This window comes from Lagopus muta, chromosome 3 (assembly GCF_023343835.1).
Source record: "Lagopus muta isolate bLagMut1 chromosome 3, bLagMut1 primary, whole genome shotgun sequence".
Classification (NCBI taxonomy): domain Eukaryota; kingdom Metazoa; phylum Chordata; class Aves; order Galliformes; family Phasianidae; genus Lagopus; species Lagopus muta.
The window spans coordinates 88,453,119-88,525,207 of NC_064435.1; the positions used below are offsets into that span (position 1 = coordinate 88,453,119).

A 72,089-nucleotide genomic window follows, 5' to 3' on the forward strand; every position below is an offset into this window, starting at 1 on the left:
ATACATTGCACTCTCTTCCTTCATGTGGCCCTTGAGAGACAATTTTCTAATACAGTGAAGATGATAAAGAATAGAGCCTTTTTTATTTTCTTACTTTAGTGCAAGAGGGACACAGAAGAAGAAATTCCTTGTGAGTAGCATAAAAGCCACTTTAAAGAACTGTTGAGCTGTTTATTGCATTACCTTTGACATTAATATCTCTGATCTGTATTGCATGGGTCTCAAGAAGATCCTATGCACATCAAATAAATTCAAGTACTTTTTGTCTTATTAAGTTTTAGTACATGTGCTGTAGTTACAGGATATTGGAACATCCAAATGTTGAGGTTTTAGTTAGGCTTCCAAAGGCTTGAAGACTTTTTTGAGCTGTATGAACTATGGTTGTCTGTGACATCAGGCTGGAAATCTCCCAGGAATGGCTCCTTGGAAAGATTATTGTTATTTCAATTTTCTAACTAAAGAAAGAGCCTATTCTAATGTATGAATATTGGTCCAATCCTGCAAACCATTTACAGTACTTTCAAACTTGAAGTCAGCAAAGATAGTGCAATAAAGTATATCAATATATGACAGGAATTATTGCTACCTTAGCAAAAGAGTGAAAGGTAAGCCAGAAAAACTGTATTATATTCCACTCTTTTTATATTCCTGTTTCTTACTTACTTGAATTATAAGTAAACAGAGTGGGACCTTGTTGCAGAGGCACTTTTTTTTGTGCCATGTTAGGGTACTGTGACGGTGGCCTGGTTGATGACTGTGGGTCTATGTATTCTGATAATACTGTAAAAATGCAATAAGCTTCACTAACTCCTGATACATTTAACACTGAATTCTGCAGGGAGGTAGTCAGCTTGATAGTGAGGAAAAAAAAATCCATCAGTGAATAGGAATATGTTTACAGTTACTCATTTAGCACACAAACTAATTCCTAATAATTGAATGTACATGTATGTTGTGTATTTTGTATTCTGCAAGCTCCTTTGCAACATGTGGTGTCTGATACAAATGATATGAGCTTCATAGTTTCTTTGACATGTTAGAGTGAGAGCTCTTTGCATTTCTGATGACTCACATTGTCACTTGTGATTTAATAATTGATCTGTACTCTTCAGTGTAATGAAGCCTGTAATTTATTAAAAGACGAAAAGTGTTCCCATAATTAGTGTGCTGATATTTGACAGGAAAAGTGAATTTTTGAGGTACTGCTTCTATAAAATCTTGTTGGTAAATGCAATTCGTTGTTATGCTTGTTGAAGCACTTTTTGATAGCTGTCTGGATAAAATAGGGATACATATTTGCAGTGAACTTGAACGAGTTTTTTCTAGTGTCTCTGCCATCATTTTTGAAATGGTTGTGAAATATACGAGTTTCCTGTAAAGGTCCAAGACACTTCCTCAGGACTTTTAGTGAGGCTCAGTGTCGGTTGATAAGAAATGAACATTCATCTCTGTAAGTCCGTTCTTGAGCCAATGACCAAGTGTTTCTGTGACCATGACAGTTTCTATATCCTCCTTTCACTTAGTTTGTTACCATTCATGCTCTGCATTGGTGAAGAAATATAGAAAGGTATGTATTGGCCAATACTGAGATATATCACCCTAACAAACAAGAAAAGAACTCTGGGGAGTAGAAGAAGGAAAGGTAGGGAATGGGGAAGAGAGGGGAAATAAGAGGAAAGGAAGGGAAAGGAAGAGGGAAGGGAAGGGAAGGGAAGGGAAGGGAAGGGAAGGGAAGGGAAGGGAAGGGAAGGGAAGGGAAGGGAAGGGAAGGGAAGGGAAGGGAAGGGAAGGGAAGGGAAGGGAAGGGAAGGGAAGGGAAGGGAAGGGAAGGGAAGGGAAGGGAAGGGAAGGGAAGGGAAGGGAAGGGAAGGGAAGGGAAGGGAAGGGAAGGGAAGGGAAGGGAAGGGAAGGGAAGGGAAGGGAAGGGAAGGGAAGGGAAGGGAAGGGAAGGGAAGGGAAGGGAAGGGAAGGGAAGGGAAGGGGAGGGGAGGGGAGGGGAGGGGAGGGGAGGGGAGGGGAGGGGAGGGAAGGGAAGGGAAGGGGAGGGAAGGGAAGGGAAGGGAAGGGGAGGGGAGGGAAGGGAAGGGAAAAAGGCGAAAGGGAGAGGGGGGACTGAGGAAGAGTTAAGAGGGAATGGGGTAGTAAAGAGAAGGGAAGGGAAAGGGAAAAGGAAAGGAGAGGGGGAAAGGGAAGTGGAGAAAGGGAAGGGGAAGGGGAAGAGAGATACCTTGCAGTTCTTTTTTGGGCATGTGAATTAGAGGGCAGTATACTATCACAACTTATTTTTCCCACAAAGGCAGAGTGTTAGCATGAGATTCTAGTGCTTCTCAAATGATTTAAATGCTAAATGTTATAGTATAAAAAGAATTAGTGACAAAGCAAGTGACAGGGTTTGATTTTTTTCCAGTGCATGAAAAAGTTACTGATTTAAAGGTGGTCTCTCTACTATCCTTTAATGGCATTATATTTTCTTGACATTCCACAGAATCTGTACTTGAGTCCTTAAAAATTAACAAAATTTCAAAGAAAGTGGGAGAAGGCTCTGAGCATTTTTTCACCAAAAATCAGGACAATTTTTACCGCTTCCGGTTGTGGTGAAAAAAATAAGTAAGAAAAGATACAGTGAAGTGAACATTAAGCACCGTTACCCAGCTGCTTTCATCTCCTCCTCCTATTCTAATAAATGAAAAGAAAAATTACTGCCGGAAAATATACATTTTTTTAGTGCTCAAGTACGGAGTAATGTCTCTAATTACAGCTGTACAATTCCAGGGATGGTGGATGTTGTTGTAATGTTAGCTGATAGTCATTGTCATTTGTAAATAGAAACATAAATAGAGTAAGTAGGAACATCAGTTTTCTTGATGAACATTTATGTGTATTTATGCTTCACTGGGTTCTCTGGGGAGGAAAAAAAAAAAGGTAAAACTCCATGGTTGATGTTCCTGGTGTTTTCAGACATTGATGTTTATTTAAACTTAACTTGCTAAAGACTGCTGAAAGATGGAGCAGCATAGGAAACTTCAAAAAAGGTATTACTATATTTAAAACTAGTTTAAAATCTCATTTTATTGCTTAGTATAAACCTATTGATAGTCAGTATTAAATTTCAATTGAATTGAATTTTGAAGGGCAGTTTAAGTCTTCAGGATTTCCTGAAATAATTTGCAGCCACAGGTCATTAAGAACTCAAGATGCAAACAGGCATGTGTAAGTAGCTTCATAGGTCAGTAAATCCAATAATTTCAGTGGAAATGTGTGTCTGTGGTGTTATTCCCATGTATGACTGCAGTATTTTCATTTCTATACTTTATGGTTATATACATAAGCATGATTACTGCGTTAAAATCTCTGACTTAATTTGTAGCTCATATACTTTTAATTTATAATAAGCATAATCAGTTTAAAAATGTAGCCCTTGGAGAATTCCTGTTGTTCAGAAATTAAATGTAGGTGGTGTGTGTGGTTTTGTTTATCCCTTGTTGCTAGCATTGCGGATTGCCTTTGAAATAATATTGTGCAAGTAAACTGTATTGTACAGGTGAGTTGCCAAGTCTCTTTTTTTTTTTCCCTAATAGGAGTTCAACAATTGCAAGCTTTCTCTAGGACCTTAAGAAAAAGAAGGAAAAAAAAGCACTAAAAAGATTTTCACATTACTAGTTCAACACCTGATTCCAAATGCCAAATACCGTCAGTTTAATCTTCCCTTATTGGCTTTAAGATCAACCGTAAAATTCTTTGTTTGATCCAAAGGTTGGCTGTAATCCTGGACTCTGGATACAAGTCATGAATATAAGTTAGATTTTCATTCTGCATATCCCTATTGCTCTGTTGTGTGCAGTGATAAATGCCCCCAGTGATAAATTACTTTGACCTTCATACCATTTAGATTTCATGTCATGAGGTCTTATCTAAAATTTAGTGCCATCTGTGGAAGCTTGAATATCATTTTTAAAGGAACCAGAATTGAGCCTGTATTTCAGCCATGTGGACCTTTCCTTGCCTTTACTCCTGTTGCTAAGCCATCTTAAATGGACAGGAGTAAATAAAGCAGCAGATATTTAAATATCACCTGTCTGGGTATTGAATAAATAATCAGAAAACTAGATGTTTTGAATGCTGAAATTCTGCATATCTAGAATTTAACACATTTGGAATAAAACTCTGACTAATTGGTCACAGTTTCTTTCACTTTGAAATAACACGCCCGTGAATTCACTGCTGTATAAAATAAGAGATTGGCTACGTAACTGTTTTTATTGGATGAAAGACAATGGTTGCTCAGGTCTTACAAACGCGTGTGAATCAACAAAGTATCAGTGAGATAAGAATGCACTGTCTTTACTAGCTTCTGAAAAAAGGAGAATTGCCAATTGCCTGTATTGTGGTCTGAACATTCAGAGCAGCAACTGCATTCTGGAGGCATTGTCTGTGCCACTTGACAATGAAGGGGGTAGCTTTCAATGTGCTCGTGGGGTTCAGCAGCTTTCTGTCTCTATGACAGCTGGGATGACTCAGAATATTAACCAAATCAGCTTTAAATACCTCTTTAGCTAAACACTTGCTTTTCAGATCTTCAGAATCTTTTTTTCGCCGTTCTTTTCTATCCTTCTTTATGAAATTAAAAACACATATTTGTACCAGAACAAGCTTGAATAAAACCAGTGCATGCAAGTTTTAAACAATTGTTTTAGCACTGTAATTTTTAGGCAGTTGATGAAAGTAATTGTTTTAGATCTAGTCATATAAGTGTAAAATTATGAATGTCTGCCCTATTAATCAAGTTGCTTTTGAATTGCAAAGAGATTTTGAGGTAGGAGTTTACTCAGTGAGACATAATCATTTCTCCAGCTCAATACAGAGCTGTCCCATTATTCATGTTTTCTTTTGAATAAGAACTCACACTGTAATTCTGAGCACTTGTGATAATTATAAAGGAGTTTTTCCTTCTTTTTTTGTCCCTTTAAAATGCTTTTTTTTTCCTTCTTTTCTTCTTCTTCTTTTTTTTTTAACAACTGGCATTTTAAAAGAAAATTAAATATTATTATCACATTAAATTCCAGTCTGGGCACTTGCATTTTGCTTGGCAAATTTTACCATTTGCTTCCATGATTGTGTTGATGTACAGCTGTGCGTTGTTAAACTGCTGTTGTGTGTGCCACAAATGTTGTGTATTTTGGAATTTATGAAAGTTGTCTGTTGTGACTGTCTAACAAGGAATTTGCTGTGCAAATGGTTTTGCCTACATTAAAAATGGGCTTGGTTTACACTTACCCAGATAAAGTCTGAAGAAATCAGTAATTGAAAACTTGAACAGATTAAAAGACTATAATAAACATATGTGTATGCATAGATATGATTACAATTGCAAGTATTATTTTATCCCTTTTGAAGATGGTTAAAAACAAACCTTTTCAGCTGTTTGTATTATCTGATCTCTTACACATTATTTACATAGTGCCTATTTATTACTGCGTACATTTTGTGTATATGGGCATTTATATAGAGGTAAATAACTACTAGGGCTGTGCTAATTTTGTTATTTTATGATGCTTTAATTGTGTTTCAAAAGGCAAACTTTGAAAACTGGGTGTGACTAAGTACAAAATGAATGGAGATGCTTTGGATTCAGGACAGCAGACAGTTTAGCTCAGCTAATGCCTGTTTATAGCTAGAAAGTTTTCTGGGCATCTGCAACCACCACATCACTTGTGAGGAATGTGGAGAGTAGGTGGATAAGATCCTGACTGGATGCCTTGCACTTCCTACTGGGACCTACTAGTTGAAACCTATTGGTTCCTTTTGCCCTCAGGTAGTCACTTAAAGTAATGAGATTTCCTTTGGAAATGCTTTTTTCCCCAGACAGTCAATAGAGAAATATGGATCTGCTCTTAAAATTCCAGATGTGTCTTCATGCTCTGTACACTGCATATGGAATCAGTGGCTCTGTTAGCCAGGCTTTCTTACGTTTCTGTCCCCTACTCAAGGCAGTTTTTGTACCTGATTGAAAACATGTATCAGCATATCTTGCATTTCAGCCCATACTTTCAGTCTAGGGTAATTTAGTGTGATAGGTGAATATTTTGCTTTGATGTCCTATCTCTTTTGTTCCCTGTTTTTAAAGTCATGAAGAAAGAAATGAAAGCAAGATATCCTGTCATTTATCAGTAGTTGGAGATGAGATCCAAAAGGAAAAGGTTTTGCTAGAGGTGTAAGCCATCCCAGCTATTTTTTTGTTCATGGATACTACTTGATTTTACGTGATTTTGAATTTAATAATATTTTTATTTGTATCTACATCATCTACTTATCAGTGAAATGCTACTAAGTGAGGAAATTAGGCAGAGAAGTTTATTCTTGTTATACAAGTGACTTACAGCATTTTAAACACAAAGATAAACGGCACTAATAGTTGCAGCCAGAATTCACACAAGCATGCCTGAAAGTTACTGATGATCCTGGTGCCGTACAACGTGGCTCTCCATAAAGTTCGCAGTGAAAAGTGGCAAAGCAACAAGAACACCATGAGGAATGGTTGCAGTGAGTGATGCAGCCCAGAGGTACTCAGCAATTGTTGTCATGGATTAGGCGGCACTTCAAGACTTTAAGATAGTTGTCGATTTTGTGGGAATCTCTGCGGAGGCAATGCAGCAGGTTGTAAAAAGCAAAGAGTCTGGAGTCCTCATCAGCGAGTTGCAGGGATGGAAGGCCGTCCCACTGAGAGAAAACTTCATTTCCAGCATCGCCAGAATGCATCTAGAGAGACATAATCGTACTGTAAGAGATGATAATCAATCTGACTGGGTGTAGAACAGAGAATTAAGAAATATTGGCCTTGAGGAACGCTAGTTAATAGTGTACAGCTTGTAAAGTGTTTCCTGTTCTGGCTCCCTTTGTTCTGTATAGTGTTCCATATATCCTCAAGCAGATTTTGATTGAATTTCCACCAGATATTTCAGTTTATTTCCTTAATATTTGTAAGCTTAGCTGTCAGTGTTCTTAGATCTAGTTTGTTAGCAATGTCTAATGGAATTAGACTTTGCAGATAAATCAAACCTTCCTTTGTGCCTGGATTCATCAGTGGCATCTCTTTTTGGCTTCCTCCACCTTAAAGTCATTGTAAGCACTTGTTCTTAGAACTTCTTTGTGTCTCCAGCTTTGCCTCAGTGCGTCTCTTAGGTGGTCTCTCAGATACATGCAGCCTTGTAGAACGTGCTACCAGGCAAATCTCTCATTTTTGTATACCACTAAAGAAAAAACAGAAAGACAATAAAAGCTGTGACTGATACAGTGACCTCTAATGCTAGAAAGCTGCGTGTAGGAACTTGCGTAATGAGCTAGAATCCAAGGTGAAGATTGGTTTAAGTCTTCTCTTTTGAAAGAGGCAATAATTCATTTTCTCACATCACAGAAATCTACCCTTCATAGGAGGAAGGAAATCTGTGCTTAGTGGTACTGGTGGATCTTATTTTTCATAAGCTATGTTTTGTGAATGCATACAGCAGAATATCTGTGAAACTTCTTTCACTTAGTTTAAGCAAATGGGGAAAAAAAAAAAAAGAAATAATAAAGAAAAATAGGTCTGCAATCACTCAAAAACATGTTTGACACTAATGAATTTTCCAATCTTGTCTTCTACCTCTTTCTTCAGTAAATATTGTGAATGAGAAGGTGGTGACAGTACAACTGTAGCAGCGCTTGTCTTCTGCTGTTGTCTTGGATCCCCACCTTTTTACACCTGGATATGGGATAGAGATGTACTTGATTACACTGATAAATGCATTTGTGGCCTGAATGGGAGAAGGTTTCTGAGTAAAATAGACATCAAAATAAAAGAGAGAAACGATGTGTATCCCAGCAGAAGATGGTAGATACAGGGATGGTGGTGCTCTTAATGCTATTCAGTTGCTCTAAAGCAAAAGCTGGTGAACTGAGAACTTCCTATTAACATATAGCTCACTGACAGAATGATGTATAGGAACTGCCGAGGGCCTCTTTAAAAATAAACAGGCCAGAGTTAATTTTATTCAAGAAAGCTTTTTTGATCAATTGCTGATAACAAGGAGTATTCGACTTTGGCTTTTGTCAAACAACAGGCTTGTTTTCTAAGTCTCCAAGCATAGGGGGAACCAAGTCAGACTCATAGTTCCAAAGAACCAGTGTAGTGGAACTGGAGACTGAACCAGACTGGTAGGACTTTGTTATTTACCATCACAATAGGCCAGACGTCCAGAACAGTCCTAAACATACTGTCCATTTCCAAAAGCTATACACAATATCTACATGCATACAAATAGAAATAAGCTTATAAACACCCATCACTATGTGGATGTGAAAAATCACTGTGTGGATGTGGATGTTTTTCACTATGTGAAAAAACACAGACACATGCTTCACAAATTTGAAAATCAAAAATGCCCAAAGATGGAATGAAGGTTTCCAGTTCTGATGATCACACCTTCTCTTGCAGCAGGACTGAGAATTATGTTGTTTTATGCTGTACAATCGCATCATGTTCTCTTTTTAGAAATCACAAGAGGGCAGAAAAAGTTATAGCTGAATCTGAGAACTTTTCAGCTATCTTATCTCCCTTCCCCCCCCCCCCCCCCCCTCCGCCCCCCCTTCTTGTGTACTGTTCTCTTTCCTCTTCCAAGTAGAGAGATCCAGTCACTGCACATGGCTTCTTTACATCAATAGACTGTAAGGACTGTAAGGACCTAATACTTACCCGCCCAACTATTTTCTCCATTCCTTCTAGAAGCCTCTTGTTTTGCTCCTCAATCTCTACAGCCTTCCAGAGGATGGTATCTGGAGCTTCTTTGATTCTTTGCACTTCAGAGGCCAGATGGATCAGGGGATCATTCCAGGAACGCAGCACTCCCAGTATCAAATTCAGTAGCTCTTCATGCTGGTTATCCATGTTAAGAAAAGGTAGTTAAAATAGGAAGGCTATATGCTGGCAGCATTAGGAGGCAACTAAAGCAATGTCCTCAAATGCAGAAATTTGGGAATTTACTCCATTGACTGCTCCCTGCAGCCCTATCTTAGATATCTCAGTGCAATTTTTGATATATGTCGCTGTTGTTATTGTGTGCAATATTAGTACAGTTACAGTAATTGTATGGAAAATATCTATAAACCCTCTCCACTTTACAAACTAGTAGGCAGAACTATATTTCATGTCTCTGCCAAAACAAAACAAAACAAAACAAAACCCTGGAAAAAAAAAGTGAAAAATTTTATCTGATTTTAATGAACAATTTATAATCCAACGATTTTCATTTATTTTAGTATGGAATGGAAAATGGAAATTATTGTTAACCACTAAATAGCTTTTATTACTTCTGCATAACTCATCTGCCTTCCCCTTTGAACAACGGTGCTTCTAGCAATAGCTCTCTGATTTTGAAAATTGTTCTTCCTTGTGGGCAAATGAAAATTCATAAAGCTTATGGTTATGGTAATGTTCAACCATTTTTTCTTTGCTGGATACTCTGCATCTGAACACAACCAGACTTTTTATATACCCAGATGGTTATACTGGCACTGCAAGGCTGTTACTGCTGTGAAACTGATAAAAATTTCTCCCTGAAACATTCACATTCATACACCTGTGCTTACTTTTTTTTTTTCCTCCAGGGTATTTTCAAATTTTATCTGTGAGCATAGGCTGAACAAGACTATCTTCATTTTTAAGTCTGTCATTATTTAATTGACGTACGTACAGGTTTCTCTTTGCAAGTAGTTTGCAGTATTTTACACTAAGGTCTCTGTCTTTGAATGATGATGTGACCATTTTTGCCTTCTGTTAACTGCAAAAATATGTATTTAGCATTTTCTAGGTAATGTCAGTGTCTTCAGTTCCAGTAAACCATTTTCCTTTGCCTACATACAATATTCACTATATCGCCAATGTATTTTTATGTTTGTTACACTTGTATATAAAGTGTTTTAAAATAATGTTCAGAGCTTGTAGCATTCTGAATACTGTAGAAGCACAATAACTGGCTTTGCTCCATGAGGTTAGGTTGTAATTGGAAGTAAGATGCAATGTCTGAAAGCAACATACAGAAAAATGAGTCACTGGTCTTGTATATTCTGTATAGTCTGAAACTTAACATCTGCAGATGTCTTGGCTTTTTGGAGGTTTCCTCTTTCTGGCTTTATTTCATTCTAAAAAATCTGACTTCCCTCTCTCTCTGCCTGCTCCCTCTCTAGTCTTTTTCCTCCCTCTTTTTTTTCCCCACACTTCATCTCATAGTCGTTGGCATTAGATGTAGGACTTACGTGAATCTGCTGTGCTTGCTCCTTATCTTCAGGAGTGGTTAAGGAGGAAGTGTGGCAGCCATTAACAGCTTTTGTAATGAAACCCCGACCCTGAGCATAGCGTTCATCCTGCAGATCATAAAGGAGAGGTATTTTTGATATAAATAAGAGCTGCAATTCAAACACTATACTAACCTATTGTTGTTCCATTGCTTTTGGCCACAAGTTGCACCAGAGGAGGCTTAGGTTGGGTATCAGGAAAAACTGCTTTACAGAAAGGGTTGTGAAGCACTGGAATAGGCTGCCCAAGGAGGTGGTTGAGTCACCATCCCTGGATGTGTTTAAAAACCATTTGGATGTGGTGCTCAGGGACATGATTTAGCAGAGGGTTGTTAGTTGGGGTACTATGGTTAAGTTCTGGTTGGACTCAATGATCTTGAAGGTCTTTTCCTACCTGAGCGATTCTGTGATTCTGTGATTCTATCACTACTTTTATTCTGTAAAGGTCAGAAGTTTCAGGTGAGTATTTATAGTTAAAGAAACACAAACTTGTTTCATACATAACGAATGATAGGAAAGTTGTATCTTTTACTAGAATGTTGGGGATCTTAGCAATGGCCAGCACTGTAAGCCACCTTTAGGACTATATTATGAAAGCATAATACACCTGGAGGCGTTCAAGCTCAGGTTGGATGAGGCCTTGGGCAGCCTGATCTAGTGGTTGGCAGCCCTGCCCATAGCAGTGGGGTCAGAGTCTGATGATCTTTAAGATCCCTTCTCACCTAAGCCATTCTATGATTCTATGATCCCTGTCTATGCCGCAGTCATATTTGTTTACGTACTTAAAAGTTTCATATATGAATATGTTTGTGCTCAACAAATACTGAACTGGATTTTGCATGTTCTCACTCTCAGGAAAATTGAAAGTACTTACAAATTCATTGAACATTTCTGAAGAGAGGAAGTGTATGTAGTGCGAAAGTTTAACTGCCCGATCAAAAAGCTCCCCAAGGGAAACTTGGCAGTTGGCAGATCCACTGGAGCAGATTGGCAAGGAGGTCACTCCTTCCTTGGTCAGAAGCATGTTGGACACCAGAAGAACCGCCAGCAACAAACCTGTTCAGGTTTGGAACAAACCAAAATGGGAACATATTGACGCAAGCAAGCATTTGGAAATAGCTGTCAGAGGCAAATGATCAGCATGCAGGGATGTTGGCTTTGCTCAGCCACATGGCTCAGAGTATCCGATGTGCTGACTCTTGAAAATAAACAGAAGATGAAAGCACTGTCCTTAGATTATTCTTTCTACCCTCCATCATCCTACCTGTACAGCAGAACTTTCTACAGAGTTTGAGGAGACATGGTAACCTGTGTTACGGTACAGTGTATTCCAAAATCTCTATCTATTGTGCTTGACTTTATTATGTAATGATAAATGAAAGAAAGAAAAACAAACTTCTTTAGAAAGTAGATTACTCTCTCTCTCTCTCTCTTTCTCTCTCTCTTTTTTTTTTGCTTTGGTTTTCTCTCTTCCTCCCACAGGTCCTTTCCTTCTTTGCAAACATTTGGAATTCAAATTAATTTTGTGGGAAGGCGGTTAGGTCACTTTTTAAAGGTTTTGATTGTCCTGGGAGTTCTTTCAGAAGACTTCCAGCATTTGTGCTGCTTTGCTATTTAGAATTTAACCCTAAATTACCTACTACTAGAGAGAACAGGCAATATTCAACTTTTCTCCTGAACTTCTGAAACTGATACAAGGGCCTTCTCATTACCTAAGAGACAGAACTTCATCTGCTAAAAAGTTTTAATAATAACAGTGTCAAGTTTTCAATTCAGCAAAACAAAATATGCAGAGAAAAACAATAGAAAACTTTAAAAGCAAATATTTGGTAAATGGGTGTAATTATTCAAAGAATACCGTTTTGTGCTCTGAGTTTTGGTTCTCAAAATTGACCTGCTACATGCATTGGTTCACTATATTCACTCTCAAGTCAAAGTTCAAATATACTCTATAAATCACGAGAACTGTCCCTCATGCTATCACATGATGGATTTCTTTCTAGCTCTCAGTTCAAGAAATGTGTGCCCATTTACACAATATTGAAGTAAAATATTCTCCTCCTCCATGAATGATCTCCTCCGGTTAGAACAGTGTTCTGGGGAATTATTCTATGAACAAGAAAACTCAAGACTTGTTGGCTTAGAAAGTTAAAAGTGATTATGAAATCATTTACTTCAAAATGATCCAATTGCTTCTGTACTCTGTGGATGATGACTTTAAGTCATTGCCTTCTGACCAGTGTTGTGAGTAGTGGAGCAGTTAGAGTCCAGTCTTTTGTGTGCGTGTATCAGATCCTTCAAGTCAATTTTCTGTGACACTGCTTAGTTCAAAGGTAATCCAAGAGACCAAAGACTGAATAAAGGGAGGATCAAGCTCCCTTCTAGTTCCAAGGACTGAACACTAAAATTTGAGGAGGAGGCAAGCTTCACCACTATTGGAAAACAGAGAGGCTGGAAAAACTTAGTTTCTAGAATTGTTTTCCTTCAGCTTCTTCTTAATTCAGTCAAAACCTGAACATAGGAGTTATCAGACAGTGAATAGCAAAAGTCTTACCTTTCAATGAAGCCCCTGTGTTGCTCATGGTAGGGATTCTCTGTGATGACTTGCTCTACCAGAAAGAAGTCTCAACACCTGCTCTTACTTTCTGCATGTCAGATTTATATACACCATCCGGGGTCCAGTTTGCATACATTCAGCAGGTTGTGGAGTTTACCTCGGTAATTACAAACATCAAATTGCCTCTCTTCCACATTCATATTCAATACTTGCTTTTTTTTTTTTTTTTTTTTTTTTTAAGAAAAAAAAAACAACTGTGAGTGCAAATTTCATTAACAATTTCAGTTGTGGGATGCTGAGTATGGCTGGATGAAGAGAAAGCCAAAATTTTGCCTTGAATTAGTTGCAAATGCCACTGATCCTTGAAAGATCCAGTTGTCAATTCTGAGACTGTTCTCCTCTATGTTTATAAAATGTTGTTCTCCCTGCCCGCAGATATCTTCTGTTTCTTCCTTGTCACTTCACCCTCCAATGTTAAAATTCTAGCTATTTCTGGAAAGGAAACAATGCAATTTCTACAGTAAGAGAAACAACAGGAATTGTACTGAAGTTGATCCAGAGCATGTGAATGGAGGCTTCTGGAAAGACAGGTCATTATTATACGTAGTGTTACAGATACAGCATTCTGTGTGTTTGTCTCCATACAGCTAAAAAGGATATTATATACCAACGGATCATGATATAACTGGTATTAAGGATAAGTTGAGAAATAGGGACAGTTGTCATTTAAAAAGTAATAATTTGTAACAACAAAGAGGAAGAATTTGTATGCTTACTGTTTAATCATAAACATTTTGTAATTAAATCAGCATTATTTTAAAAGCTCCTGAACCATGAAATCATTTTCTATATATGAAAATTCTTTGCGTAAAAGATGTTCATGTCCACCATAATCACAGTATATGCTGTCGTAATCAGTGGAATCTGATTCCTGATCTAATGTGTCTGTGGTAATCTGCAACCTAGCTTCAGCAGGTTGGCCCTGTTTTCTTGTTGTGTGAGGTTCATCTGCACGAATATGTTAGCAAATGCGTAATCTCTCATCTGTTTCTCAGATGCATTTATCCACGAAAAGACCTTCTAAATTAGATGATCATAATGAATAAGGTATACAGTGTTAATGAATTTTCTTGCCTCTAGACAACTTGTTCTGTACATGTGGAACAGGTATGTGTATAATCCTGAATCTCCCATTATTTCGTAACTATGGCTGTGCTTTTTGAAGCAGTAATAAACAAAACCCACCAGACGTTTTCCTGTGTTACTGTGATGCTTTGGCAGGGTGGTCGGACTAGATGATCTCTGGAAGTTCCTTCCAACTCCTACAATTCTGTGATTCTATGAAAGGAGAAAAAAGGTAGACCTTTCTTACTGCTTGTGTTAGTACAGGTTGGGGGCTGACCTGCTGGAAAGGAACTCTGCTGAGAAGACCTAGATGTCCTGGTAGGCAACAGGTTGACCATGGACTAGCAGTGTGCCCTTGTGGCCAACAAGGCCGGTGGTATCTTGAGATGCATTAAAAAGAATGTGGTTGGCAGGTTCAGGGAGGTGACTTTCCCTCTCTACTCTGCCCTGATGAGGCCATATCTTGAGTACTGTGCTCAGTTCTGGGCCCCCCACTGTAAGAAAATCAGGGAACTACTGGAAAGAGTTCAGTGGGAGACCACAAATATGACTGGGGGCCTGGAGCATCTCCCTTATGAGGAAAGGATGAGAGACCTGGGGTCACACAACCTGGAGAAGATTGAGTGGATCTCATCAATGCTTATAGATATCTAAAGGGATGAGAATGGGTCCAGGCTCTTTTTGTTGGTGCCAAGTGACAGAACAAGGGGCAATGGGCATAGTCTTAGACATAAGTCTAGACATAGACACAGGAAGTTCCATATGAACATTAGAAAAAACTTTACTTTTAGGGTGACAGAGCACTGGAACAAGCTGCCCAGAGAGATTGTTGAGTCTCCTCTGGAGATACTCAAAATCTGCCTGGACAGTTTCCTGTACAGCCTACTATAGGGAACCTGCATCAGCATGGGACTTTAGACTCGGTGACCTCCAGGATGTGCCTTCCAACCCCTATGATTCTATGATTCAGGGGGTAAAGCATGGAAGACAGCCACTGGAAAGCAATAAAGGGAGATGCTTCAGCAGTAAACGAGAACTGGTAGTAAGTAGTGTATATCTTCTCAGATCTAGGATGATTTCTAGAACAGTTTGTTCTGTTCAGAGGCTGGGTCTGATTTGGAAATTGAGGCTTTACTGAGTACATGAAGTAGTTGCCTCCAGCTGAGATAAGTTTAATCTGATCAAGGCACTTAGAACAGAGCCACAGCCAAAACACTAGAATGGATGGTGGAAAGATAGCTGTCTTCTAAACCACAGACACATGGTTTGTGCTCTTGATTTAATTCATCTTCTCTACCCAAGATATTACAGATAAGACTGAAAAATCCTTGTGTCTTATAACGTGAGAGGAGTTCTGTGAGTAAAAGAACAAGTATTTCTCAACTCACCCTTTGCTCTTTCATTTACCACTTTGCTTTACTTGTTCATTCTGAGGAGTTGATAAGTAATGCCAAAATAAAACACAGACTTCATTAATATCAGGGATTAGATAACAAAAGAAGGCATTCACAAAGGCAGGAGGTAAAATGCCTGGGTCCCTCTACAATTATTGAAGGAAGAAGCATCAACTAAAGTTAGGATACTCATGTGACTTAAGTTCTAGAAAAGCCTGTCTCGTGCTCTATAAAAGGGATACAAATACCCTAAATGTAGATCATAGTATAATTTATACTAAACCATTGCATGATGTTTTAATTAAATTATTCCACCACATAATTACATACATTGCTTTTCTCTTGTGCCTTTCATCCTGAAATGCTTTACAAACATGAATGGAATAAAATTCTCAGCAGTTAAGAATCATTGGCAGAAGGACAGAAGAAACTCTCTACAAAGTACGTAAATGTAAAGGTAAATTTCTTTTATCAGGTGTGAGAACTAATGTAGAGGTTAAGATGCTTATTCATAGCTGTACAGGAAGAGGGAAAAAATCCAGATTCCCAGACCTGTACTTTAAATAAAGATTTTAAATAACGTTCCTTGCTAGTATGAAAAGAAAGCAAAGATGAGAGAAGAGGATCAAGAGGAAAAATATGACAAAATAAATAGGTCCAAATATTAATTAAAAGTAGCTGAAAATAACCCCCCTCTTCCTTTTAAAATGGTTCTGGGTTATGTCCTCTAAAGGATTTAACTGTACCTATGTTCTCCAAAATGTTCCCTGATACTTGGTAAAGGAAGCTGATCCTTGCTCCTAATAGTCTCCTAATTCTGAGAACACCTCAGGACAGCACTGCAGAGAGCTAGACAAGCATCAGAACCAGAAGGGAATCTTCCTAGAACAACTTAATACAGAATAGCTGTGAAGAGCTGTGTGTTTCTGTCTTCTGTCTTTCACTTTTACCTTAGGAATTTAATTGAATTGATATTTTCTAAATTTTCATGCTCCTTTTATTTTCAAAGGCTTTTATGGAAGCAAAATTATTAGATTGTTACCAACTAATGGATGCTTGCTGAACAAACAGTGCATGTAAGCACAGTGAGGTGGTGGGTGGTTTGTTTCAGCACTGGCAACAGGGCCAGTAATCAGCTCTGCTGGTGCAGACTTTTCGAGACCAACACGGAGGCTCTTGTTCATGGATGATGAAAATGCATAGCTCATGGTGGTGACTATGTTGAAAAGCAGTGATCCATAGCTGAGATTTTCTTCTATCAAATAGCATTATTGTGCTCTTTGTATTGGTTGTAGTTTCCATGGAAATAAATAAATAGGAGACATTACTTTTGAAGTGACCTACATACTATGTCTTACCTCATTGCTAGAGCTTCACAGGCATCACATGTCATGTATCAGTATTACAGAAAACAGCATTCTGTGGTCATTTCTCAATAATCCTATCTGCCCATCTCATACCACGTGACTGGCCATGCATTAGACTGTCACATTTTGTTTCAGATCTACTGATAAGTACTGAAAGATCAAATACTCTGATCCTATTTTACATATTAATTGAATTTCTTGCGGTATGAAAATTGTTGTGGTTGACTGATAGCTGTCACAGAAGAATGGAAGATCTTTTCCAGGTTCTTTGTGGGATGCTTCCTTTTAAGAAGGGGAACTGAAAAGTGGGAAATGCCACTTGATTTTATTTTTGACTGAGCTGAAAGTAGATTTAATAACAGAACATGAGTTTAAACGGAAATTTGAAACTCCAAATTTTTGGCTATGCTTTTAAAAGATGATCCCTGTGTTATGAATTCAGATGACTGAGCATGCAAAAGTGAATTTGCAAATAAATTTCTCTACATTCTATGAACATTTTACTCCTCTGATGCACAGGATCTGCAATCCTAATTTGCATATGGGAGTCGGAAATAAAATAAGAATACTGAAAATGTAGTTCTTGTTTTCCTTTTGTAGAATAGCTTAGTAAGTTACCCAATCAACTTAATTGAATGGTTGACTTTGGAAATAAACAAAGATGTTAGATCTGGATCAAAAAGAAACCTTCAGAGAACTTTAATGTTTTGAATGTGGAAAATATAATCTGAGTAGGAAAGTAAACAGTATATCTGCAATCTAGATAGTTACAAATGACAAATGATTTTGGTTGTAGGGTTTTTGTTGTTGTTGTTGTTTTCCTAATTACTCCCCCTAATTTCCATTAAATTGTTATTCAAAATTCAAATGGTTTCCAAAGATTCTGTAAAACAAGGGATTTTCCTCTCCCTCTTCTTTATCTAGGGAGTAGGAGAATTTTAATAGCATTCTCCCTGAGTGTTTGTTTCAGCAGATACAGCAAAATGCATATTAGACAATTTTTTAGCATGATCTCTGCATGTGAAGAGATCTGCTGGTAAAATATAGATAAGAACATAAGGGAAAATTGTTCCATATGGAGAAAAAAAGATGGAAATCTTTGGAAGAATTTCAGTTTATTTTTAAGTTCTGCTGTGATTTCAGAAGTAGACATAAAAAGGAAATGGAAGAACGTGTTTCAAAAATTATTTATTAGCATTGGCACTATGATGACATACTGCCGAATGCACCATGAAATATTGCGTGAATTCCAGATAGGATTTCAGCAAATAATCACAAAAAAAGCAGTGCAATTAACAAAAAGCAAAGCAAATGCTAGCTTCTGCATATTGATCTTGATGTTGTTTGCAGCGTGTGTCTCTGTGTTCACTTATGTTTGATCTGTATATTGTCAAATAATCTATCACAGAATCACAGAACATTTTGGGTTGCAAGGAACCTTACAGACCATCTAGTTCCAACACCTTTCTGCCATACACAGAGTTGTTATCCACTTGATCTGGTTGCCCAGAGCCCCATTCAACTTGGCCTTGAACACCTCCAGAGATGGGGCATCCACAGCTTCTCTGGACAACTTGTTTTAGTATCTTTCCACTCTCCCAGTGAAAAATTTCCTTCTGATATCTAACCTAATCCTACCCAATTTGAACTAATGCTACTCTTTGTCCTATCACCACACTCTGTGACAAATAATCCTTTCCCAGTTTTCTTGCATGCCTCCTTTTATTACTATGAAGTGTCCCCAGAGCCCTCTCTTCTCTGGCCTCAGCACCCCCAACTCCTTAGTCTGTCTCCATAGGAGAAGTTCTTCAGCTTTCTGACCATCCTTGCACCTTGCTCTGGATCCACTTCAGCAGGTCCATGTCATTCTTGTGCTGGAGGCCCCAGACTTGGACACAGAACTTCTGGTAGTGTAAGTTTGATCTGGATCACACAAAACTGCATTATGTCACTAGCTGAATTTTCTAGAGACTATGTTATGCTACTTTTGCTGGCTTGGTATTTGATACCAGGTTTATTTGATTGGTGAAAGATGGAAAAGGCAGTGAAGCTGTTGTGTTCTGGAGCACAAGTCTTATGAGAAGGGACTGAAGGAATTGGGCTTGTTTAGTCTGGAGGAGAGGAGGCTCAGAGACCTTTTTAGTCTCTGCAACTATCCGAAAGGAGGTTGTGGCAAAGTGGGAGTTGGCCTTTTCTCCTGGGTAACTAGCAATAGAATGAGAGGGAATGACCTCATGTTGTGCCAGAGGAGGTTCAGGTTGGATATTGGAAAAATTTCTTCTCTGAAAGACTGGTCAGACACTGGATCAGGCTGCCTACAAAGATGGTAGGGTCACCATTCCTGGAGGAGTTAAAGTAACATTTAGATATGGTACTAAGCAAGGTCGTTTGACGGGGAAATATTGGTGGTAACGGACGTTTGGACTGGATGGTCTTGCAGGTTTTTTCCAACCTTGGTGATTCTATGATTCTCTGAATCTGACATCTGCTATGACAAGGTTATTCTACACAAATTTTGTACAAATTTGAAATGGTAGAGTGAGCTTGTGCTGGCTGAGTGTTTGCATTTTTCAGAGCTAAAAAGTTATTGATTTTAAGAGTAAAGACAAGGGAAATAAGGGGGAAAATATTTTGAATAGACTCCTGGTAGCATCGCTGTACATTTGAGGATCTGAGAAGTTGTGCCAGCTTCTTCTGTCAAATTTCAGTCCAATTATCATTTTGGGATGGTGGATTTATACACTTGGCCAAGGTTACATTGATTTCCAAAATTGTAAGGCATAGTCCTTTCCAAATAGAGTTTTACAATAATTTAAGTATTTGCCCATTTTGACCCACTGGATGCATTTACTGCTAATAAGAGCTTCACTTTAATGTTCTTTCTTACATACAAGAAAAAAATGTGCTTCTTTCTGAGGCATACTGAACATAACCCCAAAAAAAGGAAGATGGAGTGATTAAAAAGTCTGTACATTTTGCTTATTTTCCCATAAATTTGGTTTTATCTCTTAATTTATTTTTAATGACTACATTCTGCTATGATCAGTGAGCTATTTTGCATAAAACCCTGATTTCAACTGATTGCATTCTTTAGTATAAAGTAGAACAAGTTTCAAGAATTTACTTAGGCATGCCACAGTGGAACTCACTAGTGGACTAGGTAATTACTGTTATTGTTTTAAGAATTATATTTGTATGACACATTTTTAAATAAAAAGTAATAAAGAGTGAAATTGCCATCAGGAAGCTGCAATTTTACTGCTAACAAGTGGGAAACAGAGGAAAGAAGAACCCAGTTTATTTGCATATTTTTAATTCTATGGATAAATGCACCACTGAAAAAAACATTTTCTTAACTGCTTTGAGAACTAGAGTCTGTAAAAGTAAGAGGTTTTTTTTTTTTTTTTTTTTTTTTTTAATTACAAATACACTGGAAAAAGCAGTGAAGTGTGCATGGAGGTTTCGAGCATATTTCAGTAGGTAAGTATTTTCAAGGATTGTGGTAAATATGCTTTTGTTCTAGAATGTAGTGTTTGATTGTATCCTGAAATAGCACATGGGGATTTTGTCCTGAGTTTTAGAATAATCACTTCCTAAAGATCGTTGTTCTTCCTATGTCAAGTACTCTTTGGTCAGATAATTTTTGGTATATATGTAAAGACTGAGAGAAGAGGAAAAGTGAGAAGAAAAATTTATGGGGTTGGGAGGGTGGATGTGATATTAGCTGAAAGCAGGCAGAGGTCAAAGCTGACATTCTTGCTTCTTTGAGAGGATTTCAGTCTTAGTTGTGCTCTTATCGGAAGGAGGAATTCATATTGCTACTTGAAATTCTCAATTTCATAATGGGATAGAGGTGATATGGAAAAAATGTGACCTTAAGTTCATACTTCATATTTCAAGAAATATTCAACATCAGGTGTTTCTCTTACTGATTCCAAAATCTAATTAAGTTTTTCCTCTTCATTTTCTTGTTACCATCTCTAAAACAAATACATAAAAATAAATATATATGTTGTGTTTTTTTTTTTTAATTGAAGGAATGAGGTATGTATGTAGCAGGAATCTTGTGATCCATAGGAAATTTGGAGCTTAAATTCTTGCTCAGTGTCTCATTACAACTATTTTATCAATTAAGCTTGTCATATTTATTAAACACAGGCTAGTAATTAATACTTGGAAAACAGATGAAATTGCTTTGGCATTCAAATTCTTCTCAAAGCTTAAATGATTTCTTAGGGGAAGAAACGTTGAGAGGGGTTATTCTGTGACTGTATATTCCAGGGTATTAAAAAGAAATGTGTGCTGTAAGGTGAAAGATGTGTGGAAATCTATACAAATGTTCACAGCAGGCACAGTCCATGTGTTCTATGCAGAGACTGTCAGCTATCCCAAGGTACTATGTCTTTAATACTCACAAACAGTAGCTGCGTTTGCAGAGAATAATAGCAGCAAAGAAGAAAGAAATGATTGTTAATAAAAAATCCTATACATCTGAGGAGTTGTTTAAAGTAAACATTTTTAAACAGAAAAAAAAAAAAATACAGTCATGAAAGCCTTTGGTAGCAAACACTGCTAACAACTCCTTAAAAGGTCAAATACATTAAATTGCACACCTTCAGTACATTTCTGTGTTTAAAAATTCATTAAAAAATGGAAGATGCATTTCTGTTCAATCTCTTCTCTAATGAATATATTTGCATCTAATCACAGCTTTTCTCCTTTAGAGATTTCTTACTCATTTCCTAAGTCCTCAGTCTGTAACCTAAGCTTCTGGGATTTACAAAGTTGAGGGCACAGTCATCATGGAAATGTCATGGCACTGTCATCACCAGAAGTGCCTAGTCATCACAAATGGCTGACATAATATAGTTTCATGACTGAAAAAGAAGAATAACATCAGGTAGACTGTAGAGTGTGTTACACTAGGCATTGATTTTGTGTTAGACAAAAAGAGGTATTGGGCCCTCAGTTGTGCCCTCAATACAAGAAAGACAGGGAGCTGTTGGAGAGGGTCCAGAGGAGGGCCACAAAGATGATCAGAGGGCTAGAGCACCTCCGCTATGAAGACAGGCTGAGGGATCTAGGCTTGTTCAGCCTGGAGAAAAGAAGGCTGCGGGGTGACCTCACTGCAGCCTTTCAGTAGTGTATGGGAACTGCTGAGCCACGGCCTGAACCTCTGATTGATCACCTGAGGCGAGCACTGAGTCAGCCACAGGAGCACAGGTGAAGGCAATTCACCTGAGCTGCCGGAAGGGTGGGAGCCTGGCTGCAGCTCTCCTAGACCTATTTAAGGCTGCCAGTGGGGAAGGACCTCTTCTGGAGATCTGTTCTGCTGGAGTTTTGTGAGCCCAGGATAGGGGTAAGACTTCCGTTTATTCTCTTTTGTTATCGCAGTCTACTTTGCCTAACTCTCTTGTTTATTTTATGATTGTAGCATCCTAATGTTCTTTGATTATGCAAGTAGCTAAAGGGAGCCTATAAAAAGGAGGGGAATCGACTCTTTGAAAGGGTTGAGAACAACAGGACAAGGGGAAATGGCTTTGAGTTCAGAAGATTTAGGTTAAATATCAGGGGGAAATTCTTTACTATGGGAGTGGTGAGGTGCTGGAACAGCTGCCCAGAGAGGTTGTGGATGCCCTGTCCCTGGAGGTGTTCAAGGCCAGGTTGGATGGGGCTCTGGGCAGTCTGGTCTGGTATTAGATATGGAAGCTGGTGGCCCTGCATGTGGCAGAGGGGTTGGAGCTTGTTGATCCTTGAGGTTCCTTCCAACCCAAGCCGTTCTATGATTCTATAACAGGTAAATCCAAGGCTGGGTTGCATCATGCTGGTGTCTCGTCCCTAGTGGGGTTCTGCAGACCTCCATTTTTGGACCAGTTCTCCTTAATATAGAATCTTAAAATTATAGGATTTGGAAGGGAACCCTGGAGATCATTGAGTCCAAACTCCCTGCTAAAGCTGGTTCCCTACAGTGGGTTGAGTAGGGAAGTGTCCAGGTGGAATCTGGGTATCTCCTGAGAAGGAGACTCTGCAACCATTCTGGACAACCTCTTCCAGCACTCTGTCACCCTCACAGTAAAAAAAATCTTCTGCATGTTCTTATGGAATTTCCTGTGTCCTAGTTTGTGCCTGCTGTCCCTTGTCCTGTCACTTCACACCACTGAAAAGAGCCTGCACTCATCCATTTGACTTTCACACTTTAGATATTCATAAACATTGACCATCTTTCAGCCTGCTCATCTCCAGGCTGAGCAGGCCCAGGTCTCTGAGCCTTTTCTCATACAGGAGATGCTCCAGGTCCTTTTATTGTATTTGTAGCTCTTTCCAGGATTGTCTTTTTATGATCCTGTCACCTTACTTAAACTTATAAACCTGCTGATTCTTTTTTTTTAAATTAGTATTTGGCAGAGGAGCAGTTTGTATTAAATATATCAAAATGTCATTTGTTGTGAGAGGGGCGATCACGTTAAGTTTTAACTTGTAATACTTCTATGAATCTTACAATAAAAGGGATCTCATGTAGGAGAGGGAGAATCAGGCTACAATTAAGGTTGTAGAACAGAAGCTCTCAGTTTCTTAGTTTCTTTTCTTTCTTATAGTGCTGGAAAAAAAAAAAAGCATGCTAGCTTGCAAAATGTTCTGCAGGAAACAGTGGCATCAGGTTGCATTGTATTTTGCTGTTAGGGCTCTTGAGTACATATGCAGATGAATCCTGCAGTTTTTCTTCCTCTGGTAGTCAATTTATCTTTCATAAAATCTTTCTTGCATGGTCAGATACATGCCAGAAATGTCTCTGCTACTTTTTCTTTCTTTTTTTTTCTTCTAAATAGTTTCATGTTAAATACTATTGGTAGAAGGAAATCTATTTTCTTATTAAAAATATTGATGATCACAAAAAGAATGGAAAGGTAAATTGGTCTGTAAATTTTTCTGTGCTCCAATTTTACTGTTTGCCATGTATGGACAAGTGTGAAAATTTTGTACCTACGTGAACAGTAATAGAAACTGTGGGTATTTGATTTAATAAGGACTTCATTAATCCTGTAAAACCAAAATCTGAGATAGAGCTGTTAGCTTTTCCTCACTGAGCTACAAGTGTAGAATCTTCAAAGCCTGTGAACATGACACCATTAACTGTCTGTTCTTACATGTCCCCTCCAGATACCTTTTTACTTCACAAACTTTTTCTAAATTTTGATCCCTCATATCTAGTAAAGACTTAATTATTCATTTAAAAATATTTCTGTTTTAATTTTTTCTCTTTTTTTCCTCTAGAAATTGAATCCAACAGGAGAAAAATAAGACAACAAATTTCTCTCATTCAATGAGAACTTCAAATAGTTTTCCACCTTCTGAAATGAAATCTACAAGTTTTTTTTTTTTTTAAGAAGAGTAAAAGGATCAATCATAAAGAGATACAAATTTGATCTGAGAGGCCTGTAATAGCGTTCAATGTTTTCCAGTGATGATTTCCTGGAGACATCCTGTTAGTCTGAAGGTTTTGTCCTGACACCATGCAGAGGCCTTCTAGCTTCTGAATGAAGACATACATGACCTCACTTTTTACCAAGCCCATATTTCATTATCATGAATTCAACTTGGGCATGGACATTACATGCCAGACTGACTCCATCTTAAATTCTTTAATGATCTTCTCTGCACTGGTGAACATCGGGTGCACTGACATTTCACCTCTGAACAGTTTGTCTATCACCTTGGACCAGGAAGGTTTCCTCAGCACACTCCAAGAGTCTCCTGGGTTCCTCTCTACTTTACTTGTTACCTTCCCAGAAGATGTCCAGGTGGTTGAATTCTCCCATGAGGATGAAGGCCTGTGAGTGTGAGGCTTCTTGAAGGTGGAGCATGGAAGCTTTATCTATAGGACCCCCTTGATCAGGTGGACCCCAGTAGACCCCAGTAGACCCCAGTCACCAGATGTCTTTTACTGATTTGGTCCCTGATTTTTACCCACAGACTTTTATGGCTGTTTTACAGAGGCATCTCTTCAGAATCTATCCACTTATTAACACACAGGGCAACTCCCCTGCCCTTCCTTCCCTTTCTTTTCTTCTGAATTTTAACATTATATCTTCTAATACTTTTGGGAACTGAAACTGTAGCCTTAACTATGACTTTGTTATATCCAAAGGCAGATGTGTGCATGAAATCTGCACATGAAACAAATGCTCAGTTCTACATCTCTCCCAAACCCTGCAGAGTCATCTACATATCATACAAGCTTATTTCATTTTTACAGAATTTGGCTTTCCTTTCTCTACATACATTCTTTCCTATTCCTGCTGTGGAACCAGATGAAAAGCACTGTAATTTCTGCTTCAAGACAAATATTGTTAGCCTCCAAAAAATCTACCAGACTGCCACCTTACCTGCATGTATCAAGGTCCAATGATTGTATGTACTTCTGGAAAAATGATCTAGATCTGTCCACAGATTTATTGTACAGACACTTCTAGCTATATGCATATGTGGAAAAATTCCCTATCAGGGTGGATATTTGCATGCAAATACACTTCAGAGCCTTATTCCATATAATGGCTGTCAGGTTTGGTGAAAGGTAGAGGGAATATTAGCGAGTCATTCCATGTTGATCTGTAATGCTTTTGTAGAGCAAGAGTCTACTGCGAGAGTGAAATGAGTTACCTACCATCTCTCACTCCCATCAGTTGATCTTCTGTTGCTTCTGGGTTTTGTTTTGTGCTAATCAGCTGATCTTAGCACATTTGCAGGTGAACTTGGCCAGGTTTTCCAGTAGGTCATGATACAGTTAGGATATGTGATCCTAAGCTCAGTGTCAGAAAAATGCCACGGTCTTTTGTAAAGTCTGGCTACGATACTGAATTAGTGGAAGCTGGGGAATGGCTACAGCTCTCCCTTCTAAAGCACACTCCTGTAGACCTCAGGAAGGAACAAATTTTCAAGTCCTTGATTTGACATGGTAGTAAAACCTACTGGTTTGAATGACACTGGGTTTGGCAAATAAATGCTGAAGAAAATTACGAGTAGATAAATGTTTTTTTGACTGTCACAACTATAACCTCAATTAAGTGCTAATGGACATTGTGTGAACATAGCAAGTAATAGGTGAATTTCCTGTCACTTTGATCAACTGTTGAAGAACATGAAATATATTTGTTTCTTTGGCAAAGTCTACTTAAAAAAAAAAAGTATATAGAGAGAAATTTTAAAAATGTGATTTTAATTCAGAATTTTAAACATTTAGCAACCATGTTGTCTTGTCTTGTTTTAGTCTTAGCAATATTAATGTAGTGATCTGGCAAAAATTGCGAATAGTTATCTATCTCACTGCTAATAACTCTGAAAAATGCTGTAAGTCAAACAAATCTTTATGAGTAGTTGTGGTTATATTTTCTTGGCAAGATAATTATTACATGCCACATTCCTTTGAAGATGTTTACCACAAGCTGCTCTAAAATTTTTGGAAAAGGCTTCATGAAAAAGAGAAGGCATACATAATTCCCTCAGGGTGTCATCTCTCTAGGTTAACTGGATGACTGGAAAAAATGAGTCCGATAGCCAAACCTTGTTCCACCAAGATCCAGCTTGCTTTCTGTCAGGTCTGAGATCCTACCCAGTTGTTTTATCAGAATGTGTGGTAGAATGACAAGGGGCTCCTTTGTAGACAGGACTAGATGAGCTTAATTGTGACTGAACATATAAAAAATAGATAATTTCAGCTACATAAAGGAAACAGTACAAAATGCTGGTGTGATATTCTATTAGAGGACTCTCTAGCTTAGCTACTAGCTTGCTACATATGAATCCAAAGAATATTTTTCAAACAGTGTTAAGGACAACCTGAGAGAGAGGTATGTACGATAGCACAGCCACAGACCTAACTTCCAAACCTACATCTAGCAGTCACTATGGAGCTTGGCCAGTCAAAGGGACAGGAAAAAATGTGTCAATTTTCTTAAAAGTGTATAAGCAAAAACAAACTCACAGTAATCTGCTTGTCTGGCACCACTTTGGCAGCTGAAGCATGGATTCAGTTACCATGAGAAGTCTATAGTTTCAACTGGGTCATGACAGTATTGCCTTCTGCCTGGAAACTTCAAATACACCCTTCTTGTCCAGTCTGAAACAGTTATTTCACAACAAGGTCCATAATTCTCAGGGACATCAGGTCAAGAGAGCAATATTCTTAACATTCCAAAGTTAAGAGAAAAAACTGGATCCAAGTTTTGCAGGAGGTATGGCAGAAAGTAATGGCTTTATTGTCACAGTGACCACTATGCTGTAAGATTTTATGTGCAGCATTTACTGTTGCTAACTAGCTAAGGACCAAATTTTACTCTCCTGTTACTTTTATTGCATTACAACACAGAATCTGTCAGCTCTGGAGTTTGAGTGAGGAGAGATTAGGATCTCTCCATTACTTCAATGGCTGCAGAAAACAAAGTGTTCCATCAACTGTCACTTAATTCAGTGGATGCACATTGATCTCCAGTGGAGAATTTTGAAATTATAATCAATATGAAGATACCACAGAGGAATATTAATAAACCTCTTAGGAACTAGAAATATATTTAATAAATCAGGAGGTTTGGTAAATATTACCACATGTGTGCAGTGGGAGCTCTCTGGATAGCTGTGGTTGCAGTTCCACATAGTTCCTAAATAGCCTGCAGAATAAAAAGGAAAATGGCTTTAGTCATTATTATTGAAGGGTCTGCACATGGGACTAAATCAAATGAAGTTGCAAAAGCATAAAAACTGAGAATGAAGCTCTTCTTTTTTCTCTTAAAAAAAAGAAAAGAAAAAAAAATGATTTTATTTGATATTCAGGCAAAGCATATGTATGTTTGTATATGTGTGGTGGATAAAGAAAGACATGGGATGAAGGAGGGTAAAAGAAAGTTCCAACAAAAACTAAGGAACACTTGTTCCAGAGGAAAAAATATTTCCCAACTGAAGGACTTGCACCAAAACCTTGGGTAACTTACTGATATCTAAACCACTCTTTCACTCTTTAACTGTTTCACTGTTTAACCTTGTATATCTGGACCCTCATCAACTTAAATGACTCAGGCTTCCAAGGTGGACAGCTTAATATTCTGAGCCACAAAAAGGGCTGGAGCAGTTAGCCCAAGCCTATGCTGTGTGATCCTAGTTTTGATACTTGGCCAGGCTTGCTGTGTGGCCTTCACCACATTCCCCAACTTTTTAACCTCATTAGCTTCATCAATAAAAATGAGTGATATTTATCCAAGGTCTTTGCAGGAATGTAATAATTACCTAATGTTTAAGGAGACCTAATGCAATCTCTGTCCTGGACAACACCCTCACCCATCAAACAGCTGGGAATTTAGTAGTATGCCCTCACCCAGACCAGCAACATCATTGTGTGAGCAGTCTCTGTAGAGCCATAATGGGCTGACAGCTCCCATCTGTATGATTTAGGTAAAGCAGGTGTGTTAGCAGTTTCACAGCTGTTTCAGTAACCATGCTACCTTACTTGGGGGGCAAAGCAGAAAGCAGAGGGAGCTGGCTGCCATCAGGGGTTTGGCTAGGTGACCTCTGAGGCCTTTCTAGCCTGAGGGTATTTGTGATTGTATGATTTGATACATGTGAATATAAGCTGCGTTTTAGAGGTGTAATTAGGAAACAAAGAATAGGGGGCATAATCCGATGACCAATACTTTCATCTAAACAAGTAGTATCCAACATTTGAGGAGGACTGCACACAAAGTGCTTTTCTTCTCCCATCACAGAAACTACACAAGGTTTGGAGCTTGTTGGAAGCGTACTGCTCTTGTGCTCCACTGTATATGTGCAAGGGTAAATCTCTATATGCAAACAGAATGGTATCAGCAGGGTCTGACTGCAAGAAAACCTTGCCACTGTAGCCTTGTATGCAGCCCTTGGATTGCAGATTAAGCAGGCAGATGGTTATTATGCCTTGATGATGATTTTAAAGGCACAAGCGGTAGGAAGAACAAATTTGTTGAATGCTTGAACTCTTTGTGCTCTTTGGTGCTGTGCAACAGCCTATGCTTAAAAATAGAATTCACTTCCCTCTTGCAGCCCTTTTTTCGGTGATTCCTCAAAGGGATGAAGCCATGCCCAGAGCCCACTGGCGAGTGGGCAGCTGGAACCTAGCAGTGAGAGCAGGAGCTTTGATGGTAAGCTTGAGAGGCTGCTGGCAGGACATCTACCCAAAGGCAGGAAAGAAGGAGGGAGGGAGGGAGAAAAACTGAAAAATAACCACAAAGAAAACAACCCCTTTTTTGAAATTGGAAACTTTAAGGAGATTTATGAACCTTTGGGTTTATGAAACCACTTTGTGCTTTGGAGTTTGCTGCTGGACAAATCTGACAGTTCAAAGCATGGTGGTTGTTTCCCTCCATTTCAAAAAAAGAAAGAGAGAAAAAAGCCTTTTAGAGTAGTTTAATTTCAGATGTGCATTGATCTTATAAAACCTCACACTTTGAGTTAACTTGTAAAAATCAGGGAGAGTCAGGGGAAAAGCCTGTTGCCTTTTAAGTGCAGAGTTACTGTTGGTGATGGGTACTCAGGAGTCCAGCCTGTGAACTCTGCCTTTGCTGTCTGCTCAGTGTCCTCATGGGAGCCCTGTGTGACCTGGGGTGTGTTTTGACAGTTGGTGACCCTTGATCCCTATTCCATACAATGTTTAGGCTGGGGAAGCCCAAGAGGATCTCTCAGACATGACAGCTCATGGCTCCTGGCTGCCTGCACCCGGCTTGGCTCGGCACCTTTGTTTACTTGTGGCCTGCTTTGCTGCCTAGCTGGCCAGCCTCTGACACTCGTCACTGAGCCCCCGCAACTGAGCAACCTTCTCCTTGGCCTGCAGCCTGGCATCCTCCCACCTGGGGAATAAAAGGGCTTTGTGCCCTTATGGAGGGAGAGAAGGGAGAACGAGTGCTTCATGCTACCTTTAGGATTGAAACATAACTCATCTGTATGAGTCTCTAGGCAGCAAAATACATTTTAAGCTCTGTTCTTGCCATGCTGGGGCCTAATATGGCATTTCCTGTTAGAGAGGGTTTCAAAGAGCTAAACAGTCCGTCCTACGCTAAAACTGCATCCACAGAGCTTTGCTTTTCTGTGGCTTGTTTCTTCTGCACCTATCATTTCAAAGTGTTGTGTTAATTTCTTTAGAGAATATTCTTGTTCTAAGTTAGTTTGCAGTAAGTTTTGTGAAAAATATGTATAATTTCCACTGCTTTGAATAGCTTTGGAAGCCAGGTGATCCTCTGCTTCCTTGCTGATCAGGCAGATATTAAACTGGAAATAACACTATTGGAACAGTGCACTTAACTCTAAAAATCAAACTTAAATTCTTACATTTTAATTGTATACTTGATAAGGTACTATAAAAGTCTTTGTACAAAATAGGGTATTGAGCTTAATGTTACATTCTTCCCAAAATCACACTGAAGCGTTTATAGAATGTGGAGGAAACTGACCTTTGAAGATGACCGAGGTAAACACTACTTTAAAAACGTGTATGAATGTCTGATAGTCTCAGTTTTATAGCTGGGAAAACGTAGCATCTCTTTTTTGTTTCTTCTGTTCATTCTTCCTTTACATGCCAACCTTGTAGCATGAATGAAAGTTTTCTTGTCACAGTCTGCTTCAAAGACTAACATCTTGTCTATGGCAGGAGATGAAGTAGTCATTATAGTTTAAGCAAAACTGGAGATTTTTGTCATTTCTGGGCAAAAATGAATGAAGCTGGAGGAGCTCGCTCCTGTAGACCAGGTAAGAAGGCTTAAGTAGCCTGGTCTTTTTCCAGATTTACCCTGGCACTCTTTACCCTTTGGTCAAAGGTCACACTTTATAGAGTTATCTTGTCCTTTGGCTTGCTAACTCCTACAATTACCCCATCTACCTCAGCACAGTTTGAATTTCACCAACTTGAAACTTAGTCCCTAATTGCCAAGATGCATATGTAAGAATAAAATTGTGACTATGAAAGAAGGCTTTAAACGGCATGGGTTCCATTTCTTTTTTTTTCTAAACGCAGTGGTAGTATTAATTCACACTCATTAATTCATTCAATTCACATTCTGTGTTTTTGATATCTCTTGGCAGCTTGCAACTCTTGAAAGTATTATGTGTTCTCTCCTTTTTCAGAATAAATTTGAGTTTTGCTGTTTGCTCAGTCTTACACCAAAAGACTGTGACAGAAATAAAAGTTATTTCTCTGCAGTAACACAGTCCATGGTGAAAGAACTGAACTGATTTTCTGGAGACCCGGGTTCAATTCCTAACTCTTTCACAACTCCTGCATCTTCTTAGGGAGGTTATTTAAGTTTGTAATAGAGTTCTCTATCTACAGATAAGCAGATCTTGTTGTTCTCCCCTGTGAACTTCATTTTGCTAATTAAAACTGCTGAGTGTGTGTTTTTAGGATCAGTCTTTTTTTTCTGGTGTGTGATGCTTAGCACACCAAGGTTATGACCTCAGTCAGTGTCACACTCCTGATATTCCTGGGAATTGAAAGGATTATCCCCTCAGGAAAGCTGAGGAAAGGGAAGGGCAAGGAATCAGTAGGAGTTAGAAGGAAAGGTAATCAAAAGACCTAGGTATATCCCCTTCCAATTCCTTGCTTTATGTGAATCTCAAGTGATCTCTAGATACAGGCAGAAAGCAGGTATTCATTTTGGAGGTCAGATTACAGGCAGATAGCCTTCTGATCCTTTCTTTCTCTAATAAGAATGGCTTGCTTCTTATAACAGAGATAGCAAAAGTTAATTTTACCTGTGCTGCTAATCCCTTGATCCAGTTCTGCTCACCTTGTTTGGTTAAGAACAGTTACCCTTCTCAGAAATCTATAAATTCCCTGTGGGCACATATTTCCTGTAAAACAAAAGTGAAGTGGTTATACCTTTTCACATTTGCTTCTGGGACAGAATTGCTTATTCCAGTGCTTGGAATTATTGAAAGTATTTTGTGAATCCTTTTGGAGAAAAAAGTAAAGGGAAAATTGATTAGTGTTGGAAGAACTACTCATAGCTTCTGTGCTATCCTCCTAAAATGAAGCTCCTGTCTATTCAGTTCTAGAGAGAGGTTTGTCCTTTGATTCCATAGGTCTAAGAGTTCATGTTCTGTTTATTCAGTTTCAGTCTCCTTGTGCAAGACTACGAGGAGCCAACTGTGGAAACAAAACTCTCAGCTGCTGAAACTATCAAGTAGTCAAGATATTACTCAAAAGGCTAAGGCTCTTTTGACTTTCAACCTGGGGTCTGTGAGGTTGATGTGAAAGGATCCTTGCACCACCTGTGGCTAATTAACAAAGCCAAACTGAAACAGAGCCCAAGAACTGTAATAATTAGTTTCCATTTTGAAATGATGGGCTATAACTTCTCTCCACCTTATGGACCCGCCTCCCCCACACCCCATACAGAGGAAGAGAAAAAATAAAAGATGTGTTGGGGAACACATCCCCTTTGTTTTATACAGTAGAAATTGCCAACATGCTGCTGGAGGTTTAAATCAGTAATGTGTATGTGAAAAGTGGTGAGAGGAGACATCTGAAATGAAAAAACATGCACGTCTTCTCAACAAACCTTGAGAGCTTTTTGTTTCTATGACTTCCTTATAGGCTACTCTTGGATGGTTCCCAGGACAACCATGTACTGATGATTCTCTTTGAGATCTAGATGTGGTTTAGACATACCTTGCAGGCAGAAGAATATATACCACGTTGCTGTAACACACTATATATTGCTGTAATATACTATACATGTTGTTATAACATATTAAAGAGTAATGAGAAAATACAGGAAATATTTTTATATTACTATTTATTGTATTTCATCTATTGTTTGTTAGCTGGCTTTATAGGAGCAAATACACATTCAGTGTTTACAAACAATTAAAATATTGGGAGACAGTTGACAATGCAGTTCAAGATCAATGCACAGTATGTGTTTACACAGTAGATAGAACAATATGGATTATAAAACTATCTATGGCTTTCCTTTGTCTACATGTGTACATAGTTACCATTGCATATGAAAACATGTCAGAGAGCTTTCCTCAGCATGATTCTGGTGTGTGGACTTAGTAAAGATCTTACAAAATTGGAAATGATGAGTTAGAAGACACAAATTTCATTCTCTCTTGGTAAAATGAAGAAGGAAAATTATGTGAATCTGTGCCACTGAACTAACACTGAACTATGGACTAAACAAATTATGATGGATATCTAGGAGAATTTCCCAAGTGTATCTTATCACTTTCTCACAGCTATACTGATTGCCATCAGTTTCTCTGCATTATTTGCCTTCTAAAAGGATTTTCATTGCAACTCATCTAGTCCCCTTCCCTCTAGTCCCTTCACCTAGTGCTCACATGATCCAGCAGGAAGCATCTCATGGAGTCATTGAACTTGAGCTAATGGAATATGACCTTGAAAAAAATGCAGCTTATTTCCAGCACTGAAATATCCTAGCAATTTGCTTTGATTGATACTGAACCTAGCGCAGAATGTCTGCATTTTGGTTTTGATCCTCTTTGTGCATCATGATATCCATGGTCACCTGTGGCTGATGTGAATTACATTTGCATTTACATACTATAAATGAAGTATGGCTTTCAGTGTATACTGTTTAATAAAAAGGAATATTTGTGAATGTATACCATAAAGGAGCAGATAAACACAAACCAAAATATTGTTCTCTATTTCTTCCTTAGATAATAACGCTCATTAAACATATTGAAGGATCATTTAACTCTGTCTCTACAACATCTAGCTTGACCTTAATAACAATGCACTAAACCTTCAGTTGTCCAACTTTCTAGAATAAGCAAATGTAACACAAATTCAAGACTGCTGAGCTTTGAGCAATGTATTGTAGAAATTTGGCGCTCTCATTTAGCTCTGCTCTCAGATTTGCCAAATTAAGAAAGATAGTTTCTTTTCTTACAGTGGTTGCATTTGGAATGTCTTTGGAAACCTATATACAGAAAAACTGTCTGTGTATAGGTAGTACATAAAGCATTGTGAAGCTTTATGCTTATATATATTGATTTGACAAGAAACTGGTTCCACATACAGTGATGCTCTGAATTGGCAGAGAGTGTGTGACAAATGGGAGCTACTCTTTCAGTAGAAAGCTTTCTTTTCAATCATAATTGATTTAGTTTGATCAGATCAGAAGTCCTTTTACCCTACATGCACGTATTAATAAAATAGGCTAGTGAAATTTAAGTGCACCTGGTGAAATGTAATTCTATAAGTCCTAATGCAGTCATGGTATATATGCTGCTGTATATATGTTGCTGTAAAAGACATGAGAGGCACTTGCAAAGAGAATTTGCAAATGACAAAGAATAGTGTTTGCAAATCATTTTTTTCCAGAAGAAATGAGTCTGTTGAAAGTTTTGAAAGATCCTGAGTTGATAAGTTTGAGCAACATTGGTTCCTATTAAAGTGGTTTTATTCTAAGGTTTTGTTCTTCTTACAAGGCTTGGAAATGGGACATCACTGTACTTCACTGCGGCTTATCCACTCGCTATCACAGCTGTAAATTGTGTGGTTTTTTTGCTGCTGAATTGGCCATGGCTGGACTGAACTGGAATTTGATGTTTTCTATGAGACACAGTATGGCAACAGAATGTAAGCTGTCATTGCACAACAGTAAACTTTGTGGGAGAAACCTTTTACACCCATCAGGATATTATGACTGCTTCCTATTCTAGGCATTCAAAACAGACACTACTATGCTCGCATGGGGCCCCAGCACGAGAAGGACGTGGGCTTGATGCAGATTCCAGATGAGGCCACAAGTGTGATCAGAGGACTGGAACAGTTGTGCTGTGAAGAAAAACTGAGAAAGCTGGGTTTATTTAGCCTAGAGAAGAGAAGACTCTGTAGAGTCCTTTATAGATGTCTTCCAGCGCATAAAAGGGGACTACAAGAAAATGAGGAGGGGACTCTTTTTTGGGGGTCAGTAGTAATAGAACTAGGGGTAATGATTTTGAACTAAAAACAGGGAGATTTGGATTAGATATTAGTAAGAAATTATTTACTGAGGACGGTGAGGTACTGGAACAGGCTGCCTAGAGAAGTTGTGGATGCCCCAACCCTGGAGATGTTCAAGGCCAGTGTGGATGGGGCTTTGGGCAGCTTGGTTTTGTGAGGGGTGTCCCTGCCCATGGTAGGGAGTTTGGGACTAAATGGTCTTTAAGGCCCCTTTCATCTCAAACAATTCTATGATTCCATTTTGTGTTTCTGTATCCTTAATCTGTATGAATTCAGTAATACATACCATATGTTGGTTACATTTCCTCATGACATGTGGTATAAGTAGTACTAAGCCCATGTGTTCGGGCTCAGAATAATTCCATCTGGTTTCAGGAAAACTGTCTGTGGTATGCATCATTTCAATTGAGAATGTAATAATGATGTAATAATTAATAATGTGATTTAAATATTTTTCTTTTAGTTAATAGTACTTCAAATCTTTGAATAATTGGAGTTGATCTAAGAATTTCTGATCTACTGTCTACACAAAAAAAGAAAATTGATCACCTGCTGAACATAGTCTTCTCCTCTTTTTTCTTTCTCCCATCTTCTCTGGAGAGGTTTGCTAACTAACCATTGGCATGATGGTATTGTTTCACCATATTTCTAAAAAGACAATAACAAATACTGGTCATTAACATGCCTCTGAAGTGCTCGTATAAAACTGCTATTAGGAAAACTTACGTTATTATGATGCTACCTGCATTTGCTTCCAATCTGAATACAAATTATTGACCTACAACTGCTTAAAAGAAACCAAATCCCTCTAATCACTTACAAAAATTCAGAAGTCTGCTCTTAAATTAGAGGATTAACTGGTTAGGATTGATTTTGCATATGGAGCAGCAGGAGGAAAAGGGCATCCTGAGTCATGTAACTGGTCTTGTTTATCTCAGTGAGAGAGAGAGGAAAATTTAATTTAGTGCATGCAGTTTAGCATGCAAAAGGTCAAACTGGTGCATGCCTGCAGGTAGTTAATCAGAGGAGTGCAGTAATTCCCAAACAGTGCTAAGCAATAGAAATGTAAATATTGGCCCCTTGCTCTGTGAGGCTGAATTCAGCTGATACTCATAAAACCCTCTTACTTATTTCATGACTCTTTTACATGATACAAATGTGTTTATTTAAAGGAGAAGGTGTCTTTCCACCCTCAGTTCTTTTATCATCTCCAGTCAATTTGGAACAGACTGTCAGAACTGGAGTGCAACTGGGATAGGGTATGTCGAGGGTGGATTCAAATTTGGTTTTAGTCTAAAAAAATTTCTGACACATGGCATGTGCCATCTGACAGTGGAGAAAAGGCCTCAGATCAATACCAGTTTGGAATAAAGGCCATGGCTTTATCAGCAGAGAGCAGCTTGGTCATGGTGAGGGAAGAGTGTACGTGTAAAAGTCACTGACAAGTCTTTTGTTACAGAACACTTTGCTCCCTCCTTTGCCCTCTGCTTTTCTCTTCTCCTCCCATATTTTTACATTCCCAATCAATTTAAAGTTTTGCTCAGTACTTTCAACTCAGTGCAGGTGGTAATAGCCTGTAGTGTAGCACGAGTGAACTATTGTGCATTCTTTTCAGTTTCCCAGATGTGTGGTGTAATTTGCCAAAAGATACCATTTGTCCCCATTTCCCTTTTGTAAATATACACTGAGCAGCTATTTTTTTCCTTTTCCTTCACAAGGTCTCATAGAAAACTGCTTTTCTTCCAGCTTTCATCTACTTATATCTTCTGTTCTTGCAGTGCCACTCTCTGATACTATATTGTATCCTATTCAGTATAACAAACCCCAATCCCAAAATAAATTGTACTCAGATTACTCTGCTAAGTCTTAGGCCTGATTGGGGCTCTCTATATGTGGCAAGCTTGGAATTCACATTTCCCTCCCAGATGCCAGAAAATGGTGTAGGCAAGCAAAACCAGAAAACTGTAGAGGCTGTTGTACAAATGCAACTGCTTTCTTATTTAGCACAGTTAGTCACAGTATCCTATTTTCACTTCCCAAAATCTGCCCTTACAGGTTTGCTTCGGGGCATAAAGCTTGGATTCTGATCTGCAAATTCATGTGTGGTTTGGGTGCTCACTATGAGCTTCTCACAGGGAGTGCTGAGTTGCTTCAGCTCACATTGTATTTATGGTAAGTGGAAGGTAAGTGAAAAGCCTCCTTGGGAAGGAGGCTCCCCTCTCTTTGCAGTGTGATAATATGTTTGAGCTTTGCTTGGACATGTGTAGTCTCCAAACATTTGGAACCGAATGAGTCAGCTATAATCTAATGTAAACCTTGTTTACTCAAGGACAAGTTGAGGACAAGATGAGGAGTAGTTTTAATGATCTTGAACTGTTCATGGATTTTCAGGAGGCAATAACATTTTTGACTGTGGCATGAATTTTAATTTTTAAATAATGGAAATGTACCCTGACAGGGTATATTCAGATCTTCTGTAGTTCACAGTGATTGGTAAGGGACCAGCACAAGGACTGTTTCTCTTCTCTTCCAACCCATTTTTTCAGTACTTAAAGACAGTTTCTAAACAAAATGGAGACTGACTTTTTACAGTGTGATAGTGATAGGACAAGGAGGAACAGTTTTAAACAAAAAGAGGGAGATTTAGGTCAGATATTTGGAAAACGTTCTTTACTCAGAGTGTGGTGAGGCACTGGAACAGGCTGCCCAGGGAGACTGTGGATGCCCCATCCCTGGAAGTGTTTAAGGCCAGGTTGGATGAGGTCCTGTGTAGGCTGATCTTGCGGGTAGCAATTGTGCTACCCAGGTGGAACTAGATGACTGTAAATGTTCTTTTTGATCAAAGCCATTCTGTGATCCTATGATTCTATGATCTCAGTGGCAGGGCTGAGCAGGTGAAGGCTTACATCTCTGCTGAACTGTGGAGTAGAAATATGCCACTCATGGAAGCTTTTCAGTGACTTAGCCATATGAGTGGGAGTCCTGGCTGCGAAAGGCAGCTGACTGCTTCCTGTGTGAATGTTTGATTTTGCTTACTGATACATGAAGCAGAGAGAGAGAGATGCCCACCTTTTTCATCTGCTTTTTCCTGTATTTTCCTACTAATAGAAGGAAAGAGAAAAGAATTTGAGAAAGGGAGATGGGAAAACACAACTTTCCATTTCCTTTTCATAAATCTAGAGTGAGCCCGCTGGATGTGATCCAAAAAATCTAACAGTTTTTGGCTCTATTTTCTGCACCCTTCTCAGCCACAAATATTGATTTAATTGACTATACACCTTAACAACTTTGCAGTTACTTGATGGCATTTCCACTATTATTGTTGCCTAGTTATCTACCATCGCATAAACAAATTAAGGCTGTGGTCCAGCATCAGAGAATGTCCACTTCAAATTCCACAGAGGGTGACAACAAAGCCCTCGACTGAGGAGGAGAGAAGTTGGAAAGGTAAACTGGCAGTAGTACACTCTCATTTGGTCCTGTAAACAAGTGCTTAAACTTAAGACTACGAGTAGCTACTTTGATTGAACTTAGTGAGGAAGATGGTGTGTAAAATTAAGTGCATAGAGAAGTCTTTGCAGAACTAGGGCTTAAACCACACTCAGTGGTTTGTCATGATTTGTTACTTACCTTTTGTGTGTGTCTCTTTATGTGTGCTTAGAGACAGAGTGTGTTTCCAAGCTATGAACTCTGAATAAGAAAATGATAACTTTGTGTTTCTCATTTTCTGTTTTTTATGCCACAGTTTTCATGAACAGGATAAATCTTTTGAAGCTTCCAACAAGATATATTGGAGACAGTAGATTTCAGTCCACACAGCCAAATTTCCTCATAAATGTCCTCATTGTATTCCTAAATCCATAGCTCTCAAAATAGACTTAAGTCGCTCTGCCCAAGAAAGAGAAGGAGAATTGTGAGTCACTTGTAAACAGTGTAACGAAGTCTTGATTCGTGTAGTACAGAGTTGTTGTTTAGCAATCGTTGTTTAGCTATGTCCTCTGGAGAATCAAACTGAAGAATGTATTGGGCTTCTTAAGTGCTAGACAGTCAAGCACATCTATTACTGTTGGAGAACATTGTAACAGGAACACATGAATAGGTCAAAAGAGTCATACATCATTTTTTGAACAAGCATCTTCTACCTACTGCTTCTCAACCCCCCAGGAATTGTTGGTTGCATAGGGAATAACCTGAAAGTAGAGTGTAATACACAGTTTGGGTTGTGTTTGCTCTGCAACCCCATATGGACATCGAGAGTGCACACTAAGAGTTTCTTTGTATGAAGTGGATTCCTCAAGTGAATGTTAAAGTACACATGCAGGGAGCAGCCAGCATGGTGTAAATTCACACTGTAGCTTGTAAATTCACACCCTACCTTCCTTGTATAAGCAAAGCTATGGTCAAGGCTTTACATTCATTCCACTGGCATAAACCTGAATGAATAGATGAACCTTACACCTTGCCCTGAAGGTAAACACATTTGAGCTAATGTGAAGCTTAATGGAAGGAGTGCTTTCAGAAGCCAGGGTATAGCCATAGAAAGTTGAGGGAGAGTTAATAAAAATACTTGAGGAATTCTCAGTGGCCATAATGTCAGAGGGAGATCACCTAGCAGACCTGAAATACATGAGGATGAAATACATGCTCATTGAAACACATGCACATTGAAATACAGCTACAGACTTCCTAACCTGTGTGGAGAATCTTAATTTGAACTGCAGTATACTGCATGTCTATGGCTTTGCTCTATATTGCCCACAGACATTTAAAATCTTTTTTGAGTATTTTGAACTGTCGTTCCAAACTACCACTACTTGACAGCCCTTTAAGACACAGTCATCCAAGGCTGAGGCGATTCCTGTCTTCAGCAGGACAACAACAGCAATCTCGTCTGCTCAGGTTTCATGGAGGGTCAAAAGCAGCATAGAGTGAACACCTTTCTTTCCTCTTGCTGCTGCTACTTTTGCATGAATATACACAGAGCTGCCTTTCACGTTTTATTAGATTTTTATGTGAAAAGACTATCTTTGTCCAAATGTGCATGAGCCATTCACATGTGTGAGACATCAGTGTAAGAAGAGAGCAAGTCTGAGAGCACCTCATGAGGCTGAATGCATATGAGTATATGGGGTCAGATGACATGCATTTCAGGGTCCTAAAGGAACTGGTTGATGAGGTTGCCAAGCTACTCTCCATCATACTTGAAAAATCATGGCTGTTAGGCAAAGTCCCTGGTGACTGGAGAAAAGGAAACATCACTCCCATATTCGTGAAAAGGAGAAAGGAAGACCTAAAAGTTTTCAGTTCTATTAAATATTGCTTCTTAATTGGTTATGCATGAAAAAATCAGCAGTATCGTTTACTCCAACCGACTGCAATGGACAGAGACTACCTGCATAGCATGGCTCAGCACTTGGCTAAAGACTTCACATGGCCAAGCCACTAGGATACATTGTACTTGGAAAGGGAGTATTTGGCTGAAATGGCAGTGTTATTCCTCATTCTTGCTGTGAACGTTGCAGGGTCTGTAACCCATAGGTCACAGAGCAAGCCAGGTGTTTGTGCTCCCTGAATACTGTGTTGTGAAACTCTTCTAGTTGTCAGCAAACTGTAGATATATTGAACTCAGTAGTTACATGTTTTGGGGGAAGTTCTTTCCTATGAGAGTGGTGAGGTGCTGGAACAGCTGCCCAGAGAGGTTGTGGATGCCCTGTCCCTGGAGGTGTTCAAGGCCAGGTTGGATGGGGCCCTGGGCAGCCTGGGCTGGTATTAGATAGGGAGGTTGGCGGTCCTGCCTGTGGCAGGGGGGTTGGAGATTCATGATCCTTGAAGTCCCTTCCAACCCAAGCCATTCTATGATTCTATGAAATGGTTTGAGCAGAAAATAGCCCATGTTAGTATTATCTTTAAGGAAAGATGAAGTAATGTAATGCAATTATAAGAGCCTGAAATATGGCTGATTTATTGAGACACCATATTTGGCTTCAGCAACTGAAAAAAAACCAGCTGAAAAGATCTGGGAAGTAAGAAACATAACAGGGACGTTTTGGTTAAAAAAAAAAAAAAAAAAAAAAAGACTACTGAATGTGAATTGCAGGTTTTGGAAATACAGGCACAAATTCTGTTTTTATTCAAACATGACTTAAATAATTATGAATAGACAGAATCATTGCTCTTCTTTCTTTCTTTCTTCAACCCCGCTCTTGCTGTGAGCACCTTTCATATATTGGAAGAGAGCAATCAGGTTTCCCTTCAGCCTCCTCTTCCTCAGACTAAGCAGCCCCAGTTCCTTTGGTCTCTCCTCATAGGACATATTCTCCAAGCCCTTCACAAGCCTTGTTGCCCTTCTTTGGACTTTACAGGTAGCTTTACACCATCTGTTCAGCAAAAATATTTTCTTTGTCTTATCTTTCTGTTAGCTGAAAACTTTAGGCAAATCAGCCATCTTCAATCACTTTTTTTTTTCTGCTTTTGTTTAAAATCTTGAAAATATATACTGGGGTTATTTCAGATGTATTTTTAGTCCTATTTTACACTATTTTATACTATTTCTTGGCAAAATAAAGGGAACTTTCTGGGAGGTGATCTTGTATAAACTTTGTCAGTTTCCTATTGCATTCTGATGTCAGATAAATACCCAAAACAGTTTCAAAGTTTTATGATGTATCTAAAGTGCCAGCAAGAGAATAGGAAGTATTCTGGGTACTTTCTGAAATGTCTGCTGTGAACTGCAATTCATGCTACCAGTTGTGCATCCTGCCTTTGATAACTCATCCTGTCTACTTTGACAGGGGCATGCCTTGCTAGTCTGAAAAGCACGAGATTATTACAAGATTTGTTAGATTCTTCATTGATGTTTTTCTAAAATAGTACTTAATTCTTACTAATAGTGCCTTGTGTTTGCTAAATACGTGTATTCAATTCTGTAACTGAATCATCTCTATTCCTTTCTATCCCCCAAATTCAGATGAGTCGCTGCGTTGAAAGCCCAGGTGCTCTGGGCTCTTTCATTATTTGGTGAAGGACTATATGTCAAAAGCCTATTTGAGATTGGTAACAGAGGATGGCTCCTACCTTAAGTGCCATCATTTTGTCTCTAAAAATGAAGGAGGGTGACTCTGAGATTCCTTGTACTGCTGTAAATAACACAGAACTGATGCACCATCTCTCAGTAAAGTCAGTTTAGCTCCTTCTCACACGAAAAAAACTGCAGTTCATGGTCCAACAGCTACACCCTACCCTTCTGTTGGAAGGTGTAAGTGTGGCAGAATGTAGGAAGTGGAGACAGCAGATTTTAAAACATTACCAGATTTCTGGCTGTAATTAACTGTACCTGCCTGTGGGGCCTGTAGTCTCCTTTTATCCTGCCCTCTAATCTTTTTTTTCTCTAATCTACCTCCCTACTTATTTCCTTCTGTGTCGGCAATACAAAAGAAAAATAAAAACATCTCTAAAACATGGATTTCTGAATCACAAACCCTGTAAGCAGAACTGCTCTGCTGCATTGTCTCCATCCTGCTAGCTGTTTTTCCATAGAGCTGTACAAGATCAAGACACTTGGGGAAGGTAGAGAAAAGAGAAAAAGAAAGCATTTGTGTGGAGGATAGACCCAGAAATCAGAACCATGCCATGGAAAATTGTTACAGCTGTTTCTGTTTTTATTGACTGTTTCTTTTGGATTCATTTCTCTGACAACTGCTGCTCATGTGAGCAGGAAGGCATGCAGCATGATATTGCTGTGGGCTGTGCGGGGTCTGAGGGCCAGTAGTAGATAGAAAATGGAGGAGAAGGAAGAGAGTGTGTTGACGAGGACATTTATGTGGGACACATCAAAGCATATCCTTGTAATGTGTTGCAGTAACCCAGGAAATTCAGTGCAGATGCCATGAACAACCTCATGGCAATCCAGAGACTGCAGTACCATTAGAGCATCAGCTTTCACAATGCTTGATTTTTGGAGCTAGTTATCCCTCTGCTGTCTCACACAAGTCCATTCTCATTATTTCAGTTTTCTCTCCATGAACTCTTCAGAGAAGTCTTGCTGCATAGTGTGGCATGCAAAGGGAAGTAAGTATGCTACAAATGAGACAAGCTGTGCCTCTTTCATAATCTAAGAGGGAACATGGAAGCTATTGTTATAGCCATTTGTTATTTGCTTGGATATGACATTAAGGGGACCGTCTGAACATGAAAATAGTGTATTATGTAACTCTGTACCTGGGTAGGAAGTAGCAAGAGAGATTTTTTTCCACGTGGCTAGACACTCATCTTCTTTTTGATTACATGAAGAATCTTCCCCCATTGGCAGAAATGCTGGATGGAAACAGAAAGTTAGAAAATGCAATTTCAGATGCTCAACTCATTTCAATGCCTAAAGGGAGAAAAGTCTAGAAAGAAGTCTGAAAAGCACAATTGTCATTTTTCTGCTGTTTCTTCGCCCCTTGGAGTTTCTCCACTGTAATCAGCAACTGGCCAGTCTGAAAAGGCCTTTTCTTTACATTTTTTCTTCCATGCATGAAATGACATGCCCATATGTTTAAAAAAAATAGTTTGCAATATTCACACACCCTTCGTATATTTTATTCAGCTACAATGGTGCTCTATGACATGGATGTGTGTATTAGTGACTTAGTCAACAATGAGGCTGTTTCTTTTTTAAAAATAGGTGTTTTTATTTGGTAAAGAAATAGAACTGTAAACAAAGAGAAAAATTTAAAACGCATCTTATGATGTATATTTGAGAGGAAAACTGAAAGAATAAATACTACGTATTACAGGTAAATTCTTTATGTGTTACTAAGCATTACTGTTGCTCAGCAGTTTGTACTGACTCCTTATTCTGTTCACTCCTAGTTTTCATCCACTTGTGGAGCCTCAGTGTGTCCACGATATTTGTCAGTAGAATCTCCAGTTGTAGTACACTGCAATCAAGTGGCTTGGATTCAAGTCCCAGAGGCAGTCATACCTCTTCAGCTTTTGATTAGAAGTTAAACTCAGAACTGAAGGCAATGTGGTTCATTGCAGCTTTTCCTAAAATCTAGGCTGGAACAACAGACCTGCTTTGACAGAAACCACAGTTGGTTCAAATGTGAAGAACTGATATGTCACTATCAATACAAGCAGCATCTAAATACAAATATCAAATAAAGTCATTCAAAGTGTGAGAGCACCAGCTCAGAATGGTGCAAAAATTCATGGTTTTGATTATCATAGCAGATCATTTACTTAAACTAAATTTACATTTATTGAAACTAGGATTGATTTTTGAATGGGAGTCTATATTCGTAATGCTAGTTTTTCCTGAAATATTTATTTACATCTACAAATCATGTTTCTGCCTAGAAAAATCTGCAGCTAGAATATCAATATGTAGTTTTCTGCTTAATTCATAGCTAGATGATTAATTATTCCCTTAGTATACAGGTATTTGCTTTTACTTATTCCTACCTGTGTTTTTCACTGTGTCTTTTATGGGTGAAAGTCTTATAACAAGCGTTGCTAAGAAAAGCTGCTGCTTTATGAGCAATAGAGGTGCACTTTAAGTTAATGCCTACAGCAAACTACTAACAAAACGTGCATTCTTTTAAAGACTGAGAACAGGACTGAACTGTAAAAAGTACTAGCAATACATCTTTTGTGGCTGTTGTGACTGTGCACTTCCAGGCCGTTGTCTTATCTATTGGATGCCCTCGTAACAATTGAAAAAGATAGGTGGGAAATAATGTGAGGAAAAAAACAAAAAAAGGTGGGTTTTTTTGGTCTGTTTTGTTTATTTTTTATAAATCAGATTTCTAGCAGTTCTTGGCTATGGATGAATCAGAAATAGTAGCATAATAGGCATTTTTGCAGAACGCTGAGATGTTAATTTTAAGTCTCAGAGAAATGTTTGAATAAACAAGTGAAAAGTTTGAATAAACATATCAAATCCCCACCAGGCATGAAATAACTGTATCTTCTGAAGTCCAGAATTGTTTGACAGTTGTTAAGGTAACTTTTAAGTTACCTTTGTAAACAGAGTTTGATTGCTCATTCCTAGCAATAAATGACTGCGGCTCTGGAGAGCCTCTCAATATTAAGATAAAAATATTAGAACTGTGAGGATAGACTAAAAATGAACATATTTGAGGATCCTCTCCCTTTCCTTTATTATTATTTCCTTTACTACGCGGGTTATTGGATCAGAACACCTTCCCAAACACTTTGCAAATCTAAAATCTGAACAGCAATGAGCACACGGGTATACAAGCACTCGTGCTGTTTTCTGTTGATTTGCAAAAATCTTCCTCTGGAATCTTCTCTTGTCTAATTTTATTTTTTTATCAAGATAAGTGTTTAAGAGTGATAAAGAACTTAAAAGATATATTTTTTTTATTTTTAATCTTGAATAAATTTTCAAAGTAGCAAAGCTTTGACCACTCAAGGATTCTGGGGGCTCCTTTTGTTCCCACCAGGATTATGCCATACTCTCCACATACTCCTTTTAATTCTCTGATGTTTCATTTCTCCTTGTCCAGAATATAATAGGAAAATAATTTCTGTTGGGGTTATAAATTTTGAAATTTTCATAATTAACCCCTGTTTTTTTCTTTTCTGACTGATCTTTTCGGTATTTTCTCTCAAACTGCTTTGACAGCTTTCGGTCTTCAGAATATTGTTTCCTTGCCTGCCATTTTTTTGCCCCTAAGTTCCTTGTAACTTGCAATGAATTACACGCAACCTCTGCCTATCCTTGGCTGAGTTCCTTGAAATTCTACTGTTTAGTAATTTGATGCTAATTCCTATGTGCCAATTCTGCTCCATTAGCGTGATTTACAAACTAAACGAACCTTGATTTTAATAAACCAGGGTTGAGGTGGATAGCAATTATGAAAGGAGAGAACACCTCTGAGAGTTTCATTTTAATTGAAATATAATTCACATGCCTAAACATCTTGAAAAATCAGAGATAGACACCTCAGCTTCCACTTGTTGATGTTTTTCTTCTCAAATCATGTATTGCAGGTCAAAAAAAGACTTGCTGAGAAAGAGAACGGCCTTACTTCTGCATGCTGGTTTCTTTGACCACCTGAACTAGTGTCTTGCACGCAAACTTCTGAATCATCCATGTGATGGTTTACTTATTAAATCAAAACAATGCACTGAATATAGGGCAAAATGCTGCTTGATGCCAAATGTTTAAATCTCCCTGATTTGCCCTAGCATACCTATGCATAAATTATTTTTACAATCCATTCCCAGCTGAAGCTCCTTTTCCACAGGAATGGGAGAAAATTGGAAACCAATCCACAAATTGTCATACATTTTCACAAACCCTAGAAGCTGTCATTTTCTTGCTGCTTAGTATTTTGAACAGTCTCGCCCACAGAAATCTGCTGTCTCTGATTTAAAGTCACTATGTCAGTATTTTGGGCTTGCTTCAGCTGTCACTCTAGCTGCTTTGTGCTTCACACTGCAGCATCACTGCAATTGTGGCTAGACTGGACAAAGATTAACCATAACCGTAACCGTGAGCAGATCTGTGCTTTACCTTTCTTGAAGTTTATTGCCAGGACAATTCTGTAACAACCATTGGTGAAGATGCAAATTGTAGAAATTGTCCTAATCTGGTTACTTCTCTGTTTTGGGAAGGGAAGGGAGGGGGAAAGAAAGAGGGGTAGACATGAAAAAATACTTTGATAAAGCAGGAGGATCAGTGCACTGAATATTTAAACCTCCAAGAGAGGCATGGAGAATCATGAGCAATGCTAATCAACAAAGCATATGTTTGGGAAGAAATCAGTTAACCAGAGTTAGGAATAATAATGTAAAAACGTAATTTAATTGTAATAGCATACTGATATTTTGGAATGAAAGGAGGTCGGTTCTTTCAAGGCCTCTCTAGGCTTGTGTTTCTACTCAATAGTGGTTTATTTATTTTTTATCCCCTTTTAAGTGTCAGTCTCCTTTTGAACATAGTTGCAGCTTTTACTGCTGCTCTTTTATAGTGTGTTCCACATGTTAACCCTTTCTAAATTCTTTTTTTTTCTTCCAATCAGTGCAATATAAACTCAAACTATAGTGGAATGCTTGTAACCACAAAGGCTTAAAACCTCACTAATGAATTAGTAACAAGAAGCCTGACATTTTGCTTATTAAAGGGTGGGGAAAGGGAAGGAAATAATTATTTATGTTCCTTTTTTTTTCTTCTTGATTTACTTACATTCATGTATTGAACGGTACCAGAGCCAGGCAATGATAGGAGGATAAAGTAATCCAGATGTCTTCAGTTGATGCCAAAGAGAGTAAGTTGTTTTTTTTCACATTAGCAACTGTATGTAAATAAGATTATTGTTCTCTAAAAGTAATATCAGTTTGTAATTTAAGGAAGGTTGTTTTTGAAGACTGAAGACAAAGAGATGAAGCTTAATGATATATTTAAGCTTGCCAGGAACTGTCTGGTATAAGCATATGTATTTTTATATGCATTTTTGTGTCATTTTCAACTGTGAAGGCTGTTGCAGGAACATACACAAATGACACAGATGAGTACCTTTCTTTCTTTTGAATCAATACCCACGCATTTCTTCAGATTTCTTGCTATCAGAATTATTTCTGTTTTTATTCATGTACCAAATGTAATACTAGTGTTTTTGCTTGTAATCCTGGAAGCTTTTTAAGCCCAGATCTTCCACTGTTGTCTACTCCATTGTGGCATGATTGTGAACACTGCTCTGCTACAGATCAAAAGCAATTTGATGAATCTATTTATTTAGTGTAAACAGCATGTGCTTGAGTATTTCAACTGACTTACGATATAGCATATTGACCAGTCATATAGAAATATGTTCTGCACTATTGTTCCTACTTCACAGATAGTGTCCAGGAGACTCTTGGATCAGCAGTTGCTCACCGACCTCTGTGGTGCTGCATGGATTTATGAGTTCAAATGGTCTTACTGATTTTTTACAGCTGTCCAAACCAGCTCTCATAAGGACTTCATCTGTATTTCCATGTACGTGTAAGCGTAGAATGCAGAGGAGGAAGAGGTGACTTTAGTCTTCTGCCTGTTTATGGAGGAACAGGATGTTTGTTCCTGACAATTCCAGTTCTCATCTGAATCTGGTTTATTCTTGCTGCTACACTTAGGTTATACTAGGTTATTGGGCTGTCTACGAGGGTGGATAGTGATAGAAAAAGGGGGAATGGTTCTAGACTAAGACAGGGGAAGTTTAGGTTAGATATTAGGAGGAAGTTTTTCAGTCAGAAGGTGGTGACACTGGAACAGCTTGTCCAAGGAGGTTGTGGATGCCCCATCCCTGGAGGCTTTCAAGGCCAGGCTGGCTCTGGGCAGCCTGGTCTGGTGGTTGGCGACCCTGCACATAGCAGGGGGTTGAAACTAAATGATCAAAGATCATCTTGAGATCATTAAAGGTGTTAAGGTTGGAGACGGCCTGGGCTGCAGTGGCCATGCCCTGGTTGATCTCGAGGGATGTGGACCTGGCAAAGAGTAGAGTCACGACCCGGAACTTCGGAAGAGTGAACTTTAAGCTGTTCAATGGACTGTTGGCCAAGATCCCCTGGGATGCTGTCTTTAAAAACAAAGATGTTGAGGAGAGCTTGTTACTCTTCAAGGATGCCTTCCTGAGAGCACTCTGTGTCCCTCTGAATAATAAAGTGGGCAGAGGAGGTAGGAAACTGACATGGGCTTGACAAGGACCTGCTGAGAATGCTAAGGGCAAAGAAAGGTGCACACAAGCTCTGGAAACAAGGCCATGTCACCTGGGAAGAATACAGGGATGCTGTTTGGACTTGCAGACGTGGGATCAGGAAAACCAAGGCACAGGCAGAACTGAACTTGGTGAGGGACATGAAAAACAATAGGAAGACTTTGTACAGGTACATTGGCCAGAAGAGACAGGCCAAAGCAAGTGTACCTCCTTTGGTAAATGTAAAAGGAGAACTGGCTTCAATGGTTGAAGAGAAGGCTGAAGTATTGAATGCATTCTTTGCCTCAGTCTTCACTGACAGCCAGGATTGTAATATTTCTCACATCCCTGAGCCCTGCATTCCTAAACCTCTAAGTGGAGTCTGGGACAGTAACCCCCCCCCCACTGTAAGGACAGAGCAAGACTGCCTCATGAGACTGAATGTGTACAAGTCTATGGGGCTGGATGGCATGCATCCCAGGGTTCTGAAGGAGCTGGCTGAAGTGGTTGCTGAGCCACTCTCCATCATATTTGAAAAGTCGTGGCTGTCAGGTGAGGTCCCGGATGTCTGGAGGAAGGGTCACATCACTGCCATGAATAAGAAAGGGAGCAAGGAGGACCTGGGGAACTACAGGCCACCCTGTAGTCTCACCTCTGTGTCTGGGAAGATGATGGAACAGATCCTCCTGGATGACATACTTGATCACATGAGGAATGAGCCTGTGATCCGAGACAGCCAGCATGGCTTCACCAGGGGAAGGTCATGCTTGACCAATCTGGTGGCCTTCTAGGATGGAGTGACGACATCGGTGGACAAAGGGAAAGTGACCGATGTCATTTACCTGGACTTGAGCAAGGCCTTTGACATGGTCCCCCACCACATCCTTATCTCCAAATTGGAGGGATGTGGATTTGATGGGTGGACCACTCGATGGATAAGAAATTGGTTGGAAGGCCGCAGACAGAGGGTGGTCATCAATGGCTCTGTGTCCAGGTGGAGGCTGGTAATGAGCAGCATCACCCAGGGGTCTGTCTTGGGACCAGTGCTCTTTAACATCTTTATCAATGACATTGATGGGGGAATCGAGTGCACCCTCAGCAAGTTTGCTGACGACATCAAGCCGACTGGTGTGGTTGACATCATGGAAGGAAGGGATGCCATTCAGAGGGACCTCAACAGACTTGAAAGGTGGGCCTGGGTGAACCTAATGAGGTTTAACATGGCAAAGTGCAGAGTTTTGCACTTGGGCTGGAGGAATCCCAGGCTTTTATACAGACTGGGAGGAGCAGTTCTTGAGAGCAGCCCTGCTGAGAAGGACCTGGGGGTCCTGATGGATGAAAAGCTTAACATGAACCAGGAGTGTGCCTTTGCAGCTTGGAAAGCAAATGGTATCCTGGGCTCCATCAGAAGAGGGGTGGCCAGCAGGGACAGGAAGGTTATTGTCTCTCTCTATTCTGCTCTTGTGAGGCCTCATCTGGAGCAATGTGTCCAGGTCTGAAGCCCCCAGTACAAGAAACAAAGGGAACTGTTGGAGAGAGTCCATAGGAGAGCCACAGAGATGATCAGGGGGCTGGAGCACCTCCTCTATGAAGACAGGCTGAGGGAGCTGGGCTTGTTCAGCCTGGAGAAAAGAGGGCTGTGATGTGACTTTTCAATACCTAAAGGGAGCCTATAAACTGGAGGGGAACCAACTCTTTGAAAGGGTAGATAACCGCAAGACAAGGATAAATGGTTTTAATCTAAGGGACGGAAGATTTAGGTTGGATGTCAGGGGGAAATTCTCTACAGAGAGAGTGGTGAGGTGCTGGAACAGCTGCCCAGAGAGGTTGTGGATGCCCTGTCCATAGAGGTGTTCAAGACCAGGTTGGATGATGCCCTGGGCAGCCTGGTCTAGTATTAAATGAGGAGGTTGGTGGCCTTGCATGTGGCAGTGGGGTTGGAGCTTGTTGATCTTTGAGGTTCCTTCCAACTCTGGCCATTCTGTTGATTCCATGATCATTGTGGTCCTTTTCAACCCAGGCCATTCTATGATTCTATCATACTACTTTTGCAAAAAACATATTGATCTGTATTTGTTATCCAGGTTGTAGGCATGATATAAAATTACCCTGGAGGCATTTTAAGGTAATAGTATTTTTGTTGGTTTTTTTGCTTCAAGATTCATAGTGCAAAAATAAATAATCTTCCCATAGGAGAAGCTTAATTATAGAATTTCTTCATGACATTACACTCTTCTCAAATCCAAGGCATAACTTATATCACACCTAACATTATTAAGCATAGAGACAAATTACTTCATAAAAACAAACCCTCTTTTACTGGATTTTTCATGTTTTATATTACTGTTCTTTTTGCCACATGTGGACTGTGGAACAATATCTAGTATTTCTATTTGAAAACGATTCAGAATGCTTTGTTTGAGAAAACCTCCACTCTCATCTGTTATAACCAAATTTCTGAAGTAAATTACAGCCCTCTGGAGCTACAAGTGGAGAAAACAGCAGCCTTCTGATGTCATTTTGATACCTAAATGGCCTATTGCTGTTGTATTACTTGCACCACTGATTATTTATGTTTCTTTATTTACAACTATAAAATTGTTAGCTTTGCAAAGAAGAATCTGCCTTAGGTGAAAAATCATGATTCTTAGTCATGGTTGGTCCCACAGGGAGTGAGAATTTCTCAGAGGAATCAGCCACGTTTGTTTGTGCTGTTCTTCAGTACCCTACAGATCCAATCCAGCATTCAGACAAGTGCAGCAAAATACAGTGCTTAAATGTGCATATTAAACCCTTGCCAGAAGCTACAGTTATTAAATAATGCTGAGATCTCCCCCAGTTTTCCACTAAAACAGTTGGAACTGACTGCTAGGCTCATGCTTTCTGGGCAGATTATTTCAATCCTTTGGGAAATGGACAGCCATTCTAAGAAGTTAATACCTCTGGGGCAGTATATTGGAAAGCTTCATTTGATCTTCTCTGACATATATGACAGTATCTCATTTTCAAGCTGGAAAAGTCCCATCTATAGGTTATGCCACCGCCAACACGCATAAATAAGGCTCCAACTAGGAAAGTGAGAGTGATGGGATATTGGAATGAGTGGCAAATGTTATCGGAAGCTCCTATTAGAATACTGCTATTAAAAGACATGCTGACTAAGCTGTCTGGCATAACTGCAGTATGTTGCTGGCTTATTCGTGTTATTTGGCTGAATGGATGGTAATTGTCAGTGCAAGGATGGGGTCAGTAATCAGGGAGCAATAACATTTCAACCTCTCTGGCCAGATCTGTAAAAGGGCAGCTCACTGAGATCAGTCCTCTCCATCAATTAACAATGTCTCATAAGTCTGAAGGACTCTGATTTTGTTGCAGCCCAGTGCATGGAAAACAATCTGTTTCCTCCAAGGATTCTTAAGGAAGTTGTTATATAAACTTACTGACAGGAAAAAAAGGATTGGGATACAGAAAGAAAGAAGCTCCTTCCAGAATCAGTCTCTTAAGAGGCTTTATTGAAAATTGCTGCAGATCTCTTCTGTGTGCTAGAACTATGCTGTAGAATGGATGCTGCAGATTAGGATAGGTAAATTGAGGTGCAGATGAAGATGATTTCTTGCAAATCTTTGGCTGCCTTGGAAGTCTGGTCCTTTTATTTCCACATATGTTTTTTATCAGTGAGAGAGAATTGCTGGACTATACTGTTGACTCTAATTAGACCACTGTGCCTGAGAAAGCTTTTAAAAGCAGCACCTATTTTTCCCTGTTTCTTCAACATTCCAAGATTTTGTGATACTATTGGGTCTGGACAATGAGAAATAGTATTTCAGAATCCTTCATTGTGCAAGGTTTTCTGTTTTGCTCTTTTTTTTTTTTTTTCCTGATTACAAGTAAAGGCTATGTTATTCTGCTGTGTTGGCAGCATAATAGCTGATTCAAACTGAAATGAGAGAATTGGGACCATTAGGGCGAAAGTCAACAAACATTTGCAATCAGTGATGCAGATTTCTTATCGGTATGGGGACAAGACCTGTTTTTCACCAAAACAAATGCAGTTCCAAGCCAGATGTTCCTTCTAGGAGCTAGTGTTCTTTGCAAATTCTTAGTCCACAAAAATGTCACTGTTTCTAGCAAGGAAAACTTTTTCAACAGTGTTTTCTTGCCTTTCCTTGAGCACCAACTGAAGATATGAGGAAATCTGCATACTGTTCTAATGATGTTATGGTGTATCTGACTCCAGGACTTTGGGTAAATCAATTTTCCTTAGTTATTCCTTTGTGAAATTGAAGCAATAATACATCTGCTTTCCACACCTCTTCGAAGAGTTTACTGAAGGCTTTAATGGGCTTGTAATATCTCTGGTGGAAGGTAAGGAAGAGGAGCAGTAGTATGAATTCAGGGGGTGGTGTTTAACCATCTTGTCTTGCAGAGTGAAATATAAATCTATGAATATGACCTAGGCCTCATATGAACAATACACTGACAGCTGTTTTAGACTGTGAAGTTCTGTCCTAGTTAGAAAGAAGCAGTATTTACAACTGTTCATTACAAAATTATCTCTGGAGAAGAGATTTTGGGTACTAAACATCACTGTCTTTCCCTTTCTAGCTGGGAAGGTAAGAGTTGACAGAGCAACTGGTAATGAACTGGTAAAACTCCACTACAACCAATGATACAGGGAGAAAATTGGTGTGACTTAGCCCTCAACATTCAAGGCTTGTTTTTCATTAAAGCTTACAGGAAAAATAAAACAAAACAAAAATACCAGAATATTACATGTCTGTAATGGATAACATTATTTTATAGTAATGTTGTTGACATAATGATGAATCAATGAAGGATACATTAAATATTTTAAGAAATAAATAATGTAGTAATATAACATGTAGCTTTAAAGTGTATTGACCTGGATATTTCAGACCTAAGCAATCATTTCTTGGCTCCTGTGAGATCATTGCTTTACTCAGAAATCAGAGTCATTTCATGAGTGTGTGGAAATAAGAGTAAGGTATCCTCCATCTTAATCAGAAAGGGACAGAACACATATCCAGAGCATACTTTCTTGTTTGCTGTTGGCTGATTTGACTAAGATTGGTGTGGTATTGTCCTGGGGCTGTATTTTATGATGGCTTATTTTGCTGCTGTATTGTACTTCTCTTAGCACTTCTTTTTCTGATCATAATATAGGGTTAATTGTGCTTAAAATCTATTACATTTATTGTGTTTGTATCAGAAAAAATGGAATGAGGTGAGTGAAACATTCAGATGAATAACATTTAATGTAGGCTTTATGCAAGCCAGAGGTCTCAATAAAATTTTAAATCCTTTTAGTCAGCTATTCTTCTAATTACTTTTTATTTCTCCTCTGCTGGAAGAGGTTTCAGGCTGTGTACAATGAACACTTGGGTCTTTATTTTACATTAATGTGTTCAATAAAAAAAAAAAATTATACAGCTGAGTAATGTAGATCACAAACTAATTTATATTAACATTGATTGTTTCAGAGAGCTGGGGAACTTCTTTGTTTTGCTCGATATGACTGCATTTCAGTAGATGTGAAATACAGTCAATCTCTGTGACAAGTTCTCTGCACTTTTAGAGACCCCAATATGAAAGACAATTGATTGACAATTGGTTCTGCCACTTTCTTCCTTCCAAGTCTAATGAAATGATAACATCAAAATGGGATACATGACTGCTGTCTTTCCTGTTCCATTCACCAAGAGGCCAATGGAGAACACTCGGTGAGGAGCTTTCATTGGCACCAGTGAGCAGCAACAGGAGAAGGGGTAACAGGAGAACTGGAACACAAGAAGTTTCATACGAATGTGAGAAAGAACTTCTTTACTGTGATAGAGCACTGGAATAAGCTGCCCAGAGAGCTTGTGGAGTTTCCTTCAATGGAAATATTCAAGACCTGCCTGGATGTTTTTCTGTGCAACCTACTCTACAGAGCCTGCTCTAACAGGGGGCTTGGACTTGATGATCCCCCGAGTTCCCTTCCAACTTCTACAATGTGACTCTGTGATCACTACTGTGTTAATACTTAGGAGATAAAAAGATCTACACAAAATGTTCCAAACTCACTCACACACAGACAAATCAGAAAAGTATTCTCTGTATTAAGCACAAGACTGAGTGTCTGCACTTCGATGGCTGTTACGAACCTAGGGGTCACATTGAACTGTCATGCCTCTGTATTATCCTAAAACAACCCATGTATGTTAAGGACAAAAGGTAGGGTTTCAATTTTCTCATTGATGGCAGTCAGGGCAGGATTTCTTGATAATTACTAATCAGAATCTGGTGGTACTTAAGTCAGCACTTGGGTCACGAATCCTTTAAGATATGCACGCATCTGGGATTCCAGCTTTATTTAAAGATGATCATTGGAAAGCTTATTCCCAAGACCTCAAACTTGGAAATTAATCAGAATATTCAGCATCCAAATTTTAAGTATGAGGTAGTAGTGCGACAACCAATAAATAATGAAATTTGGTAATCTTTGCAGAGCTATGATGACAGCACAACTCCTGGAGGTCTGGAATCATAAACAGGGTCGTCTTCCTAACCAAAATAATTAAATATCATCAATATCTCCATTAAGTTAAAGGCCAGTCAAACTTTCAGTTAAAGAAATTTCTTGCTGCGTGGAAATGACAGCCAAAAATATTATCATCCAGAAGAAGGAATTCTATCAGGTGAGAGGAGAATACACAGATGCTAGTTACCCTTGCTTTTCTTGGCTAGGAGCTGGCTCAGTCTTTTGTTTCTGAATGCTGTGATAACCAATTCAGTTATATTTACTCAAGTATACGTGATGTTGCTTAGATATCTAAAATGTGACATTCCTAGCATATGCTTCCCACTGTTTGGGATGTTTAATGGTCACAATACAACTACAGAATAAAAGGCTCAAATGAGAATCTAGTTGTACAGTTAGCAGTAAACTGTTCACAAACAAGGCTGCCTTGAAGAAGAGAACAAATGTGTTTCATATTACACCTTTATATCAACAGATACCCTGACTTAAGTGGTTATCCTGAACCAGCATGCCTCTGTAAAGGATGCACAGAGTTCTCACCAAGCTGAGTATCCGCACCTACATGTAGAACCACAGAGGCAGCAACAATCGAATGTAACAAATAGCCACGGGCTGGATAGCAGGCAGATGAGGTGGAAACACCTTGGAATTGTAGATTTTACTTTGAAATATGCTGCAGTGAGTACATTTCTAATTAGTTCCTGTGTAATACATAGAAGTTGACTGGCAGGAAGACACCTGCCAAAATTAGATAGCTGCTTTTTGGAAGTGAGGTGCTTGTCTTACATAGGTGTGCACAGATCCTACGTGATTTTAGTGAGTAGACTTCATTTTGTGTTTCTCATTTAAATGGCATAAAATGCAAGACTCTTAGAGTGTAAGTATGAATAGAAAATGAAAGATTTTAGATAGCTTTCTGGGAATATTAATTACCCTACATGCAGCTTAAAATTTGATTCAGACATGAAGACATTTGGAGTAGTAACCTGGATTGCAGCAATGGATGTAACAATCTTATAGTTGGAGACATGTCTTAGGAAAGTGTTGAAACATAAATAAACTAGAGAATGATTCTAGGAAAAGGAGATTTGGGATGAACAAATCCAAACTTGCACAAACCTGTCAGAAATATGTTTTATTGTCCAATACATCTTCCTCATATAATTAATGTGAAATGAAAATATCTTATGGCATGTAGTATGTATGCATGCTGCAAATCCATTTATAACAATCTGTATAGGATTTATTTGTATTTATGTTAATGAAAAACTAAAAATGGAGTTAATGCTAAAGTGTAGGTGCAATCCTATAAAAACAGGGACCATTTGAATTAGTACAGCCTTACATCTATTTTACTCGCTGCCAGAAGTTCAGTAGTGTAATACTTATATTATGAACTATCTAGGCACAGCAGGCTTGTCTTTGAGTGTGCACATGGAAAGGGATAACCTTGGTATGGTGAAACTTCCTTCCTTCCTTTTCTCCTTTTCTCTTTCTCTCTTTCATGTAAACGATGTATTTATGCATATCATAACATGGATCTGAGACACGGGATTTTTAAAGCTGGTTTAAAACTCCTCTAAATTGTATTAATCACATAAAATCTCGTGTTTATGCTACATGTACTGGGATCAAGCCTGGGCTTTTATAGTGAGCCTTCTTCTCAGATAGCCAATAAAACAAGGCAAAAGAGGATGTTATGAAAGCATCATACTAATAACATACAGTTAATAGTAACTATTAACATACAGTTAATTTGTTATCACAAAAAGTATTGCTGGCATTTTTTGGTGTTGTATTGTATTCACATGTGGACCACCCTATGTTTTTAATTCTCCTTTTGGGTGGGATCTGAAAGAGTTTGTGCAGACACCTTTTTGTGCAATGATCTTTGGTCAGTTTAAAAGCCATTATTTTCTTCCTGCGGCAGAGGGGAGTGACCTCTTATTTTGTGAATCTGGAAACAGAATCAAACATGCTGAAGACTACATGAAAGCCTCAGCTAAAAGGAAAGGCAGAAAAGAAGGCTATTAAATTAGCTGATAGTTCCACAAGGAGTACAGGCTGTAATACAACAAATTAGAAAGGTTCGTGCATAAGCCAAAATGTAAAATCATTACTAAGCACTTTTGCTAAGCAGTTTAATTTATGAGGGAACATAGCTTTGCAAAGACATTTCTCTGTAAGACTCTAAATATGACAGGAGTTTTAGAATGAACAAAAGCAGTACTAAACCAGTAAATCCCCAGCCCCAAATATTCTGCAGCAACACAGCTTTAGTGTGGCATCCCTGTGACTTGTAGTGTATGATAATAATCCTTTGGAATAAATTGACACTGACTGCTCTAGCATCTTAAAGCTATTCAAGCTGCACATACAAATGGAGAAACTGAATTACATAATGTGTCCATGATTTAATCTATTTATTTATTTTTTTTAAGTGGATTGTATCCTTGGATGTAATGAATTCAGGTAGGGAGGATTTCTTTAGGAAAGATAAAGGGTACATTGGAAAATTGGAATCTTTTCTTTGAAGATAATTCAAATTATCTTTGAATCTACCTGTGGCAGATCAATCAATATAAACACCTGTAAATCAAATCTGGACATCTTTTTAGCTCAAATTGGTGTGAGTTGCTCACTATAGTTTTATGGGCAGGTCAGTTTAACTGAAAATAGTTCAAGAGGAGTATTAGAGAACAATACAGGTACTAAAAAGTAAGGTGTACTGCCAATTTAGATGACCTTATATGTCCAGCCTCTGGCTGCCTGCTCATGAGAGCAGGGACTCCTATGCTTTATCTGTATCTCATGATCATGTATCTCAGATATCTAATGACAAGCACAGTTTTCACATTTCAAGCTGTTGAATACTATTTTTAGATGAATAGGTTTCTGTAGAACTATTTAGAAATAGGGTAAATGCTGAGGCCTCTATAAAGATATTCCAGGCAATGAACTCTGGGCCTGAACATCAGTGGAGCCAGAGCTTCAGAAGCCACTTGGTGTCAGGGTGTGAATGCTACAGATGCTACTGGTTATTATGATTTTGATGTTTGGTGTACATCCATGTATTCAGTTACTTGCAGTGGGCTTTTTCTTATCAGTGGTAGCTTCATATGGAATATGGCTTATCTGCCCACTACATGAAGTGCCCACTGAACTCTGACAGGAGCACTGTGAAAATAAGAGTTTCTTTGCTGGGCTACCCCAAGTCAAGAAGCATTTGATGGCCTGATCTGCAAGCTAATTCACTACACCTCATGTAGGCAAAACAGAGCTAGCATTGCACTCTGAAAACTGACCATGCTGGTAAGTACAGGGATGTATCACTGCCTAGAATGAAGGCATTGGGAACACTGGGACTTATTCATTCCTCTCTGGTTCTCATTTCCAGACCCAGGCTGGTGAGATGTAAGGCTAGTTAATAGCTAAGGAACTGGGAGCTGGAGAAAGATGAGAGGAAGGGAGGGGGAGAGTTGACTGTAGTCTGCTTTACTGGCTGCCCAAATGGCATTTCTGAATGCAGCTGGTATGTCCATACAGCTCTGTGTGCTCCTATTTGCCATAACCTGAAGAAAGGTGCTCATTTCTTATCCCTTCCTACCTGAACTGGGGATAAAGTTGTCCTGCTACTACAAATTCCTCATGTACTAAAATCATGAACTTCCAGTTACACAGAACCATTCATCATTTCAGATGAGAAGACTAATACTTCATGGTTCCATAAAGGCAAAGAAAAAGCTGAGAGTCAAAAAAAGTGTGTCTTGCAAGAAGAATCCAGGCTTCATGTTTTTAAGTCTTATAAAAAATCAGAGTCACTACTTCTGTGAGGCTTCCCGGCCACTACTCAGTACAAAAAGTGCTTGGCCTGGATGTAATTAGCCAGTCTGCATTATGGCCTCAGACAGGAGGGAACTCCTTCCCCGGTTATAAACACAGCAAAAACAACCCCTTTGCAGTAGAAAGAATGCAAAACAGAGTCATGCTCTGCCAAACCACTTCTGCTGTAAAGTCCAGCTTGTTGCATAAATGGCAGTAAATCCTGGGCTGCTCCCACTGTCTGTGGGGCTATGGTAGTTCAGGATCCAGCTACAGTTAGTCCCTCCCTTCCCCACCCCTTTGGTCATGGAAGAGAGCCAGGCTGAGAAGTGACCTCTTTGTTTGGGCACTTATGCAGTTGAAGTTAATGTTTGCATGGAAATAACAAGCAGTTTTGAACATGAACATACTGCTTAAAATACAGAAAGCTTACTGTGTGCACGAAAGCCACGGGGGAATGGGGTCTGGTTCTTAGTTTATAATGGAACAAGTGAGCTGCCCTGCCCTGATCATATCCTTTAGCCAGGAAGTGCAGGAGTATGTTTTTCCTGCTCTTCCTCTCCTCTCCCTTTTGTGCCTTTTATCTATCTATCTATCTATCTATCTATCTATCTATCTATCTATCTATCTATCTATCTTTAATTTTGATTCTGACAAGTTGTTAACTGATCTGACTCACCCATATTGATGGACTCTGCTTCAGGTCACAAGTGGGACACAGGATTTTTGGGAGCACTTCTCATACAGTTGGGAGAGTTCCAAAATCATCTTGTTCCAAGTGGAAAATGAAGCTGTCATCAGTTCAGGGTCAGCTCAGAAGCAGGACAGAGGAGATCCTTCCTCCTGCTTTATTTCCTTTTAGTCTGTGGACCTTTTATTATTATTATTATTATTATTTTTTTGCTGGAAATGTTATCAAAGGTAGTGAAAACTCTTGTGCAGCATCTCTGAGCTTTGGATCTCAAATCTTTAAAGGAAATTTCTTATTTTATCTGCTTGGCTTGAATTATTTCCCCAAGGGAAGGACAGTTGTTAAGTTCTTGGTGGTGATTTCACCTACACAAATTCTCTTGTGTTCAAGAAGCATTTATAAAAAAATTTTAGTGATATAAACCACTGGCTAATGTGCAGCTATGCTAGGAGATCCTGCCTTTAGGCAAAGAGCTGTTGTCCAAGGCTTTTGTCCTTCTTGCTTTTATTGTATTCAAAGAGCACATTGTGGTTGGATGTGGTAAGTAAATGGTCACACATGAATTGTGTTGCCTTTATTTACTAATTAGTAGTCCAGCTGTGCAAATAATTGACTTCTTTGTTTTGTTTTGCAGGTTTGATCAAGGGTGTTCCAGGTTAAATTTTGATTTCATTTTAAATTTGTTGTTGACTAAAAAAGTAAAATGTTTTCAAAACCTCTTGAGGATAGAATGTTAATATTCTCTTCTGGAAATCTTAAAATGAAATGTTTTGGCCTTTAGAGAATGTTTTTGGCTATGAGAATCTGATGAGTTTGATGTGTATTTGTGATAAGTTTGGGTAATCCAAATTTATATTTTAAGGGCAGACAACAACTGAAATGCCTCCATTATCTCTAGGTGCTACTTCGCATTGTATAACACTTTCAAATAAATCCTTTGCTCACTGTCCAATTTATGAAAACAAATCTATACCCTCAATACAGTGTTTGTTAAAGCTTTCCTTTTTCTTTTTTTAACTGTTTGAAAATACATCTGCTAATATTTTTCAGGTTGGCACTAAAGCTAAAACAGCTGGCCAGAATCTCTCTGCTTGTTTTCGTGTTCATCTCTGCACTCCGTTACACAAGGCAGCTGGAGCAGCCAGTAGCGCAACATCCGACCACTTGCTGAGATCCATCTTTCATTTATTTTATCTTCTTGCCTGCGTCTACGTCTAATGACGTGGTAGGCTGAAGAAAGAAAGTTGAGAAGGTCAGCCTATTGTGTTGCCTCTCTGGAGCTGTGTGTTTGCCCTTCCTGAGTCTGTTTATCCTTTGAATCATTTGACATACTGCACATTCTGCTCTGACCTTCAGCCTGTTGCTGACTTCATCCCGTTGCCTAAAGGCCATGATTCTGCAATACACAGAACTAACTTTAGGGAATCTCATCCTGGATTAAAATCCCCATGCCTGAAATCTGTGGTCCAGTTTAACATCATGTTTTTGAATGAATGTAGCTCACATCTCTTTGGCAGTTTAAGTGCTTTCTGGCCTCAAACAGTCCTCTTGCCTTGTGCCCCTACCAGCATCTGATTAAACCTTGGCTGGTGACCACACTGGAAAATCTGACTGTGCAGGCAGCCACACAGAGCCATGGAGTTGATCATGGTTAGTTCCTCTGAGAGCTCAGCCAGGCTGCTACATCTACGCCCTTTTAAAACAGTCCCCTTAGAGAAATCCAAATGAACGTACAGTCTGGCTGTGGTGGTTGAATGTTGTAGCCCAGGTTATGTTTATTGGCATAATCCTTTGAGGATTTTTTTAGGTGTTATATTCCATGTCAGAGGTCTGAAGCAGAGAAACAGATGCTGCCTGCAGATAGGTGAAAGAAATCATCCCCATTCCAAGTCTACCTTGACTTATTAATCCTTAGAAATTAAATTATCCTGTTTCACAATAGCCCAAATAGCTATGCTAACGCTGTTACAGAAGGCTGCTGTTTGGAGCTTTCATTTTAGAATGAAAGCAGAGAAAACGATTTGTCTGTTCATTATCTCTTCTTATTTACTTACCTGAAAAGCCTTTACCAAAGACATGCACCTTAAAACTTCACACTGGTCAGATTTATTGACTCTTGTCTTTTCCACAGATAATAATATGTGTTTCAGTAATGTTTACTTTTCTGTAATGAGTGTGTGGGAGCTGGCCATACTAGAGATACTATGCAGAAAACAATAGTATACATCTTCTATACATCTTCTGAAAAGTGGGAACAGTGGTAAGGGTAGAATGATAACCCCAGGCACCTCTTTACATAAGCAGTTTTGTAACCTGTATTCCTACATGGAATTATGCTGTGATGTTTTGTGACAACATCAGTGAAATATGTCTGAAAAGGAAATTAAGTATAAAGAAGATGAAACTGAAAATATTTGTAAATGAACAAATATCATTTTCTCACAAACCTTTCCCATCCTGAAACGATATGGCTGTTTTCTCATCTACAATAGTGTATCTGCAAATATGAAGGCAATATTTAAAAGAAATACATAGGATAACATTTTGAAGGAGAACAAATTAATCATGTTACTTTTGATTCTAAACCAGCCTTCAATTTTGCAGATATATGTCAGTACTTGCAATGCTTCCCTTTTATATTTCCAATTAGAAGTGAAACTAAATGCCACAGACTTCCAGTAACCATGTGGGATTTCATGCTTACCAGAATCTGGACACTCATGAGTCTCTCCTTCTTAGGTTTGCTTGTTTCTATGCCATGCTCTTGAGGCACCTCTTGTCTGATTCAGTGAGTAGTCTGGGAACACACTTGAACTCATGCCATTTTTAATACAGGGCAGAGAGAGCTTCTTCCCAAGCAGCTGGCAGGAGGATGCTGTGGCTTTGCCATCTGTTTCTTCATTGCCTGCTGGAATTCTTCTCTCACTGGATGTGCCATCACCATCTAATCAAGACATGGAAGTGGTTACTATTAAAGAAGCTGTCATGAAAAACTCTTCTGCCTGAAGAGTTGTCAGAAGCTGTAGCAATGGCTATTCTTCAGCTGCTAGTTCTCAGTGTTTTTTCCACATCTCTGTTGTCTTGCTTATCTATGAACAATTGTGTGTAACTGCAGATCAGTTTACTGTTCAAGTAAACTGTTGTGCAACACTTAGGTAGACCATGAAAACGTAAGATAATCTCCTATTGCTTTAAGCCTTATAGCAGTTTCCTGCTACAGTTTAGACTGACTGACTTACCTGCCAGCAGGCCATTTGGTGATGCTGAATATGCCCTCCGTGTAATTTGCTCCTTCATAAAAATGAAGTATGAACATTCATCTTTGGGCACATGATGAATTCCTTAACTTATTGCCTTCTACAGTTTATAGGTTTCCAGTTTGTGTGTCTGAGAGCTGATTTAATCAAGAAATGTCCTACAGAAAGTCTGCTCATCAGGGACAGCAGAAGAACATAAACCAGGATATTCCCTTGGTCTTTACAATAGGCTGTATGGCAAAGTGGGGAGAGTTCTCTATGCATCCTTATAGCCAACAAGTCGGATGTGATATTGAAGGACAGCCTTCACAGCTGATCAATTCTTTGGACATCCTGTCAGGATGTGAAGGATATTATCAGCTCCAAAATCAACATTGTAAATGAATGATTTTTTTTTTCCAGCTTTCCAGCCCAAAGAAATTAAAATATATCCTTTATTGCAAGTGCAGTATCTGTGAATCATATAAAAACATGTTAATGGCTTAAAGATAATATATTGTACAGTTGCATTTAGTGCCAAACAACTTAGACAGGAGTCTCAGCTTGACAGTATAGCATAACATGACATGAGCATGACAGGATGGCTGTAATTGGCTGTCCATTACTTTGTGATCACTAGCAACCATTAGGTGAAAAATGTAGATTTAATAATTGTAGCTTGCTTTCTATGGGTTAAAACAAAGAGCATGTAACTGGTAGTACCTTTTCTTTTGAAGTTTTGGAAATAATGTGATTACTTTGTAACAGTGTCAAGGTTCTACTACTGGTCAGAACTTCATCATGTGCTTGCAGTAGAATGCCATTTCCCAAGCTGCCAAACGGGAGGACATATGAGATAAAATTATCTTGTTTGCTGCACTCCATTTGATTTTCAAAAACAAAATCAAAAATAAAAAAACATTCAATAGAAAAAAAAAATCACAAGGAAGGGTCTGGAATCTCAGTGATACTGATTAAGATGGTCACCTGGACAAAGGTGAATTTTCTCTGGCAATGCTTTTGGTTTATTGAGCTGTCAAATGTTATCCTGTTCTCTCATAAAGCCTTCTAAAAGAAACAAGGCCAAGGCACTTGTCTTTCCTGGTGCAATGCCTCTTCTCCCTCCAAATACTCCAATCAAAGATAGCCTGTATTCTTCCCCTTCTCGGGCTGATGTAAACGTTCTGTGAAGCAGAATTATTAGGAAACAGTCAAGGCCTCCTTAGGCATGGTCAGCTACAAGTGCATCCTGAATTGAGAGGAACTTGTTTCTCACTGGGATCACTAGGAAATTATGTTCTGTGATAATCATCACATTTGACTAGTGATTGTCTGCCAGTGATCCACAAGCATTTGCCACAAGGCAAATTCTACTACGGAAATATTCAAGACCCATCTGGATGCCTATCTATGTGACCTATTTTAGGGTATCTGCTTTAACAGGATGGCTGGACTTGATGGTCTCTTGAGTTCCTTTCCAACCCTTCTGTGATTCTCTGATTCTGTGACTCAAAGGCACTTCATGGTCATGGAGAAAACTGAGGATACAGGATGAGAATTTCAAGAGTTGTCGCTACAGATTGCAAGAGTTAAATTTAATCCACTCTTGATGTCTCAGTGTCTTTACCATGAAATGCAGGAGAGCAGTTCTAATAGCATCTTTTCTTTTGTGCTTAACATCAGTGTAATTGCAGCAGAAGCCTTCAAGTAAAAAAGGTCTCGGTCCTTCTGTCCTTTTGCTTTTGTACACAGAGTCACTTTTCTGTTGCTTTCAAGCTGCTGTTGTTTCAAATTTACAATTTGAAGTTGTTTGCGTGTACCATACTACTAAATGACAGAGAGTTAAAAGCATTGTAGCATCATCTAGAGGCCAGACATAACAAATTACAGTGTGTTAGGTAATTTTAACTGAGTAAAACGCACAGATGTTGAAAAATATTGGCAAAAATTATAATTACAAGCAGGGTTCAGCAAAGAGTATAAATACCAGAAAATGCAAGTTTTGCACTAGGTTCCTAACCAGCAGAGTTAGAATGCATAAAAACATATGCTATGTATTAGTAGCTGTATCTGAACGAATTTGCATTTTCCCCCTAAACTTGAAAATAAATAATCAAAGATGGTAGAAAAATTTACAACCCTAGTCCCATCTATTTACCAATTTTGAGGAGAGCTGACAACTTAAATGAAGAGACAAGTCCATGTGCCCTGCTGCAGAAGTGAAGCAGGTGACAGATTCAATTTGTGTAGCAGCTACATGATTCAAGATTCTCACTGTATTTAATTTATGTGGAAAAAAATTTCTTCTTTCCACTTTCCGGTTGTAAACCTTATCTTTTTCTGAATATGTTTAATAGACACAAGTACAGGTGGCCTGTTTGAGAGTTTTATGAGGAATTCTTACCAGCTGCAGAGGTTTGAGAAACTTATTGGAAATGTGTACATACATGGCACAGTCAGCAGGAGAAGTGACTTTCTGACTTCAACAAGGAAGCCTGAAGGATGTTGGTGTACAACTTCCATCGCCATGCAGTGATTTTTGGAAGACACTCCCAATGGTCTTTTGAAATCAGCTTAAAATTAAGTCTTAATGTGCGCCTCTCAGCACTCATGTAACTGAAGGTGCTGTAGTCATGTCAAAAAGTTATATCACTTTCATTTTGTAGAATTGGAACAGACTGAGAACTCTTCAGATCACTAATTTATTCAAACTGATTTGCTCAAATTCCCATGGTGAATGGGCAATATTGAAAATTAAGTTAGTTCCCTTGTGTCTTACTCCTGTGGACTGAGGTCCCTCTATGAGCAAGATTGATATGGTCGACCAAATTAATTGTCCTGTGATGTATATGAGACTAGAAACATAAATGCAGGAGTACTCACCTGTTGTACATATTTGCTGCCCTTTGAAGCTAATGTTTCCTGGAACATAATATCTGACTCAAATTAGAAAATGTCATGGGAATTCAACTGTTGCAGTGCACTGGCAATCTCTTGAGAAGATGATCTTTTTCTTTTCATTCAGAACAAACAAATTAGGCCAGCTGAGAGAGCAGCCAATGAACAGCTACCAGATATGAGAATTGAGGGAGAAAAGAGGCAGACTGAAGTACTCTTTGCTCTGTCTGCTGTTGTAGTTTTGGGGAATATCTCTGATAGAGTTGATAGCAGGGGAGAATCTTCTTCTTAAACCTCAGTGTGTCAGTGCAGGAATAGGATCTGTGTTCCTTGGAAGCCAAAGACCTGTCTGAAATAGTCTCATTTGTAAATGCTACACTTTCATGAAAAGAAATGTCACCAGCTGACACTTTGCAAAACACGAGGCTCTGGGTTCAGATTTCAAATGTAAAGATTTGGTTTGGGCCTTATTTCCCAGCAGGTGCCTGTGCTTGTGCCTGTACATGTTTTTGTTGAGCAATGGAGATTTGCTTGATACCTTATTTGATATTGTCCTGTCCAAAACTATCTTATTCAAAATATCAATATAAAATCTTTGGAAGTACCAGAATTCAACAAAGGGATTTAATAATACCAAATAGCCACAGTCAAACTGAAGAGTTTATAAGCCTGAGCTTATGAAAGATAAAGAGAATTGAACTTGTTATATATAATTGCACCTGTTTATAATTAAAAAGAGGCATACAAATCTTTAGATATTCATGTTTAATTAGCCAGGTATATAAACATATTGAATTCAATAAAAGCTTACGTAGGGTCCTTGTTTAACACGTTCTATTTTCCTTGGTTTTGGAGTGGCATTCAGAATGGCCTAAGCAGTTTCTCCATTTGTAGGGTTAATAGAAGAGTATCTCATAAAGAAAGATGAGTAGAAATGAGATTCTAAAATTAGCAGTTCACTGATTTTACTCTGTATCTTTCTCTTTCCAAGGGATGTTCACTTGGAAAATTTTATAATTAACCCTTTGCCATTTCAAATTACGTTTTCTACTAAAAAAGACAATGGTAAATTAGAACAACTAAGCTGATAAGGCTTACCCAACATCACTTATTACATTAAGGATAATATAAGGTAACAGAGAAACTAGGCAATTAAAAATATATGTGGCTTGGAAGTAAAAGAGTGAAAAGTTCAGAGACAAATGAGATGGCTGTTGTCATATCATAAATGCATGCTCACAAATGTTTATTTTCAAACTTTGGTAAAGTCTCTTAGCTTAAAATCATTAACTTGCCAGGATGAAGCCCTTACATGGAAACTAAAGGATGATGCAATTTGTGGTCCCATTTTATACTTCCTGTATCAACCTTCTATTAGAGATGGACCATGAGTAAGTCTTGCAGTAGGATTCAGATATTTGTCTGTGGTAGCAGTTTGAGTTAGTTTTTATGATGGCCTTAATTTCACCTCATAGCAATCAATCCTCATGACCTGTGGGCAAATTATTAATCTGTAGCTTAAATTTAAACTCTTAACAGTTTTAAGAAGATGGATCCAGAACTGGTCTCAATGCTCAAGGTTTCTGTGAAGAAGGATGCTCAAAACCCACTGGCAATTTGCTTTAATTACAACTTTGTTTTAATGAGTATGACCCCTAAATATCTGCAAGGCTCTAAGTAAGAATGTCTTTGTTGTTTTGTTGTTTCATTGCTATTCCATCTGCTTGGCACTAGTAGTGAGAGAATGAACTCCTTTCACTTGTTACGAGGGAGAGATTCAGCCCTTCAGAATGCCCAGTCTTCTCCTCATCAAGAAAGCTGTGATAAGGTTCCCCATGGCTTAATATTTTACCTGTAACAACATTCTTAGCAAAGAACTAAGAAATGTGAATAAGCATCTCTCCTATTCAGAAATTAAACCTGGTGTTTTTTTTCTTTTTTGTGTGTTTGATTATTATTTTTTTTTAATCAATACCAGAAATTGACACTGGGTATGATTTAACATGATGCTGATGAGATGCAAGTAATCCTGCCAAACACAAAGACACCTCTATTAAAAAACTAGCTTTTGGAATGGAAACAACATAAACTCTCTGTCCAAATGATACTTGATTTAATATTTTTGGCCATTTTGTTTTTGAATTCTATGAAATCTTTCTTCCCTACCATCTCCTAGAGTGTTTTTCTCTTTCAAGAAATTACATTCCTTACTTTTGCCACTTCAACTCCTAGATCGGTTTATCTAGACTGAGACTTCCTGCAGACTTTAATAATACTGGGAGGTCTGTCAATTGGTATGCACTTGTGGTGTTGTTTTTTTTTTTTTAATATTACTGCAAAAGGTGGTGCTGAAACATTATCTTTAGGACCTCATTATCCAAGAGACTAGAACTGTAGAACATATAAATATATATTTTAGTGAAGAACAAACTTTCAAATGTTGTTAAAACCGTTAGTTTAATATAGAACAACTGTAATACTGATGTGTTGAATGGCATTGATTCAAAATTGCTGTGCCAGATTCTGAATGATTATAAATAATATTCTGTTCTATACATACACATACACAAGGAAAAAAAAACCACAAGCAATTGGTTAAAGAAAGTTGGTTAAACAGCACAGACATTTGCTACTGAAATTCAGGTGTTCTGTACTCCAAGGACACTCCAAGCATTTTGTAACTTAGGAACACATTCAGAGAAAAGTAAATCATTTTATATTGGCAATTGGCACTGTAGCATTTCTCTGTTTTCATCTTATTTTCTAGACAATTTTTGAAGAAGTTCCTTCTCCCTTTTAATGTGCCTCTGCTGCCTCCAGTTAAATATAATGCTCGTGCAACGTCTGAAGTTCCTGTGCAACAAATTCAATATAAATGTTTCTCTTACTGTGCTTTAAAAGCTGTAAAATTTGGATGATGAGTACATAAGCTGATCTTTAACTAGATTAAGTTTTCCCTTTGGGTGCAGTTGCTTGCTGGTGGACAGTAACAAATAACCAGTGACCAACAAGATACATACAGTCGAGTCAATATGAATCCGAAATAGGAAACATCTTAAAATGTTTATGGTCCTTCTCCTCTTCTTTCATCTCCTGGATTTTAGTGCTGTGTGGTCCATGTATAACAAGCATCAGATAGTGGCAACATTCCATCCCTTGTAGCATTCATGCTGTCTCTAACAAATAGAAGCAAATAGAAAAAAAAATTATGCAGATTAATTTAATGAATGTGGTTTTGAAGAGTGTTTGCACCTAGGGGAAGAAGAGTAACTTCTGTTAAAATGTGTGTGATGATTGTGGTCAATGTCTTTATGTAATTCACTTAAATGGGACTCATATGGTTAAGCAGAACGTGTTTCGGGGTCAATGAAGAGAAGAGTGTTTAAAGGATACCTTTAAGCTAGATAAATCAATGAAATGCTACATTCAATTAAGAATCATAAATGTGTAACAAACTAAACAAAATCAAAATCTCAATGTGCATACAGTACAAGTATTGTTGAATTAGTAGAAAGTGTAGCAGAATAGGAAAACCAGATTTTGCCTTATGGGAGAATAATGTTACGTGGAGAATTATGTTTGAACTCGTAGTTTTATAATTTAAGTTTAACTTGACTAGTATTACATTTTGCAATAACTGGAGAATTAAATAGAGGCCTCTTAACAAAACAGAAATATCTATTAGGGACGTTCTTCAGATGAAGATTTTAAAAGAAGAAATAAAACTAAAAGAGCATGAAACTGAAACTGTTTTAAATACAAGAGCTGGATTATGCAATGGAAAACTGCATTAAATCGGGATTCTATTCTTATTATGATGTATCATTGCAAACATATATATTTCCAATTTCTGAGATTCCTGAACTCCACTACTAAAATGAATAACAAGGTTCACTGAGGTTTATACACGTGAAGAAACGCACAGCCTCTTTTGTTTCTAGATCCTGTAACAGAATACATACTAATGTGTGTAATTAGTATAATGCAATGATCTTTTGTCTACCTGGGTCTGCCAGCCAAGGACTTAGAGGTAGTTTCTGTTGTCAGTGTTCTTCATGCAACTGTTGGTGTTTAATGAAGGTACACGCTGCAGAGTATTGATCGACTACAAAGGGCATCAGCATTCTCTGACCAAAGCCTATAGAACTCCCCTGTGATGTAGCTGGCCCTGAACACCTACATCTCAGGATATTGACACAAAGAAAAAAACGTCCACGTTTTACACAGGGATTGGGGATATCTGTCTTTATTGAGATCTGTTTAGACAGAAGATGATACTAGACACTTCTAAGTTTTACTGACTGTGTGTTACTATGCTTTCTGTCTCCTGCAAAAAAAAAAAAAAAGGAAAAAAAAAAAAGGCAGGGCAGTTCCCATTGGGAAATAAAATGTAAATCAGCAAGAGTGAACTATTAGCCCAAATTATACAAATTCAGAATCTTTTGGCAGTCCTAATGTGTTACTAAAAGATAAAGAGCCTATTGAGATAACTCTAGTTCTAGTCTGTTGATCATAATTGTCTCAGTATTATAATATTCCCTGCAGGTTCCTGCATTAGTCATAACCTGTGCTTTCAGTAATACAAAACTTGCACTCCTCAATGGGTGCTTTCTGTGGAGAGAGGGCACTGTACCTTGGTGCACTGGAGGACGCCCTCAGACATGTTGTATAATGTAAAAATATATATTTATATGTACATATATGTATATAAATAAAAACTTTGAAGTCTGAAAATGCTATCATCAAACTTTTAAACAGGAGAAGACATACAGTATTCTCAAATACTTGCATTATGCATTCTCATTATAAAAAAATAGGCATATGAATTGTACTTAACTTAGTGATTATTGTTTTAAAGGGATTATTTCTTCAGTAATGGTTCCCTAAAAGTAATTTCTTAGGCTGGTTTTAGCAACAGTAGGTATAAATAGTAATCTAATTATATGTAGGAGAGATGTATAACTTTGATTACTACCTCTTTAAAATTTCAAAGGGACTGACATGAACAATCAACACATCCCATGCTGAGAATTCATCTTGCTATTGTAAAACCTACCTGCCAACTGCTTTTCTGCAGAATGATTTGCCATGCTGCACATATTATTTCAGGAATTAATGATGCATTTGTATAATGTGTACATTTTGTTCACTGCTATGGCATAAACCCTGTCTGCTAGAAGTTCTTAGTTTTCCAGCCCTATGGCTACTTCCCTCGTTTTGCTTCTAAAGGTGTATTCTTCTCTCTTTCAGGATTTATCAACCAACTTCCCATGCAGGGCTTGTTGTCCCTGTCAATTACAGAACACAGAGACAAATGATACTAAAAGCACATTACTGAAGTTTTAAAGTCAAGTTCGCTTATGTGGAGACACCGGATCTGAAGATGCTCTATGTATACCTAATGATGTTTTTATTTACACAGCACATCTCACATGAAATTCCAATCTTACCATTTTCTACTAGTAGAAGCAGGGAAGGTATGTGGGCTTAAACATGGGTTAATAGTTCTCTACCCTGTGTAAATATTATCAGCCTGTCCTCCTTATAATTTTTTCATATTCAGGCTGAAACATCTGTCAGAGCTACGACAAAACCTGAGTACCCAGGGTTGGTTTCTAGTAGCTAATTTAGATGCACTTAGTCTGTTTTGGGATGAGGATATGTTAGTCATATAGATCTGGACTGTGCTGTCACTTGCTCTTAGTCAAAGAACAGTGTCTGGTTTATTTTGTTTGTACAGTGGTATAGACAATGTGCATGTTATTTTTTGGAAGTTAATATGGACTGTTATAAGAAAATGAATTTATTCATAGAATTCTGCCCCTTCTCCTCTGTACTTGCTGCAAGAATAAAAATAGAACTTTAGAAACAAATGTAAAAGAACAGAACAGCAAACTACAGGAAGCAAGAAATACAGACAACAATAATTTAAAAAGACTGAGTAGTAGCATGTTAGTTCATATCTAATGCATCTTGATCCCTGACAAGTGCCATCTGCATACCTTATATGTTTACATCCTAATGGATCTGCTTGAAGTGTTTACACAAGCTAGACTTAACCTAGATTCCAGCATTTCTTTCTCTTTGACTTTGCAAATTCAGCAGTATTCATTGAGAATTCTCTGTGTACATATGTAATTTATCCTTCTTTTGAAAATGAGACCAATATTCTCCTAGGGGGGTAAATCTTTATGGTTTAGGTGAACTGCGCAGATTTCTGCTGTTTGAGTTGGAATAACTGATTCTAAGTTGTTGTCTTGTATCAATAGTCATTAGATGAGCATAAGATACATGGACATTAGCATCTGTAATGGTCAATGTTGGATGCTGGGCTCCATTTCTAGCTCTATAGGAGAAACTTCTCTCCTGGGCAGAACATTTTCTGCTCATTTTCTTTCAGCAGCTTGACTCTTTTTTATCTTTTTCCTCTAATCTGTTTCTGTCATGTCTCCACT

The 72,089-nt window shown here is 38.5% G+C and overlaps 1 protein-coding gene and 1 long non-coding RNA gene across 3 annotated transcripts; one reads left to right on the forward strand and one right to left on the reverse strand.

Annotated features, from left to right (window-relative positions):
* Window positions 1-2,232: 2,232 nt before the first annotated feature.
* On the reverse strand, window positions 2,233-13,069 carry PRL (prolactin). Its single transcript, XM_048940693.1, has 5 exons — window positions 12,881-13,069; window positions 11,201-11,382; window positions 10,288-10,395; window positions 8,729-8,908; window positions 2,233-6,756 (listed from the first exon to the last, which is right to left on the reverse strand). Exons 1-5 carry the CDS (start codon window positions 12,906-12,908, stop codon window positions 6,565-6,567), a joined length of 690 nt encoding a protein of 229 aa, XP_048796650.1. The 5' UTR covers window positions 12,909-13,069; the 3' UTR covers window positions 2,233-6,564.
* A 9,017-nt stretch (window positions 13,070-22,086) lies between these two features.
* On the forward strand, window positions 22,087-48,653 carry LOC125691381 (uncharacterized). Of its 2 annotated transcripts, none has more exons than XR_007376109.1 (4): window positions 22,087-22,128; window positions 36,817-36,944; window positions 42,770-42,828; window positions 43,615-48,653. It is a non-coding gene; the product is annotated as an uncharacterized LOC125691381 (long non-coding RNA). The 2 variants fall into 2 exon arrangements; XR_007376108.1 differs by having other exon boundaries at window positions 36,817-36,933.
* Window positions 48,654-72,089: the final 23,436 nt, after the last annotated feature.

Excerpts from the sequence above, each read along its gene's own strand:
- PRL (XM_048940693.1), bottom strand. The coding sequence starts at position 12,908 with ATGAGCAACACAGGGGCTTCATTGAAAG. Across the intron at positions 11,383-12,880 it reads CACAGGGGCTTCATTGAAAG|GTTTGTTGCTGGCGGTTCTT; the intron begins GTAAGACTTTTG and ends AAACCTGAACAG. Across the intron at positions 6,757-8,728 it reads TGGAGAAAATAGTTGGGCGG|ATGCATTCTGGCGATGCTGG; the intron begins GTAAGTATTAGG and ends ATGTCTCTCTAG.